This window comes from Triticum urartu, chromosome 3A (genome assembly GCF_056163025.1).
Source record: "Triticum urartu cultivar PI428250 chromosome 3A, HENAU_Tu73, whole genome shotgun sequence".
NCBI classification, from domain to species: domain Eukaryota; kingdom Viridiplantae; phylum Streptophyta; class Magnoliopsida; order Poales; family Poaceae; genus Triticum; species Triticum urartu.
The window spans coordinates 48,963,586-49,035,674 of record NC_141875.1 but is presented as its reverse complement, the minus strand read 5'-3'; the positions used below and the strand labels follow the sequence as shown (position 1 = coordinate 49,035,674).

Below are 72,089 nucleotides of genomic sequence, written 5' to 3'. Positions count from 1 at the left end.
CCATGGTTTTTTCCGTCATGGACGGCCCAAAGAATGTCATTCAGCTGCGTCTCCGGCCCGCCCAGGACGAAAAGACAATTTTTGTCATGTTTTTTATCATAGAATTAGGACCCCACCACATCTATGATGATACCGGGTTTTGTCACAATTATCGTCATAGAAGTGTCATAAGTATGACAGAAAAAAAATTCGTTCGGCCCAAAATGTCACAGATGTGTCTTTTTTTGTAGTGAAAGTACTCATGGACGGAGGGAGCAGCATTAATATCCTTTATTATGAACTTTCCGCCGCATGGGGTTGACAGATAAAAATCTGAAGCCATCGAACACGGTTTTCTAGGGCGTGCTGCCGGGTAAGTCGGCATACCCGGTTGGTAAGATAGCTCTGGAAGTTGCTTTTGGAAACGATCATGACTCTAGGTTGGAGACATTGACCTTTGAAGTGGTGAAAATCAAGAGCCCTTATCTTGCTCTGTTTGGATGGCCAGCTTATGCTAAGTTCATGGCCAGGCCTTGTTATGTTTACCTGCAACTCAAGATGCTGGGTCACAAGGGAACCATCACTGTTCACGGGAGCCAGAAGATCGCTTTAGAGTGCGAGGGGGGTGATGCAGCCTATGCTGAGTCGGTTTGTGCAACAGAGGAGTTGAAATTTTACAAAGATAATGTTGACCCAGCAGACATGACGTCCTTGAAAAATCCAACTACGGAGCATGACCCGGTGTTGAAGTTTAAGTCGGAAGATGACACCAAGCTAGTTGATTTCGTTCCTGGCGATTCATCCAAGCAGTTCAGCGTCAGTGCTAATCTGGATCCAAAATAGGAAAGCGCGCTCATCGAGTTCATCCGTGGGAACCGGGACATCTTTGCATGGAAACCTTCTAACATGCCGGGTGTACCGAGGGAACTCGCTAAGCACACTCTTAATATTGATCCCAAGTTTAAGCCGGTCAAGCAGTTTCTTCGTCGCTTCAATGAAGAGAGGCGTAAGGCCATTGGTGAAGAGGTAGCCCGACTCTTGGCGGCTGGGTTTATTGTTGAAGTTTGTCATCCAGAATGGTTGGCTAACCCGGTGCTGGTACTCAAGAAGAATGGCACCTGGCGTATGTGTGTGGACTACACAGATTTAAACAAAGCTTGTCCGGTTAATCCTTTTGCTCTCCCTCGTATTGATCAGATTATTGATGCTACGGTGGGTTGTGAGCATTTGAGCTTTTTGGATGCTTATTCTGGGTATCCTTAGATCAAGATGGCAGTTAAGGACCAGGAGAATACATCTTTTATAACTCCCTTTGGAGCCTTCTGCTATGTGTCTATGCCTTTTGGGCTCAAGAGTGCCCAGGCGACTTACCAACGCTGTGTGCAGAACTGTCTTCATAATCAGATTGGGCGCAATGTTCATGCTTATGTGGATGATATTGTAGTGAAATCCAGAAAGAAGGAGACCTTGATAGAAGACTTGAAGGAAACCTTCGATAACCTCCGGGTTTATAAGATGATGCTTAACCCGGCCAAGTGCATTTTTCTTGTGCCGGCAGGCAAGCTCTTGGGCTTTCTGGTTTCTAACAGAGGCATTGAAGCTAATCTGGAGAAGATCCAAGCCATCACTTCTTTAGCTAAGTCGGCGTGTATGAATCATGTTCAATGTTTGGCGGGTCGTATTGCGGCCTTAAGCCCGTTCATAAGCCGGTTGGGAGAGAAGGCTATCCCTCTGTATCAGATGATGAAAAAGACGGATAATTTTGTCTGGAGCGATGCTGCTAATGCAGCGTTTGAGGACTTGAAGAAACAGTTGACTAAGCCGCCCATTCTTGCTGCCCCTGTTGATAAGGAGCCGTTGCTGTTATATGTGGCTTCTAATGCCCAGGCTGTGAGCATAGCCATTGTGGTGGAACGGAAGGAGGCAGGCCAGGAATATCCGGTTCAAAGGCCGGTTTACTACATCTGTGAGGTGCTTATCGAGTCCAAGCAGAGGTATCCGCACTGGCAGAAGCTTGTATATGGGGGTGTTCATGGCTAGTCGGAAGCTTAAGCAGTATTTTTTGGGCCATCCTATCACTGTGGTAAGTTCTGCTCCCTTAGGGGATATTATCCAGAATAAAGAAGCTATAGGTCGGATAGCCAAGTGGGCTATTGAGCTTGGACCTCATGGTTTGAAGTATATGCCTCGCACGGCCATCAAATCTCAAGCACTGGTGGATTTCATCAATGACTAGACAGAGCTGCAGATGCCTGAGGAAAAGCCAGCTAACACATACTGGACTATTCACTTTGATGGGTCTAGGCAATTGGAGGGCTCGGGGGCTGGAGTTGTGCTAGCTTCCCCTTGAGGTGATAAATTTTGTTATGTTCTCCGTTTGATGTTCCCTTGAACTAACAATGCAGCTGAATATGAGGCCCTGCTCCATGGTCTTCGAATGGCTAGGGAGATGAACCTAAGCCGGGTGAGGTGCTTTGGTGACTCAGACTTGGTGGCTCAACAAGTTTCTGGTACTTGCGATTCTAAGGATCCGCTCATGGTGGCTTATCGACGAGAGGTTGATGATATTGCGGGTCATTTCAAGGGTTATCAGGTTGAGAATATTGATCGAAGGAAGAACGAGGCGACTGATGCTTTAAGCCGGCTAGGTTCTCAGCGTAAGCCGGTGCCACCCAATACTTTATTGTATACTTTATATAACCCCTCAGTCAAGTTGCCTACAGAAGAGGATCTTGCTATTCCCAACCCAGAAGCACAGTTGGTGGCGGCTATTCATGCTATCCCGGATTGGACAGTCCCTTATTTGGCTTATATACCCGGGGCGAGTTACCTGAGGATGAAACCTTAGCCAGGAAGATAACCCTCGGTCTAAGTCAATGACATTTTTCAATGGAGAGCTCCATCACTACAGTGTTACAGGGGCCTTTCAACATTGTGTGTCTCCAGAAGAGGGCCGTGAGATCCTGCGTGAGATTCATGAAGGAGACTGTGGTCATCATGCTGGTTCGAAGTCTCTCGTGGCTACAGCTTTTCGTCATGGATTTTATTGGCTGACGGCTCATGCTGATGCTGAAGACCTGGTCAGTAGGTGTGATGGATGTCAGAAATTTTCATGACGAGCCCATATGCTGGCTCAAGAATTGAGGATGATTCCAATTACTCGGTCGTTTGCAGTATGGGGGCTAGATATGGTCGGACCCTTCAAAAGGTCCAAGGATAAGAAAAAACACCTCTTGGTGGCGTTTGACAAATTTAGAAAGTGGGTTGAGGCAGAGCCGGTCAGAAAATGTGACGCGACAACGGTGGTTCAGTTCATTAAAAAGGATTTTCCAATTTGGCTTTCCCCATAGTAGCATAACTGATAATGGCACTAATCTGTCCAAGGGTGCTATGAAAGAATTTTGTCGACGTGAGCATATCCGGCTTGACCTGTCGTCAATGGCTCACCCACAATCTAACGGGCAAGCTGAGAGAGCCAATCAAGAGATCCTGAGAGGCATCAAGTCCCGGCTTATGGTTCCCCTACAGAGGACGCCGGGTTGTTGGGTGGAGGAGTTACCTTCCGTATTATGGAGCATTAGTACCACCCCAACAGATCTATGGGTTACACGCCCTTATTCATGGTTTACGGAGCAGAGGCGGTTCTCCCTAGTGAAATTCGTCATGACTCGCCGCGTGTGGTGGCTTATGTTGAAGCTGACAATGAAAAGGCACGTTAGGGAGCACTGGACCTGTTAGATGAGGAGCGTGACATCGCGGCGGCTCGTTCGGTGATCTACAAGCAAGATCTGCACCGTTATCACAGCCGTCGGGTTAAAACCAGAACTTTTCAAGAAGGTGATCTAGTGCTCCGGCTTATCCAGGATCAAACTGATATGCACAAGTTATCCCCACCTTGGGAAGGACCTTTTGTGGTCAGTAAGAATCGCAACAATGGGTCCTACTACCTTATCGATGTTCGAGAGCACAAAGACTCACGTAAGTCGGAGGAGGAGACCCACCGGCCCTAGAATATTGCTCATCTTTGGCCTTACTACAACTGAGCCACAGGCTCTTCTGATGTACATATTTTGACAATATATATATTATGATCAATATAATAAAATCCGCATCCCTGTTAAAGCAGGGCCTCTGTCGTTTTCTCTTTAAATAACGAGTTTTTGGTCACTTGGGGGCTTCTGCTTTATAAAGCAAAGTTACGATTACCCTTTGATCCGGCTTATAGGCCATATATATATAACATGGGGGCTTGCTACCTAGGTTAAAGGGACCAAAGAGAGTCTGTTGCAAAAGCACAACTCAAACATAGGTGCCCATTGAGCACAACTCAAAAATATTGCTTGGGGGCTCTTTGTTCTAAAGGACAAGAGTTTTTATGACCCTTGTAATAGGCTTAAAAGCTAGGCTTGTAAGCTAGGTGTATTCACCTAAAACCCCGGGTTATCCTGCTTTTTTCAGTCTGCCACTCCGCCCAGGTAATCTTGGAATGACCCCTCGTACATTTGACAAGTCAATCTCATGCAGACCCTAAACTTATCAAAGTTAAAACGGCGATTGGTTATGTGAGGTCCGGCTTATAAGGTTTTTATAAAGGTTTAACTTAGTGGATGTGCGGCCCATGAAAGCACTTGAGATTTAGGCTCGGCATCCTATGAAAGCCTTGTTTTTTTCGTTTGGTTTTATTTCAACAGATTTTTTGAGGTTTATGTAATGAGGCTTATAATGTTTTATGATTACAATTCACCGGTGTTTATTAACACGGCCTAGTTTCTGACTATAAGTCGACCAGTATATGATAAGAAAATATCCAGTGTTTATTAACCCGGCCTGGCTTTGGACTATAAGTCGCCAGCACATCATGATGTTAAAATTCCTTAGAAACATTGTGCTCTAAAGTTTGGGATATTACCCCTTCCGGTTTATGATATTATAAGCCAACCATATATAACAATGGAGAAAGAGCATTGCGTGTTCAAATTTTTGGGTTATCACCCTTACTGCATTGGTATGATAAGCCGACAGCATAATCAAATACGAAAGGTATGATATATTTTAAATTATATATGGTTATAATTAAGGCCAGCCCTGGTTATGAACTATGTTAGTATCCAGTGATTATATATTGGGCATTATGACCCGTCCTGCGGTAAGCCGTCAGGACACTTGTGATTTTGTTTGTATACAGGAACATATTCAAATTGCTGAGTGGCAGACCTTCAATTGGCAGATCAACAGTGTCATGCAAAGCAAAATATGCGCGAAGGCATAGCAGGTCAAGAGTTTAAGATACCCTATTACAAGGCATCTGATGGCCCAACCAGATTAAGCGGTCATCAAAGTTATCAATACAGCAAATTCTTTTGATAAGTACACCAGCTTATGGCTGGTGGGTTGAAGGCTCGGGATCTTCTAGCACCTCTTCCTCATCTTCACCTCCTTGCTTATCCATCAGCTGGAAGTTAGGCGTAGCCCAGTTGATACCGGTCAACGCTCTAAACACAACTTTAGTGTCAATAAGATTTGATGGGTCAATGTCAGGGGCAAAGGTGTGCTTACGAATCGAAGGAATAGGATCTGTCGGTTCATGAATCGGCGCACCAATCTTCTTGTTGTCAGCATCATAAGCCGCCTGGTATGTGGATAAACTGTTTTCATCAGCTAGCTTACTTGCTAATGGGTGCATAGCTCTTGCTATTTCGGCAAAGTCATCAGCACTGAAATCAGATCCATCTTCCTTAACACTGGGGCAGCCGTTGGCCAAATCTTCCGGGTCAAGATCGGCCTGCCATGCTTTGGCCCGGCTTACAGCAGTTAAAGCGCCAGCCCTAGCAGCTCCCCGTTTTAAGTCCTCAATCCTTCTAGGCAGCACTGATAGTTGATTCAGAGTGTCTTGGATAAGTGTTGAAGGAGACTTCTTATGCATTGTCACAGCAATGGTTCGTTGGGCACCAGTATATAGCTGCTCTACAAGAGTGTAGACAGCTTTACGTCGGACGCGCATATCTGAGCCCAACTTCGCGCTCCGAGAACCTTGATAAATGACGTTATGAGTAAGCCGACAGCAGCTTTTAATATTATTCTTACAAGTACAAGGGGAGTCTGTTCTTACCAAAGATGGCTAATGACATAAGGTTAATCTACTGCTTTTAATTGGATAACTCCTCAGTTACCGGCTTAAGCGCAGCCTTAGCGTCCTCAACTCTCTTCAACAGGGCTGACCTATCTGTATCCCAACCTGCTTCTTTAGCCTTAAAGATTTCCTTCAATTTTTCCATGGCTGCTAATGCATTGGTCAATTCATCTTTGGCTTTGGAGGTCTCTGCTTGTTGAGATTTGATATTTCCCCGAAGGTCGGCGACTTGGGATTCTTTACTGCTAAGATTAGCCTGCAAGAGGTAAACAATTTGTGAGAAAGCAATTTATACTTGGCACTTGGGGGCTAATGTCTATCGCTTCTTCAAATACTACAGAGTCCCAAGCATAATACAAGTATTATCCTTGGCACTTGGGGGCTAATGCATATTGCTTTGTTCTCAGCCATATTTATGACCCGGATAAGTAGTATCAGCCGGCTTATAAAGCTTGCATATTGGGTTGTTGCTTTTCAACAAGCAATAAGTATCGACTTTAACATAATTGTTAAGCCAACCCTTGGGGGCTACATATGCAGAGTTGAAGTATTATCATCATCAGTTTGGCTATTGAGTTTTATTTATAAAACTATTAAAGTTTACCGCACATTCTGATTTGTCATGTCCAATAAACTTGGCGACTAATGGAAATATACTTATGTGAAAGGGATTGCAATGTTTACCTCATAGCATTCCTTCATCAAGTTTACTAAGCCGGCCTCGAAATCTCGGCTGGTATATAGGCGATTTAAATAGCCTGAATGGAGGTCCTGAGCGCTGAAATGAGTATAGCTCTCCAAGTCTACTTTCCATTTGCCCTTATCTTCAGCGCTAAGTTCTTCCTTGGCATCATGCCTGGATAAGGTGGTAGGACGACCCGGAGTTGTGAAACCATGGCCAGTAATGATGACATCAGCATCTTTTTCTTCTGCCGGTTTAATAGGACTGGATGTTTTAGCAGGACTTGGCGGGTTAGCCTCAGACAGGTTATCATTCATCAGGTTAATATCAGCATTATGATCCTGTGGTGGCAAGTCATCAACAATGTTGTCAGAAATTGGTTGAGAAAGTTCTTGTTGTTGTTTCTCTGGCTCAGGCAGAATGGAGTCATCAACCGACTTATTTAACTTGGCCTTCTTGCTGGGTTTAGCTTGGGCCCTGAAAAGTAAACAATGAATGAAAGTCAAGAGGATGATCAAATATACAAGTTGGAATAGTTGGAAACAAACTTACCCAGGTATAGTTTTGAAAGAAGGAATCTGTGTTCCTGTTGACTGGCCAGAAGAGGAATGGGAAGTCCCCTAATAGTTTGAATCAGACGGGTTAAGAGGTTGTCGAAAATAACCCGCCTTGGGGTAAAGTATGTCAGAAATATATGAGTCCTTTGGACGGTGTTAGCGAGGCAGGACGTTTGGTAAGCCGGAAGAAGTAATCGCATTGCCGCTATGCTGGGTCGTGCGGCGGACTTCATGTTGCTGTTTCTTCAAAAGAAAGTTTGGGTCCAAGTACGCCAGAGGGTGAGAAAATCTTACTTTCCGTCTTGCTTGACGGGTTTTCTGTGTTGGCAGAGATTCTGAGCCAGAGGAAAGAATAGTTACCTCAGCATCACCAGCCCGGATAGCCTCTACGTCATCCTAATAACAGTTACTGTCAATAAGATGTATGAAAAATGAGCCAAGTGAATCAAGTTCTACCTCTGACTCATGATTGTCATCATCATCATCAATGTTTAAATCGGCATACTCGACGGTTTTCTTTTTGGTGGGTTTCTTGTTGACCCTGTGCTTGACACGAGGTGCTTTGGCCGGCTTATCCTGCGGTTTCCTCTTCCAAACTGGGTCGTCAGCCTGTTAAGATTGGAAAGATCATAAGAGAATATTGTGAAGGAGGATTAAGTAGGAGTTGAGCAATTCTTACGGCTGGTGGCTTGTTCATGGTACAGAAAGGACGGAGTCTAGTTTTGATGCACTCTTTTACAGGCTCATTCAATAGTTTTTTAGTCGCTTTAGTAACTTCTGCCTCAGATAGCTGAATGTCACAATGACGCTGAGGATGTTTGACATCACCGGTATATTCGCACATTAAGCCGGAGCGACGGCTTAATGGAAAAATACTCCAAGACAGCCAACACCGGAAAAAATCGACGCATGTTAAACCGTTAGCCATAAAGGCTCTGAGTTTTGAGAAGGCAGGCGCATACTTGGCCCTCTCCTTAGCATCAAGACGTTGGGACAGTGGATGGTTGTTGTTAAGCCGGTGCTCGGGGTAACCCGGCATAGGATTCTCACCTAGGGCTGGACAAAAAGCTCGAAGCTCACGAGCATAATGAGCGCTCGATAGTTCGGCTCGTTCTGGCTCGTGCTCATTAGTTAATGAACCAAGCTGAACAGTGTTTTTTGCTCGTTAAAATTAACGAGCTTAACGAGCGAGCAAATGAGTTTCACGAGCTAACTTGTTTAGCTCGCTAATTTTCAAAAGTTTGACATGAGACCCCTAGTTCAAATCAGCCCACAAACAAAAGAGTTGCTAGTTAGCCTAGCCTAGGGGCCTAGCACACCAAGTCCCCAACCAATTTCGACACTTCTTATAGACCTAGGAGCTAGCCGACAGGACACCCTAGAGTCAACCAAGAGCCAACTGCCAGGAACCAAATGTCCTTGTTTAATTTATGCCATTGTGATTTTTTATGGGATCATGGGGTTCATCTATGTTGTTTATTACCTTAACGTCCTTGTTTAATTTATTCTATAGTGTTTTTATGGGACCATGGGATTCTTTTGTGTTATTTATTACCTTAACGAGCACTCGTGAACACTCGCGAGCATAACGATCCCATAACGAACCGAGCTGAACATAGATTTTAGCTCACTAATATTAACGAGCTTAATGATAACGAGCTTAACGTTAATGAGCTTAATGATAACGAGTCGAACGAGCCAAGCAGCTCGTTAATCTAGCCCTATTCTCACCTACTGGGGAAGTGTCCCTAACATAGAACCATGTCTGGTTCCAGTCTTTGGGATGGCTATGAAGTTCGTCATGAGGAAAACTGACATCATGAGGAAAACTGACTCCACCAAGTTCTTGGCATGGTCTGTCAACAAATTCAGTCTCACGATTTAAATAATAGAGTTCCCTGAATGAGTCGACTGTGGGTTCCTCTTGAAGATAGGCTTCACAGAATACTTGAAAATTGCAAAGGTTAGACACGGAGTTGGGTCCGATTTCTTTAGGGTGCAGTTGGAGGAAATGAAGTGTGTCCCAAAAAAATTGAGCCGGGAGGGCTGAACCCTTGATCCAAGTGATCCGTAAAAACAACTACTTCCCCATTTTTGGGTCGAGGAAGGACTTCATCACCAGGAGCTCTCCGGTGGATATCATCCTTTTTGGCTAAGGCGCCAGTGGCAACATGATTGTCCAGATCTTCTTCAGTAATCCGGGATTTAACCCAATTGCAGGAAGTATATGTCTTAGCCATTTCTGGAAAAAGATTACGCCGGTTTAAGATCACATGGTTAAGCCAGCTTATGATTCAAGGACAAACAATAACGAAGCACAATTAGATATTCAGCCGGAGCATGATATTACAAGATTACTGAAAGATATTGGCAGCTTAAAACGGGACTAATGATACCTGGCGGGTTATTATATTTATATTAAGCCGTCCATACCACTATTGGAGGAACAGATCTACAGATGGAAATTGCTAAGTGATGAAAACAGGTTTCACAGATCGATGTTACAATTTTGGATCTAATGCGCGTCAGGAAATAAAAATATATTCAGACCTAAATATGGGAGCTTGAGCAGTTCACAAGATCCAGATTGAAATTTCTATGCAAAAGGAGATGCTCTGATCGTGAAAAAAGGAACTATGGCTATTGCCGCACAAGAAAGGTATCAAGCTTGAGTTGAATATCCATGCTATAGCGAAGAACAGTGAAGAACGATGATGCGCTTCCATGGACTCGTGTAAACCCTAATGATATCTACGGAGGGGGAGAGGAAGAATTTACCAAGGCTGTTGAGCGACGGAGGCACGCAAGTAGAATCTGGTCTGAACAGGTTGATGCAGCGGCCGTTGACGAAGCAGAGGCGAGGGTCGACAGCGGCGGCGGAGCACAAGTGCTAGGGCTTCACGAGGAAGAAGACAAGACAAAGAGGCCGAGGGGGGAGTGAAAGAGATCCCCGGCCCTATTTATAAGGCGAATGGATAAGTGGCAAGCGCAGGAATCGAGGAGGTCAAAAAATGGATCTGTAACAATGCAGACGCCTTGATTTTTGGAGATTCATTACAAATAAGGAGATATATTAAAAAATTGGCCTTGTGTAAAATTAATGATAGGTGACGTCACGGGGGGTTATCATGATCCCAGGGGATGACGTCATGACGAGTTACAAGTTTCGCGAAGGTAATGAAGGAGGGATTTTTCTAAGTGTTGAAGATTGATGTGAACAGGTTCAAATCAACCTGGGGCCTAATGTTATGGATATAGTTATTGAGTTAACCCGCCCAAGAGGGGTCAGGTTATATTCATGGCGACACATAAAAGACAGCCCAGGAAGGAATTGAAGATGGCGGTTGATGAGGATAATTTATGAAGGGCCCAAGGCCCAAAGGCGGCTTAAGGCCCGTAGGTGTAAACCGCCATATGTGTACAACTTGTATGATAAGGAAATTGTAGTTAAGTCACCAGGCCGGACACGTTTATGAGCCGGCCAAGACTCTGTAAGCCACCGGGAGTCAACTTCAGTATATAAAGGGATGACCCGGCGGCGAGTTAGGCAAGAAAGAAGAGATCGAAAGCTAGGTCAAGCGTATTCGCTCCCTGGTAATCGAGACATAAGTAATACCACCTCAACTGGATTAGGTCTTTACCTTCACCGCAAGGGGCCGAACCAGTATAAACTCTGTGTGTTCTTTGTCCCGTGTTAACCCCTTTAAGCTAATCTCGCTGTGATGGCTCCACGACTAAGTCCTCACACTAGGACATCTGCCGTGACAATCCCATGACACCTACCGTCGCTGTGATGGATCATCCCTTCCACTTTGGGGAAATACCTACGTAGTTCTAGCAGACATCAAAAGGAATTTCTCGCGTCGTTGCCGGGGAGGATCATCTACATCTACCAGGTTCCTAATCACAAATCTCATCTCCTTCCAATTTACATTATTTGCCATTTACCTCTCGTTTTCCTCTCCCCCACTTCACAATATTTTGCCATTTTATTCGCCCTCTTTTTCTTTTGCCGTTTTCTCGTTAGATCTATCCTTTTCTTGCAATCATGAGTGACTTCGGTATGGCAGCAACAGATGATGGCCTAACTCCTAAGATTGGACATACAGGCAATTTGGATGCTAAAACATTTATCTTAGGGCAAGGGAATGTTATGGGAAAAGAACATATCCAAGAATTTTTCAATTGTGTTGGAAACCTAAGTCTTGATAATGCTCCTATACTTAGAACTGCTAGATCTTATGCGGATGCTATTTAAGCACTAGTTCTAAAACTTGAGACTAAATTTATTCGTACGCATCCTACTTTGCAAAGATTGTTTTTTGTGCTTCCCGCTATAAAGAATCCTAAGGCTAAAAAGTTGGCCACTCTTGTTCTTATGAATGAGTTTGACTACATCATACGGGAAGCTAGGGAAATCTTTGATTTTTACGGTATGAATCGTGAAAACCCGTGACAGATGAAATTCTTTACAATAGTGATTATGCGTTAAGAAATTTTCTTGGGGATAATAAAATCTTTGATGAGAATTTTAAAAAGGAAGTCCCTATTCTAGATGTAATCCAAGAAGTTTTCGATAATGTTAATCAACATTACTCTTGGATTGTTGCCGGAAATCAATGGGGTTATGATAATGAGCAACTTAATAGTGGTAAGGTTTCTATGGATAATATGTTTTATGTTGTTTTTACAAAACTCCTTGATGAGAACACCTCTAAGGGAATTAAGAAGAAGGATGACAAAACTTATATCCTTGCTTTATGCCTAGCAAGGGGCATAAAACGATAGCGCTTGTTGGGAGGCAACCCAATGAATAAAATTTATTTTTGATTTTTGCTTTATGTTCTTGAGTGTTAGCACAATTATGCTACTGTTATGATTCTGTTTTTTATGTTTTTATTATATTTGTGCCAAGTAAAGCCTTTAGGATCTTCTTGGGTGATAGTTGTTTGATCTTGCAGAAAAACAGAAACTTTTGCGCTCACGAAAACAATTCTCATTTATAAACAGAGATCGATAAAATGCCAATTATTTTTGCAGAAGATTAATATAAAAATTGCTCCAGTCTTCATAAATTTTCAGGGTTTTTGGAGTTACATAAGTATTTGAAATATCTAGATTGCTACAGACTATTCTGTTTTTTGACAGATTCTGTTTTCTTTGCATTGTGTGCTTGTTTTGATGATTCTATGGTTTTCTTTGATGAATTTTTGCTATAGGAAAGTTGGAATACAATAGATATAATGCAAGAATAAAATATGAATTGGTTTGCAACAGCACTTAAAGTAGTGATTTATTTTCTTATACTAATGTATCTCACGAAGGCTTTGTTGAGTTTTGTGTGATTGAAGTTTTCAAGTTTTGGGTTATCTTACGGTCGATGAAGGAATAAGGAGTAAGAAGAGCCTAAGCTTGGGGATGCCCATGGAACCCCATCTTATTATCCAAAGAGAAGCAAGCAACTAGCTTGGGGATGCCCCGAGTGGCATCCCCTCTTTCTTCTAACGACCATCGGTATTTTACTCGTAGCTCTATTTTTATTCGTCACATACTATGTGTTTTGCTTGGAGCGTCTTGTATGATATGAGTCTTTGCTTGTTTTGCTTTGTCTTTTTAGTCTTGATCCCTTGCTAGACACGCCTATTTGAGAGAGCCAAAATTATGCCATGACTTGTTAGAATTGTTCCCTATGCTTCACTTAAGCTATGGATTTGCTCTAGTGCTTCACTTATATCTTTTTGAGCATGGTGTGCTTTAGTATTTTTGAAGAAATCCTCTCTTGATTCACATAGATTTATTTGAGAGTTAGTAAAATTTTCAATAAATTCTCTCTTGCTTCACTTAAATTAATTTGAGAGAAATAAATACTATGCTCATGATCTTCACTTATATTTGTTTGAGATTTTCAAAAGCAACATATGAAAATTAGTCCCAAAGTGATAGATATTCAAGAAGGATATGATAAAAACTTTAATGAACATCATTGGACAAAATAAACTTGATTCTTAGTAATAGTTTTGAGATATGATGATGTGATATGTGAGTCATGTTGATGAGTAATTATGCTTTAGTAAGAATATTGGTGTTAAGGTTTGTGATTCCCTATGCAAGCACGAAAATCAATAGTCATGCAATGAGATTACATCCTGCTTGTGGTGCATTATTCGGTGTTAATTATGCTTAACGCTCGCTTATGAGATTATTTGTTTCTTGGTTGGTCGCTTCCCAATCTTTTGCTATCCTTCATTTTGCACTAACTATGATCACTACTTGTGCTTCCAAAATCCTTTCAACTAGTTTTGCCATATGAGTGCACTATACCTACCTATTTGCGGTATTCTTTTGCCGTTCTAAGCAAATTTGTATTTGCCATCTCTAATATTCAAAATAAATTTCTCTTTTGTGTGTTCGTACCGCTCGCGGGGCGGTGAGGGGTTCTAATATTTTCCATGCTAGATGTGTTATTCTCACGATGTGTGTTTATTCACTTGTCATTGCACGAGAGTAAGGCAAAGGTATTAGGGATGCCCAGACCAGAAATAAAAAATGAATTTAATTAATGTTGTCAAATAATAAATTCCTTGGAAAGTGTTGGTATGGAAGGCACCTGTGGATACGGTTAGCCATGGAAAGTGAAAGTTTGGTGAAAAAAGGAATAAACTTTACTTCCTGTTTGGGAACAGCCTATGATATATCTAGCTTGAAAAGAATTGGGAAGTCTAAGTCATTTTTGTTGGTGGAAAAAGTATGTCTGTCAAAATGTTTTGATCTCTCAATTTTCGCATTGAGCTCTCGCACCTATACAAATCCATACTTCCCTCTATGAAGGGCCTTACTTTTACTTTATGCAATTTTAATTTATAAATTTGAGTCTCCATCTTCTCTTATAAAGCACCAACTAGGGGGCACTATGATCGTACTTGGGCATTGAGTGTAGTTAATATGCGAGTGTGTTTCATGAACGGATCAATGATTGAGCATGATGGGCTAGGGATACCTTATTTTAGCATTGATATTTTGAAAGACATGGTTGCTTGTTGGTATGCTTGAGTATCTAAATTATCATATCAAAACTAGACTATTGCTTTGAACAATATAAAAGTCCAAATGTCCATGCTATAAAGAAAAGAATGTGAGATGACATGTTAGGCAGCATTCCACATCAAAAATTCTGTTTTTATCATTTACCTACTAGAGGACGAGCAAGAACTAAGTTTGGGGATGCTGATACATCTCGAATGTATCTACAATTTTTGATTGTTCCATGCTATTATATTATCACTCTTGGATGTTTTATAATCACTTTATAGTCATTTTATATCATTTTTGGTACTGACCTATTGACATAGTGGCAAGTGCCAGTTGCTATTTTTGCATGTTTTTTACATCGCAAGTAATCAATACCAAACGGAGTGCAAACGCAGCAAAACTTTTTGTGGATTTTTTTGGACCAGAAGACATCCAATGGGCCGGAGAAGCACCTGGGGGGTGCTCCGAGGGGAGCACAACCCACCATGGCACGCTTGGGGGCCCAAGCACGCCCTGGTGGGTTGTGCCCACCTCTCGGTTGCCCCCCGGACCGCCTCTTTGCTCTATAAATACCGCAATATTCCAGAAACCCTAGGGAAGTCGACGAAAATCAATTCTAGCCAACGCAGAGTCCAGAACCACAAGATCCAATCTAGACACCATCACGGAGGGGTTCACCACTTCCATTGGTGCCTCTTCGATGATGCGTGAGTAGTTCTTTGTAGACCTTCGGGGTCCGTAGTTAGTAGCTAGATGGTTTCCTATCTCTCGTTTGATTCTCAATACAATGGTCTGATGTAATTATTTTGCAGTGTGTTTGTTGGGATCTGATGAACTTTGAGTTTATGATCAGATCTATCTCTTTTTATCCATGAAAGTTATTTGAGTTTCTTTGATATCTTATATGCATGATTGCTTATAGCATCGTATTTCTTCTCCGATATTTGGGTTTTGTTTGGCCAACTTGATCTATTTATCTTGCAATGGGAAGTGGTGCTTTGTAGTGGGTCCGATCTTACGATGCTTGGTCCCAGTGACAGAAGGTGAACCGGCACGTATGTATCATTGCTACTAAGGATAAAACGACATGGTCTATTTCTACATAAATAGATCTTGTCTACATCATGTCATCATTCTTATTGTATTACTCCGTTTCTCCATGAACTTAATACACTAGATGCATGCTGGATAGCGGTTGATGTCTGGAGTAATAGTAGTAGATGCAGGCAGGAAACGGTCTACTAATCTTGGACGTGATGCCTATATAATGATCATTGCCTGAATATCATCATGATTATTTAAAGTTCTATCAATTGCCCAACGGTAATTTGTTTGTTTACGCACCATTTACTATTTTTCTCGAGAGAAGCCACTAGTGAAACATACGGCCCTCGGGTCTCTTTCTCATATTATTTGCCTTTGCGATCTATTTTGTTTGCCTTTTATTTTTAGATCTATTAAACCAAAATACAAAAATACCGTGCTGCAATTTATTTTATTTGGCGTTCGATCTATCAATATTTACAACTCTCTCACGTCCGTTTGCCAATTTATGGCGTCGTTACCCGAAAGGGATTGACAACCCCTTTTACACGTCGGGTTGCGAGTATTTGTTATTTGTATGCAGGTGTTGTTTACGTAGTGTTGCTTGGTTCTGCTATAGGTTCGATAACCTTGATCTCATCACTGAGGGAAATACCTACCGTCGCTGTGCTGCATCATCTCTTCCTTTGTTAAAAAATACCGACGTAGTTCTAGCAAACATCACTCCGTCTTGGAGGCTGTTGGGGAGGGCAAAGAACTCACTGGCGTCAGGGCCGTGAGGCTGAGGAAGAGGGAAGCGCGCGGGGTCACTCATGCGCTGCTGTGTGCCCGCGCGTGAGGGAAGAGACGGGAGCTCGCTCCTATGATGCTCGCATTTTGCAGCGAGTAGCCGCTGGATGCACAAAGATGGAACAATCTGGGCCGGCCCAGCAGTGGGAGCTCACCTGCAAAAACCAGAAATAATGTGCTCTGTAGGGTTCAAAACAACGACTTCACGTACTACTTGCAGGCTAATAACCAGCGCAACAGAAGGAACTTGTTGGTCGATATGTAGCTCGGGACTCAAAATAACGATGTATTGTTAGATCAAACTTTTTTATAGAAAATTCTAACACATTCTTTTAAGGAAGTAAATACTTTTTAAATGCAAAATATTAAGAAAAATCAAATAAAATTTTAGAAATTGAACATTTTTAGTTTGTTTTCTAAAAGATGGGTATTTTTTAAAAATTAGGAATATAAGTGGAAACATGAACATTTTTTCAACTCCGAACGAAAACTAAATACATGATTTTTTGTGAATTGTGACCAAAATTTGAAAATATGAACTTTTTTCCAATCTATGAACATTTTTTAAAACACGTATTAAATTTCAAAAATATTATGAAAAATGTGAACATTTTTTAAAAATAAGAAAAATAAATATATAATTCATGATTGTTTTGATTTTTGAGCAAAAATTGAAAACGGGAACATTATTTTTTACTCTCGATCATTTTTTTGAAGTTCGAACATTTTTTGAATTTGTGAACAATTTTTGAAAAAAGGAGAACAATTTTGGGATGGGAACCGTTTTTTAAAATTCAGAATAATTTTCAAAAAAGAAGATTTTTTTTTTACAAAGAGAGCGTCAAATAGGATTTCCCGGAAGAGACACGAGGGGGGGAGGAAGAGAGTGGGGATCAAGCTAGGTTTTAGAGGGGGCTAGCTTGGAAGGCCTCTAGTGGGCCGGTTCGGAAGCTAGGTAGGGGGAGAGAGAAAAGATTTGGTTTGGTGTGTCGGCCCAATTTCCATTAAAAACAGAAAATGGGAAAAGTCAAAGGAGTTTAGAGATGTAATTTATTCATGAGACTCCAAGATTTATCCCATAAAATTGGTTCCACAATTTAGTTTTTGAATTTAATTCAAAAACATTTGAGATAGGAATATAGAAAATTTGTGAAAATGTTTGGTGGAGCTTGGTTATGTGGCAAAAGGAATTATGAGCGAAGTTATATGATTTTTGGAAAGCAATGCATTGGCTTTGTGAAAGTGGACAAGAATAGAAGTTCATCTGAAACAAATAATTGGCAACATGATAGTAATTCAAAAATGAACTCATACAATCATCCATGACTTTATTAAAAATTACAAATAGTTTTTGGTTGTTAAAATATCAAAGTGGAGGAGGTCAAGGGGCGGCGGCGCCATCTCGTGAAGAATAGAAAAATGAGGTGTTGTGGTTGGCCGGTAATAACTGTGATATGTTTTCTTCTCCCGTAGCAACTCACGGGCATTTTTGCTAGTCAATATAAAAGTGAATTAAACTATTTGAATAAGAGATCATGATGTTTGAAACCCATGCATGCATGAATATGATTGAGATATGTGTGGTCTGGATTTGAATCAAGCATGCTATACTATATACACATCGAATAAGGTCAAATGGATTTTAATTTGAGATGCCGATGACAGGCATCGTTTGGCCACATTGCATCCATGCATGGACACAACAATTCAAATTGGAGATAAAGGGTGGCTTTCATAGCTAATATCTAAATGTTGTGTGCGAGTGTGTGTGGGGGGGTGTATGTGTGTGTGTGTTGTGTGTGTTAAACACATTATACATAGTATTAGACATGATTTAGATTCCAAACATCTAGCTAGAGCATACATGTTATATGATTTGAATTCAACATAAAATTGATACACATATTTGAATTCGAGATCATATGTACATGTAGTTCATATTTCAATGGGAATTTACTACTATATTCATGTCTTGTGTTGTGAAGATAATATTTATATGATGGTATAACTAACCTGAGTACACTCCCATTCAAATACAGAAAACTGGCTCAAATTTAGTCCATATGCTAGACGAAACGAATTGTTTTTTTGTTGTTGTTGAGGGAAGTGCAAATTAGTATTGTACATGTTAAGCTTGTCTCCTGATTTTTTAATTTTCTGTTGTTGTCTTTCAATGTCATTTGTAGTAATATAGTAAAACAGGACATGACTCTCTTTAGTGTGGTGTGAATTGTCTTTTGTTTTGTTTTTGTATACGTTAAGCTTGTTCTCCAGAAATTTCAAGCCGCGCCTTGTTATCTAGAAATTTCAAGCTATCTCTTTGTCTCTTCTGCTGCGAAACTCCCGCCTCTTCAACCCATGTCTTGCTATCCCAAAATTTCAAAATGCACGCGAAAACTCCCTCCTCCTCTAAAATCCTAACACGCAGAATCCCCGTTATACCCCTGAACCGAGAGAACCGCCTAGATCAAATCGGTGGGGGTACTTTTGTAACTTACCCAACATTTCGGACAAGCACGTCCCTAAGCTATACCCCCCTCTCCTATCCCCTCCGTTCCCCCCATTCACACACCGAGGCCGCAAAAACCCGCGAAACCCCACCCTGCTTCGTCCGCCACCCGATCGCCGCCCAGCTAGAGCCTCTTCCCCGACGATGTCGTCCACCTCAATAGCTTGATGAGGATCCATCGTCAATCACGTTGTCCCGCCGGTTCAGCCACCCCGCCCTCCATCTCCAAGGAGCTACCCGACGTTCGCCTCGTCTATTGCGCCACCTCCATTCCCACAGCGCCGCCTTCACCTGCACCACCGGAACCACAACACCATCACCGATTCCTTGGATGAAGTTGAGCCCTAGTCAGCGCCACCAAAGAGGTTCTACACTAGTCACTGTATTTTCTCCTTGATTCGATCTCACAGTGCTGGTGCTTGATCCCGAGCCACCATGGCGCGGCTCCATCGACGGCGGCGTTGCTGGCCACTTCCTCCATGGCTTCTCTCCGCCATGGCGTTGCTCCCTCAGCGGCAACGTCCACATTAGTAGGAGCTACAGCCGCTCCAGCTCTCACTGGTCTACTACTGCTCCTGTTCTTGCTCAAGTTGCTGCTTTGCTCTTGCTCTCGGTCGCAGGGCTGCTCTGCTCTTGCTCGCACTGCTGCTCTACTCTTGCTTGCACTACTGCTGCACGAGCAGTAGCTCCAACTCTCGCTCGTGCTCCTGCTGCTGCTACCCGAGATGCTGCTCCGGGTCTCGCACGCACTACTGCTTTGGGCGTTGCTGCTGCTGCACGCCCAACTGCCCAGGCTACTCTCTAGTAATATGTTCCCTACAGGAGTGGCTATCGATTTAGATCACTACTTCTCTGCCACTAGTGCTCAAGCGGCCAAAACTACTAGTGCACTCCTTCTCTGCTACTAGTACATTCAGTTTCGACAGTAAAATTCAGCTTTGACAACAATATTCAGTTTCAACTGTATATTTCAGTTCCGAAAGTAAAATTTAGTTTCGACAGTTAAGTTCAGAGATGAGCGGCTGATGTATTTTACATCTAGCACTTTTTGGTGTTGTATTTTACATCATCTATTGGAGATGCTATTAGAATCCAACTTTAGGTTAACATTGTCTCTTCTGTCCTTCTTCATCCTCGCCGTCGTACACCTCACTGGAGCTGCTCCAATGAAGAAATTGTCCATCACAGCGGAGCAGTACCTTCGTCTCCATCACCAGACGCCTAAGATCTTCTTCCCCGCCTCCGACAACCACATCATCCGCAGCATCCTCAGTGACCAACCCAATGATGATGTGATCGACATGGCTTCACCAAAGAGGTTGTACACTTGTCGCATCGCTTTTATATTCTACATGTAATATATATTGTCCACTGAGCACACATAGTAATGAGAATACGAATAGTTTCTCCTATATGACAAGTAGTGAGGTACTAGGTAAGTTTGCTACCTGTCTTGGTTTTGTCACGGCAGATGCCCTTGTCAAAGGACTTAGGTGTGAGGCCATGGCTACGGTGATTAGCTTAAAGGGGTTGAGCGGGACGAGAGACATAGGTTTACCCAGGTTCGGCCCCTCACCAACGAGGTAAAGCCTACATCCTGCTTTTATGTTGTATTGATTGAGTATCGATTACAAGGGAGGGGAATCGCTTAACCTAGCTATCGATTGATTGTAACTTAACTTTACCCACTGTAGGGTCTCGCCTTTATATACACAGGTCGAGGCCTTGGGGTTACAAGAGTCCAGGTCGGGTTGGACAACGTAGCCGACTCTGGTTCTAAGTAGCCTTGCCTTGCTAGGCAAGTCGCCATTGGGTGGCTTACACCTCCGGGTCATGATCCATTTCCGGGTCTTGGGCCTTTAGTTGGCCCGCTTCGTAAGCCGCCTCCAGGCTCTTAGGTGTTGGCTTCTTCGACCTGCTCAAGCTTCCTTATTAAGTCGCCAACAGTGTAACCCGGCTCCTCCTGGGAGGGTCACACGGTGGGGTTATATCCCCAACATTAGGCCCCATATTGATTTGAACCTGTTCATGTCAATCTTCATCCTATAGTTAGCGAGTCTTCTTTGGTTCTTCTAACACTTCAACCTTGAATAGATCTTCATGACCCGCCATATAGAAAAGATGATGTCATGTTATTAAATAAATTCAGAAAAAACCTCATGACATCACAACGGATCTTTGCATGAACCATTCCTTCCAAAAATCGATTGGCCCCTCATGCTATAGTAATTATTATGCCTCCTCGATCCTCGCGCATGTCGTTTCACTGTTTTGTCTTTTCCCTTATAAATAGGGACGGGGGCCTGCCTTTTCACTTTTTACCCCCATCGTCTTCTCTTCTTCTTCTTCCTCACGTCGTCCTTGACAACCGGAGCTCCGCCACCCCAGCCAAGCTTCGCTAGCAACTCCGTCAAGGCCGCTGCATCGACATGTTGTGACCAGAGATCTGCAGAGGTCGTCCGCTCTTGACCAACACCGTCAAGTATCGTTCCACCCTCTGCTCAGATCCACACACTGGTATAGCGAGGTGCTATACAAACGGGTTTTAACCCCTTTCCATGACAGAGTTCTGAACGTCGCCAAGTGAGTGAGACTGCGATAGGGGGGTCCTTCCCACACGACCCAGAAACCGTCGGGGATGGGCCCTCCTGGCACACATGCTTGGCAAAATGAGCTCATGTGCGATGAGCGAGCGATCAAATACGGTTATACGTACAGTTGTGCTAAAAAAAATACAATTATACTGGCCGAATCGTTTCCGGTCCTATGTACATCCCACACAGTCAGTCCTGGCTAAACCTTTCCCTTCGTATGTACATTCCACGCGGTCAATCCAAGGAATACGTTTCTGTTAGTATCTACATCCCACACAGTTAATCAAAGAAGTATGTTTTCGTTCGTATATACATCCCACACAGTCACTCCAAGGAAAACGTTTCCGTTCGCAGGTACATCGCACACAATTTTCCCAATTAAATATTTTGTGATAGCGTTGTCATTGCACATGATATTAACAATTTTATTGTTTGCGTTATTGAATGCATCACACACGATGCGTAGAAGAAACTGTGTGGCAAAGGCTGTCCATCACAAATGTATTAAATTTATAGAAAAAATCACATGACCTTTGATAGAAAATGGACATATTGAGTGCCAGATATTAAGCAAAATGGAACATAATCCACGTTTCGCGAAAACATTGGCACTCATTAGGAATACCTGCATCATGAAAAAAAATTGTACTATGTGTTGATCCATATGTAGTACATAGTCCTCCAGGACACGCGTTCAAATTTAAGAAGTCTACTTACCAAGATTCAATGGTACATCATATAAAAAATTTTAACTACACTAACAAAATGTTGTAGATGTACAAGACTACTTATAGAAAAAATCACATGACCTTTGATAGAAAATGGACATATTGAGTGCCAGATATTAAGCAAAATGGAACATAATCCACGTTTCGCGAAAACATTGGCACTCATTAGGAATACCTGCATCATGAAAAAAATTGTACTATGTGTTGATCCATATGTAGTACATATTCCTCCAGGACACGCGTTCAAATTTAAGAAGTCTACTTACCAAGATTCAATGGTACATCATATAAAAAAATTTAACTACGCTAACAAAATGTTGTAGATGTACAAGACTACAAGTACAATAGTGAGAACAACTAAAATATGCATTAACAGAGAGAAGGGAGGTGTGCTTACCGGGCCAAAGCCAGATGGCGGGTAGGACGAGGCCGAGGACGATGGCGGAGGCGTCGGCGGTCGGCGAGTTTGACGGAGACGTGGACGACATTGGATGCGGAGGAAGGTGTAGGCGACGGTCACATGGAAGTAGTGGGAGGTAGCATTGCACGGCTAGGCCGACGAACTTCGAGGCGGCGATGAATGGCGCGGGCGATAGGGAAGATTGGGTCCGCAACGCCTTTTGACGTGGCGAACCGCGACCTCCCGGTGGCGATGGATGACGCCATAAAGCTGGTGAGGCAGCAAAGCGACAGAGACAGAGGTGAGAAAGAGATGTGTGTGGATGAAATAAGATCTGACTGGCTGTGGGTGGGGGCACGGTAGATAAGGTCATGTATAGCGGTGACGGGCGCCGTATAGAGCCTGCGACTATATATGTGTGCTAGGCAGCAACATGACCAAATATAGCTGTGGCGGGTGCCTAATAGTACCCGCCACTGTGCACTCTGATGAAATTTGAAACCGGTTGGCGCGTGGGTACAGAAATATAGCTATGGCGGTCGCTCGGAAACGCCCGCCACTACTCTACAATGAACCAGTGGCAGGCACAACTTCGTGCCCGCCACTGCTGCTTTTCACTCATGAAGAAACTAGAAATCGTATAGCTGTGGCAGGTCCTAAAACATGCCCGCCACTGTTACATGTATAGAAGTGGCGAGCAGTTTCTAGCACCCGCCATTACATGTTTTTCAAAATAGTTGTGGTGGGTGCCTGGCAAAACCCGCCACTCATTTGAGTTCATTTATTAGGCTTTTTCCAGTAGTGCAGGTCTAATCGTGGACATGCAATTGGCCAAAAAAATTCAAAAATGGATGGTCTTAGTATGTTGTTCTCATGCTATGAGACAACAAAAAGAAAAAAATGAAACAAAGTCCAACATCGCCACCACAAGCACACCCCTAGCACCAAACACATGCACCACACATCTCACCCCTAGTTGTTGTGGTCGCATTGTACCCCTTGAAGTTGCGTGGTATGTGTGTTGTTTGTAGTTCCAGGCGGATTACCATGCGGGCAGTTGCATGCCTAGTGATGGAGATGAAACTAACCGAGATCTCCTACCAACTACAATGACAGTGTACCCCTTGCAATTGTGTGGCATGTATATTCTGTGCAGTTGCAGGCATATTACAATACACGCAATTGCATGTCTAAATATGAATATGCAATTGACCATGGGGTCTTCTATCAACTAACACACGATGAGCACCAATTTGATAGGAGGTAGTAAAAATAGTTTTCTATACATCTTATTATTCAAACTTGATAAAAGAAAGGTCCCAGGGCTTGATGGCTAGATAAACTTAATATGATAATGGAACAGTAATTTTGACATGAACACTCATGGGAAATATATATGTAAACAGTTTTTCACACACAAAAAGAGAAGGCAATAACACCAGCAATGAAAAGCACTGGGACTACACAGTTCGAGAATGTAATGAAATATGGACAAAATGCCACTTTTAGGAAGAAAAAAAGAAAGTGAAATGAATACCATAGTCCAACACAAATAACGGACCCCTTGAAAGAAAAAAAAACACATATAAAGGCCCAAGCCATAAGTCAAAACCGCACGGCTCCGCTGAAGACAATTGCAATAGGAAATAAAAAATAAAAATAACTACTAAACCTGTCCCGTGCATGCATACGCGAACTCATATTGTTGAGCATGAATCTTGGAGCGCTCAAATCATGTCATAGGGAGGTTAAATGTGAGTTAGCTATTTCTCATTTAGATGTGTTTTAGCAATCGGATTCTTTTTTTTCTTGAATAATAAACATATAGTTTTTCTGTGACACAGTAATATGGATAGGGAGTAGGGACCGACCTTAAATTTTATTTGTGTGTGTGTGTGTGGGGGGGGGGGGGGGGGGGTTGGAAACATCAATATTGTCTGATCAGAGGCTTCTGCCCCTGCAATATGGCGAGATCTTTTCATTCCACTTAAATTCGATAGTTACATTTTATTTACTCTGTTTGTTTTGACATCAACTATTGATCGACGTAGTACATTCAGTATTTTGGCTTCCATGGTTTTTCTTCTTTACTTAACCTTCGTACTAAACTGAGAGGGCACCAGCTTAGCCCTGATAGGGATGAGGTTGTATGGCGTTTGGAGCCGTCAGGCTAATTTTCAACAGGCTCACTGTATAAGGAGATCTTTAACTCCACGACTCCATGCGACTTATCTGGGCTGTGGGGAGCACGACTTCCGTCCAAAATCAAGATCTTCTTATGGCAAGCCGCCCGTAATAGAATCACGAGTGGGGTCAGGTGCAAAAAGACATGGCCCGGGCAACGGCAAATGCATCTGGTGCGGGGAGTGCAAAGATCGGGATCATATTTTATTTCGATGCATCATGGCTCAATATGTGTGGAGTGGCGTACGTTCGGTGGTGGGCTCCTCTTGGAACCCCAGCGAGTTCTCAGATTTTTACCGGCTTGCATCAGCCACTACCGGGAGGGATAGGAGGATTACATGGCTAGGGTTTGGGGCGCTTGCTTGGTCTCTTTGGACCATGAAAAACAAAGCATTGTTAGAAGGAGTATTTATTAGGCATCCCGCTGATATACTATACAAAATGGTACATAAAACCCATGTTCACAAATAGGTAAAAACCATTTGTTGCCTTTTAAATCTCTCATTCTGCTTCGTATAACACACTACCAGAATCGCCCCCTATGCCGACGGCCAGGGCCGTCGGCATAGCCCTGAGTCCCGTCGGGACAGACCTATGCCGACGGCCCCCGTCGGCATAGGGCCGTCGGCAACATATACGTCGGCATAGCCAGGGAGGCCGTCGGCATAGAAAAGCCGTCGGCATAGATGCTTTCCCGACGGGGGCCATGCCGATGGCCCTTGCCGTCGGCAACAATCATGCCTAACGGCGGCCGCCGTCAAGTCTGCCCAACGGCTGGTCGCCACGTGGCATCCCTATGCCGACGGCCTAGCCGTCGGCTTAGTCAAAAACTATGCCGATGGCTAGACCGTCGGCATAGGTGTGCCACATGGCGACCAGTCGCTGCTCGTGGACCAGGGATATGCCGACGGCCAACTTAGTTTCAAACTAAGCCGACGGCCGAGCCGTCGGCATATTCCTTCATACAGAGCTCCCAGTAGCTGACATGTGGGCGCCTATGCCGACGGCCTAGCCGTTGGCACAGTTTTTAAACTAAGCTGACGGCTACGCCGTCGGCATAGGTGCCACGTGTCAGCTATTGGGAGCTCACGCCAGCCCTATGCCGACGGCCTAGCCGTCGGCATAGTTTGCTTTTGCTTTTTTTCTGTTTGTTTTCAATTCAATTCAATTCAAATAACAGCACATATCAGCAGATATATATGATGGAATAGACATATAAAACACAACGGGATATCATCCGGCACCATCACAACAATATATGCATAAGCATCATCACACACAAGTCTCTAAATGATCATCATCACAACCAACATAAGCATAAGCATATAGAGAAGCACACAAGTCATCTAAATGATCATCACCACACACAAGTCATCTCAAGCATCATCACCACACACAAGGATCATCGAGCACCGCGGAGGTCGTCACCGCCAAGACCGCCGAAGCCCAGGTCGTCACTGCTAGCGGCAGCGCCTCCGCTAAGACCACCTCCGCCTCCGCCTCCGTGGATTGGAGTGGTCGGGCTCCGTGTCTCCGGAGTGCTGCGAAGACCACCGCCAACGGTAGATCCACCTGTTCCCTGGATGTTGAAAAGACATATGCACGGGATATATGACTGTGTTGAAAGGCATGACATGCTTTGGGTGAATAGATTGGGGATGAACTAACCGGCGAGGGGCCAGTGTTCTGTGCCACAAACTCCTCAAAGCTCAGCAGCACTGGTTGTGCTGGAGGGCATTGTGCTGGAGGGAACTGAGGACACCTGCCGGCCGCCATTTCCTAAAAAGCCTGCTGCATCTGGCTATCCCTCTGCACTTGGTGTTCATAAAGCCTTTGATGCCACGCCATGGTCTCCTGGCGTGTGTACTCCAGGTAGGCCTACGGTATGACATGATGGAACTCATAAAACTACTAAATGCGGAAAATAAAGTGAGCAATGAAGATAAGAGGGAAAATACTTACAGATTGTTGCTCCTGAAAGAGGGACTGTGCACTGGTCACTGGCTGGCTCGTGCGCTGGCTCAGGCTCGGGTCGATCCGACGAAGCTGTGTGTAGGAGATACTAGGAGTGATCATAGTATCGAGAACCGCCTCCCGACCGTGCTCCTTGGGCCCCATCCTCACCACCGCCATGTCGTCTAGAGGCGCCGCAATGGGGTCAGGTGTGTCAGGATGTAACTTCAGATACGCTTCGGAGTAGGCCTTCTTCCTCCCCGCGGTCTTCTTGCCGTAGTACTTGGGCTCGCCAGGCTTGGGGTCCTTCCGCGTATGGGCGATCTCCCACGCCTGCATGTGTGAGAGCGGCCGCTTCAGTTTCTCCTCCTGCACCACCAAACAGAGGTTAGTCATACATAAGAAAGTGATGGTAAATAGAAGAAGAAGAATGTTTAATGGGGTTAGTCATACATTAACTGCCTTGTGGAGATAGTGGTTTCGGTTTCCCTGAGCATGTACTCCCTCCGTCCCTCTGTTAGCCTTATTTTTGGTTCTCATAGCCGCCCAGGCTCCATCCTCATCACACCAAAGATCCACCAATGCCGCCCAGGACTCGTCTTTTCCATAACACCAATTTGGACACACCTACATAATAAAAGCATAATGGCATGTAGGTGTGTCCAAATTGGTGTTATGGAAGCATAAAGCATAAAGCATAATGTACCACAAGGTAATGAAAGCATAATGAAAAATCTTTTATACTTACCGCCAAGAACTCGGGCCTCTCCAAGGTAATGCCCATCCTCCGCGCTTCTTCCTTGGTCATCTTCACATCAAGAACGTCGTGGTAGTATGTGGAGATGGCCACATAGCGCACCTCTACTGCATCTAGGGGGCCTTCTTCTTGCATTGGCGCAGCACGATCTGGTCCGCTCTAGCCCTGTGCTCCAGAAGAACTCGATAGAATTTCTACAATCATGCATGAAACAAGAATGGAAGAAGCCATGAGTTAAATCATTCATGAAACTAGAATGGACTTGTGCTTCTGAAGAGAACTCACCCAGAAAGTAGTGATCATGGCCTTGGCATGGGTCTCATGGTCCGCGTGGCGGGCCGCTTCCCAGTGGTCCCAGCTCGTGGCCAAAACCCGACGGTCCGGCTGCCTGACTGGATCCGGACAGTACAACCCCGACCAATATAACTTCAGCAAGACGGTGATGAGGCCGTTGGGAATACGGACCCCTTTAGAATATATCCAGTTGCTGCAAAAGAATGAACTATTAGCATGTGACAAGCAAAATAAATAACAACCGGAATAAGCATGTGACAAGCAAAATAATGAACCACTTACTCTTTTCCCGTGGGCTCAATGAGCCACTTCTGCTCCTCAGTAGCAGGAACCTGCTTTGGTAGCTTTGCGTTGCCACGCAGCCACCCCTTGTTGTCAACCCCCTTCCCGTCACCACCATCATCCTCGCCACCACCCTCCTCCTCGCCTGCCTCCCCCTCCCCAACCTCCTCCTCCTCCTCCCTAGAGTGTACCTCACTAGAGGAGGGTACCTCACTAGAGGAGGGCCTCGAAGACAACACCCCTAAGTCGGTGAGGGTGCGCTCTTTCTGGCCGCGACCCCCTGTAGTGGCTCTCCCCCCAGCACCTCATCCTCTAGAGGCTCTCCCCCCGCCCCCTCCTCCTCTAGGGGCACCTCTCCCTCGACCTCCCTGTGAGGAGTCATCGTCAAGTAGCCGAGGGGGAGGATTACGTGCTCGACCACTCCGACTAGGCAGGCCGACGACCTTGCGTAGGAAACCCATGCCGTCGGCCTTCCCCTTGCCCATGTTCCACGAACCTGCATTGAAAAGAGAAAAAGAAATTAGTAAATTAATGAAATGAAGGAAAAGGCATGATAATAAACACATTAATAAAAATGCATAACGTACATCTGCTAGAACCCATATGAATCATCACTGTTGTAACCTCTTTCTCGGTCCGTCTCATCATCACTATCAATCATATCATCTTCGTTGTCTGACGGAGGTGGAGGCTCTTCCTCGTCGTCAGCGTCTTCGTTTAACTTTTCTAGCATAAGTATGTCATTTTCATTGACAATGGTCTCACCATCATTCCGTGCATCGTCGATGTTTGGGTCCACATCATCATCACCCAATGGTCTAGCGTCATCGTTTCTAACCACATCATCATCATCATCATCAGGTTGCTCTTGATAGAACACTCCCTCGTATGTCATGGGGTTAATGTTGTAGTAATCGTCTTCATTCGGGTCTGGTAACTTACCATGTGGCGACACCTTGAACACAACTTCCCAACCTTTTAGATACACTTTCTGGCATGGGTAAGGCACATAATATACTTGTGTAGCTTGGGTAGCCGCAATGAAGAGATCGGCTCCGACATAGACGGTTGATGGTTTAACTTCGACCAAACCAATGGAAGGCGTATGTTTTACCCCCTCCCGCGGATCGAACCATCGGCATTTGAACACAGGCATACTTAGGGTCTCACGCCCCTGGCGGAATTTAACCTCCTATATATTTTGTACCCTTCCATAGTAGTCTACTGAATTTTGACCGGGGGTGTACACTCCAGTATTTATAGTTTTGGGATCGGGGCGGCCGTTTTGGTGCTCCTCTTTATGGAAGCGATACCCATCCACATCATACTTTTTACATGTCACAACACTTCCAGACTTGTGAGAGGCCGCCTACGCAAGATTTGGCGGCATGCTAGCCCCCGGAGGCCGCCGGCCACAGCCGTAGACGCGCGAAGGGCAATCCGCGTAGAGGGAATTTTTCGGATACTTCTCCATCACCAAAAATTATGAATAAATACCATCGTTCCTATAGCACATGTGCCCACTTCGTGCAAAAAAACTCATGATTTTATCGCGCTCCAAGTATTTAGTAATATTGACGCCGCATCGTTACCGCAGAACGTCTACTACCGTGTCATCGCCGTCCGTGAGGGGGGGCCACGCCCCGGAGACGCGTCCCGCCTCTTCGGACATGCCACCACACCACCCCGCATGTATGAGGGCCCGGTGCGACGCTCCGGTGGCATTGCTACCCCCCCCCCAGTGCCCCCGTCCCGCCTAACCCTGTAGCGTTTGACCACGGGATCTAGCCCTTTGACTTTGCATGGACGGGCTTTGACCAGTGGACCTCCCCACCCGGTTGTGTTAAGTCAGCCCATAGGAACACTTTGGAGCAACATCCGTACTAGACCCACAGCAAGATCCCCTCCGTGTAGACCCGACGCGTCCGTTTCCCCCCTCCAGGTGCCGGCGGCGGCGCCGTCCGTGAGGGGGGCACACCCCGGACACGCGTGCCGGGCGTTTGCAACCGCCACAACACTTCCAGACTTGTGAGAGGCCGCCTACGCAAGATTTGGCGGCATGCTAGCCCCCGGAGGCCGCCGGCCACAGCCGTAGACGCGCGAAGGGCTATCTGCGTAGAGGGAATTTTTCGGATACTTCTCCATCACCAAAAATTATGAAAAAATACCATCGCTCCTATAGCACATGTGCCCACATCGTGCAAAAAAACTCATGATTTTATCGCGCTCCGAGTATTTAGTAATATTGACGCCGCATCGTTACCGCAGAACGTCTACTACCGTGTCATCGCCGTCCGTGAGGGGGGGCCATGCCCCGGAGACGCGTCCCGCCTCTTCGGACATGCCACCACACCACCCCGCATGTATGAGGGCCCGGTGCAACGCTCCGGTGGCGTTGCTACCCCCAGTGCCCCCGTCCCGCCTAACCCTGTAGCGTTTGACCACGGGATCTAGCCCTTTGACTTTGCACGGACGGGCTTTGACCAGTGGACCTCCCCACCCGGTTGTGTTAGGTCAGCCCATAGGAACACTTTGGAGCAACATCCGGGCCAGACCCACAGCAAGATCCCCTCCGTGTAGACCCGACGCGTCCGTTTCCCCCTCCAGGTGCCGGCGGCAGCGCCGTCCGTGAGGGGGGGGGCACACCCCGGAGCCCCAAGACGGGCGTCTACGCTGCATGAACACTTTCACATATGCATCGGGACCCGTGCGATGTTTCGGTGACATAGCTACACCCCGAATCCCCCCACCAACCAGAATTCCTTTTGTGTCGACCGTTTCCCTCCTCCGTGACACGGCGATAGCGACGTTCGTAACGGGGGGCAATCGACATACCATCGGGTATGTTTTTTTAGATAAGGCATAATTATCTTATGCAAAAACAAAAACTAAAATAAAGTAAAAATAACAAAACAAAGTAAAAATTAAAAAAATAAGTAAAATACACGTATGCCGACGGCAAGGCCGTCGGCATATCTGTGCACACACGGAGGTTGTCCCACGGATCGATGACGTGGCGCGGCACACGAATCGATGACGTGGCAGATGGGCCTATGCCGACGGCCATGCCGTAGGCATACCTCTGCCACATATATGCCGACGGCCGCCGTTACCGCCCGTCGGCGTAGGGTCAACGCCGTCAAATGGTCAGCGCTGACCGGGCAGGGGGGGCCCGGGCTATGCCGACGGCCTGTCCTATGCCGACGGGCCCCGTAGGTGTATCTCGGGCGGTCCCGACGGCCTCGTCTATGCCGACGACCCCGTCGGCATAGATGGATGTATGTCGACGGCTATTCTACGCCTACGGCCTATCCTTGGCCGTCGGCATAAGTCCATAGATGCCGACGGGGGCCGTCGGCATAGATTTGGCCATCGGCAACCCCAGTTTTTCTGGTAGTGACATGACTGGCATTATTGAAGAAAATAGAGAAGTGCGGGGGTGCCCTGCGGATTTTTAATTAAAGAATAAGAAAAGCATGAGACACACATGTCAGATCCTGTGAAATGAGCCAATATGGTTAAATGTCACCCGGCCCATAAGAATGAAATATGCGCCGACCCGAACATGCCACTGCGCTCCACAAGAGCCCGTCCACGACTAACATTCTATGCCAATAAGAAATATTTACCAGCAATTTTCTCTTACTAAATGTGCACTTTACGCCAATTTCGGCCTCATGCGCCATTTGACGCAATAGGCCAGCAGTTTGTAGAAACGGGAGGAGATGCATGGAAAGCTGGGATATGCCCAGAGCATTGGGTTGATAAATACATAGATCCATACATCTCGTGCAAGGTTTTCTATGAAAAGTGAACAGGCTGGTGATGTGTGTGGCACGCATACGAACGTACGCCGGTAGACAAGGTGTTTTTTGTTTTTGCGGGAACCGGTAGACAAGATGACCTGGAAAGCAAATAAAAGTGAGCAACAGAAGGTTTATCTCCAAAAAGATGTTAGTGGCGTGCGTTGGTACACATATAATGCATTTATATGGGATATGAAGAACGTGATGCTTACCAGTCGCGTGCATGCATTCGGGGATTAGCAGCGGCTGGACACGTGTCCCCTCTCCCGCTGGTAACCGTTCCAATGGCGCCATCGTTTTTTTTTTTGAACATCAGTACAGACACAAGCGCTCATATACACGCGCATACACTCATCTCTATGAACGCACATATACACACCCCCCCTGAATGCGCATCACCGGAAATCCTGAAATAAATCCAGGAATAAATGCGAGCACCAGGATTTAAACCCTGGTGGGCTGGGGATACCACAGCCCCTCTAACCATCCAACAACAGGTTGGTTCACGGCGCCATCGTTTTTTGGGAGATAGAGATTAATCATCTTGTTGCATGGCCGCGCTTGTGGTGCATGTGTGCATAATGCAGGAGTAACGTGCCCCTGGATGTAGCTGACACCCACATTCACCACCTCACGCCCGACATGGTGAATTATCTTCCCATGTATTGTTAGATTAGGCTAACTATGGAAAATTGTACCATCCATTGGGACTATGAAAACATACGTCGTTTTGCGTAAACATGCAGGAGCTTCAGTATGTGGTAATTTTTTTCTTCTCAAAAATATAGTATGTGGTAAATACATAACGGTGAAATGTATAGTACATATAGTTGACACATGATACATCCCGATTAAACGCCATATAAATTAGAACAATAGCAGGGCTACATATGCACACGCAGCTAATAGATACATACAAATGTGGGTGTCTATTTGCTTTACCTAACAAAGCTAGGCGGCAACAGCAACAGAACATGTAGATCGGACGAGCAGGTGGGTAGAGGACCGCATATTCATACGCTAACAAGAATGAAAACAAAACCAATTGTGCAATCTGGCATGACCATGGCCTAGAAAGGCTCGAGAGACCCGTCACCTGTCACTACCAGGGTGTAGCCCTGAAAATAGGACAAGTGAAGCACAGTTGTAAAGACAAGGAAGCTATCTCTATCCATCCATTGCCAGTAGGAACACAATTAAACAAAGGCATAAAAATGTCGATGCTTCTTTGGCAAGCGCCTTGCCAGTACACGCATTCACTCCTATTTAAGGACCTCCCCTCATATATCTAGCTCATTAAATTCGTTCCATAGTTCATACAGTGATCCTATAGAGCCTCTGCCATGGCAGACCACCTTCAAGTTCAGCAGCAACAACAACAGTTGGAGCTTCCAATGGGGTTCAGGTTCCACCCTACTGATGAGGAGATCATCACCTCCTACCTTGCCCCTAAGATTCTCAACCCAGCATTCGACGCCACAGCGATCGGTGAGGTGGACCTGAACAAGAACGAGCCATGGGAACTTCCCAAGAAGGCCAAGATGGGGGAGAACGAGTGGTACTTTTACTGCCAGAAGGACCGCAAGTACCCCACCGGAATACGAACCAACCGAGCCACAAAGGCTGGCTACTGGAAGGCCACGGGTAAGGACAAGGAGATCGTCAATCCACATTGCACGTCCATGCTCATCGGCATGAAGAAGACATTGGTGTTCTACAAGGGCAGAGCTCCCAGCGGGGAGAAGACCAACTGGGTCATGCACGAGTACAGGCTCGAGATCAACAAGCAGTCAACAACCGGCCTGCCCACTGCCATAGGAAATGCTGCTTCTATTAACATGTCTTCCAAGGTATTTAAACCTAGAGTATGGTAGTACGTAGTCAAACCATGAACATGGTCGTCCGTCCATACACAAGTACATACCTAGCTATTGACCATAATTTATTTGCACTGATTCAGTTTATGTATGTTGGCAGGAGTATGTGGTTTGCAGGATCTTCCATAAGAACGCTGGAAGTAGGCTTTCATCCATGGTGTCACATGAGGGCAACGGTGGTGCAACACCCACCGACAAGATCTGGTCGATGAGCATGGGTACAGATGGGGCATGTTGAAGTATTGATAATCAGATGATCCAAGACAACATATATATGTGTGTGGGCATTAATTAGTCATCCATCAGAAGATCCGTCGATATATACCAACATCTATATTGGTTTGCAGCCAATTTTATTTTTAGAGAGTTTGCATGCACCACATCAGAAGATCGGTCGATATATACCAACATCTATATTGGTTGGCTCGTTTGGCTTGCCTCTCTTGTGCTAGTGTTGTGTGTATGTGTATCGGCTTGTACATGCACCACATATCGGTGTATACCTAGCTACATTTGCATTGTAAACTTCCTAGGAGTGTACACCATGCATGTTTTAATCCTATATTGAATATACTAATTTGTTAAATTATAAATGTTTGACACTTTGACTAAATGTATTATCGTGAATTTGATTACATGTGTTTATTTATTTGGAAACAAATACTGGGCATGCACCATTAGTGGAAAACGGGACTTTAGTCCCGGTTGGCAACGACCTTTAGTCCCGGGTCACTAACCGAGACAACAAAATTGGGACTAAAAACCCCCACCCTTTAGTCCCGGTTGGCCATAACCCGGGACTAAAGTCCCTCCAAGTTGACGTGAGCGCGCGCCGGGGGCTGGAGGACCTTTAGTCCCGATTGGCAATACCAACCAGGAAGGTCCCTCGACGTGGCTGCGAGCTAGCGCTGGGGGTTGGAAGACCTTTAGTTCCGGTTGTGACATCAACCGGGACTAAGGATTTTGTGTTGGGTTTAGGGTTTTAAGTTTTATGGTTTATTTTTTCTTTCCATTTTGTGTTTTCCATTCAATTCTTTTTCATTTCAAACATATTTTACGCTACTATATACTGTACATGTTATGCATATAATATTATTTCTCATACGATCATGCATATATAATATAATTTCTCGTACGACCATATATTGGTATTCTCCCCTTTCAGATATGACTTCGTAAGCAAAAATCCAGTAATTTCCTCTTGAATTATAACTATGTGGTTCTCTGGTCAGAGCTTCTCCCGCATCTCTTCCATCTTTAAAGAAGGAGATCAATATGAATATATTAGTATATATATATATATATAAACACTATTCTAATCACGGGATCAGAATAATATTCTGATCACAACCTGACCTGCCCCGCTAGTAGTACGTTAAAGTTCCCTGTGAACTCGGTTGAACTTCCGCCAACATTGCCCAAACGGGGCTTGCGATATACCGTTGGAAAGCTATGGACACCAATATCATGACCCAACTTAAATATTTGGCAAAATATAAGCGGTTTAAGAGCAGTTTTGAAAACTGTTTTTTCTTCGCATAAAAAACGTGAATCGTATTTTCGATCGCATTTCTAAACCATTTATCGAAATGAGGCATATAATATGGCGTTGGAAAGCTGCTGCAAAACCGCTCCTTCCATATGCTGAAAGTTTTTTCTAATTCCCTATGGTTAAAGAGTAATTTGAAAAAACGTAAAATTTCATAAACCAAACAACTGAGTTCGTTTTTTCGATGTCATTTCTGAACGGCTAATCCAATGGAGGCATACGATATGGTGTTGGAAAGCTTATGAAAATGCGCTACTTTTTCATCTTGAAAGTTTTTTCTAATTTTGAATGGTTTAAGAGTAATTTAGAAAATGGTCCAAGTCCTACCGAGTTCGTATTTTCGAGCTAATTTTTAACCGTGCGTCCGAATGCAGCAAATGATATGGCGTTGGAAAGCTTGAACAAATGCGAAACTTTTTGGTATGTATTGTTTCTCCCAATTCTTTACGGTTTTAAGTCAGTTTCGAATATGGCGAAAAACGTACTTTCGCCATAATTTCTACAAACTTTGTCGGAATTGGGCAAATAATATACCGTTGAAAAGCTACGGAAAATGCGAAACTTTTTCATGTTGATGGTTTTCTCTGATTCCTAGCCGTTTTCAAGTAATTCCGACAACGGCGGGATCACTCGTTCTGCCTTATCGCTAAACAGATTCTTTGAAAATGCACCGCGTGAAGAACCTGAACTTCTCGGTGCGTGTACCTGAACTCCACTCTGTTTTTCACGTGATTTTTTTGCTCGTAGATCTTCATCCATTGCTCGTAGCTCTCCATCTCACTCACGGGAATTGAGCGGGTGATATACCGATGGAAAGCTGCTGTAAACACGCAACTTTCCCGTGTTGATCATTTTTTCATACTCGCGACGATTTTGAAAGTTTTTCATCTGAAATTCATTCAATGTAGTAGGTGAACTTCCTGCTGTTTTCACGTTGAACTTCTGCGACGTATTTTCGTTTGCAGTAGTTGAACTTTTGTGTTGTTTTCACCTCTATCACAAGAATTTTTGAACTTTCTCCGGCCGAGCACTTGAACTTCTAGCAAGAAAACTTTAGGCTTTGCATTTTCATTATTTTTTAAATACAAAATGCACACCTTGTACTACGTGAACTTCTGGCAGTTATCGATCTGAACTTCTGAGATCACGCATTCTGCCTTCATCGAAATAACAGAGTCTCCGAAAAAGCACTTCGTGAAGAGATTGAACTTCTGGATCAATTCTTTTTGAACTTCACTCTATTTTTCACGTGTTATTTTTTACCCGTAACTCCCCAACCACTTACCAGAATTGAGCAAATGATATATCAATGAAAAGCTGTTGAAAACACGCAACTTTCCCGCATTTATCATTTTTTCATACTTGTGACGGTTCAAAATAATTTTTTCATTACACAAAAATGTGTTTTAATTGGTATACATGAAACTTTTAAATTGTACATCGGAATGTAACATATAATATACCGTTGGAAAGCTTATGAATAGGAGCATCTTTTTCATATAGACAAACGTTACAATTTTTTGTCGTTTGAGAGTAGTTTTAAAAATGGAAAAAACAACGTCGTTTTTTGCCTGTTTTTTACATGTAATTGAAGGTTGGACGTCTCGCACTAGAGATCTTGAACTTCACTAGGAGGAGCACGTGAACTTCTTGCAATAAACTTTCTAAGCTTTTTATTTTCTATTCTTATATTCCTATCTAAAACACATTTCCTATACTAGTTGAACTTCCCGCTGTTTTCACCTTGAACTTCTGTCACATTTTTGTGTATACGTCGAATTACACACAATTGAAGGTTGAACGTCATTTTTTTGCCATTTTAAAACATGTAATTGGAGGTCGAACGGCTTGCAACAAATCCGATTTTTTTATATACTTCGAACTTCTCTGTTATTTCAGATTGAACTTCTTAGTCTTATTCTTAGAAAAAATATGTTTTCAAATAAGCATCAAACATTTTTTTAAATTGAACCTCATACTTTTATTTTTCCTAGAAATGGAAAGAATTTGAGTTTTCCATAAACATCAAACTACTCTTATTTTAATTTGAACTTCTTTAATTTTATTCTTTACTAACGAAGAAAACCTTTGTTTTTTATAAATATTGAACTTCTCTTTTTTTATATAATTTGGACTTCTTGGTTTATTTATTTTAGCATCAAAATATCCTAGTTTTCTCATAAATATTGGACCCTCTCCACATTCTTTTTCTAATTAATTTTTCTAAATTATTTTTTATTATTTTAATTTGAGCTTCCGTTGTGGAAACTTGTTGAACAAGAGGAACCTTTTGAATTTCTCGGTCTGTGCACTTGAACTTCTAGCAAGAAGAATTTTGGACTTCGCCTTTTTACTCTTTTTTCTCATACAAAAGGCACACCATGGAGTACATGAACTTCCATCTGTTGTCAATTTAAACTTCTCCATATTTCACTTTAGTAATGAAAAAATCTGAGTTTTTTATAGACATCGAACCGCTCTAACTTTTTTTGACTTCTTTGTGTGCTTTTTAGGATTGTGAAAATTGGAGTTTTGTTAGAAGCATTAAATTTCTTCATTATTTTGAATCGATCTTATTCTTTAGTAACCGAAGAAACCGAGTTTTCAAATAAATATCAAACGGCTCTGCTTTTTAAATTGAACTTCTTGGTTTTAATCTTTAGTATCTGGGAAAATCTGATATTTTTATAAATATTATACACCTTCATTTTTTTAATTAGGATGGTGTTATTCATTAGTAATGGGAAAAGTACTAGTTATGTAATAAACTTGTTTTGAACGGTATATACAAAACTTCCAAACGATTTATTTCGATATAGTAGGTGGACATTTTTATTAAACCAAATATATTCCAATTGAAAGAAGTTCTAATGTTCTTATAAACTTTTTTTGAAGTGCTCCGTTATTTTAATTTGACCTTCTTGGGGTTTTTTTAAACATGGATAATATTTTTTTTGTTACATAGTTTGAGCTTCTTTCCTGTTTTTTATTTGAATATTTTTGTTATCCTATTTCAATAATACAAAAATCCTTGGGAGATTTTTTACATCCATAACATTTTATTTGAATCTTTCAATTTATTAAATTTGAACTTCAAGAGTTAACATTTTTCTAGGTGACGCTTCATTTTCTTCTTTGTTATATAAACATGGAAACACTCTATTTTGTTAATTTGAACTTCTTGGTTTTACTTCTTTTTAGTAATGGGAAAACCCTACTTTAGTAATAGACATTGGACCTCTTCGTTATTTATATTTGAACTTCTTCGTTTGATTTGTTTTAGGAATGAAGAAATCCTAATTTTCTAAAAAATATCTAACCACTTCATTATTGAAAATTGAACTTCTAGTGGTTTTAGAACCGGGAAACATCATTTTTTAATAAACATAGGACCGCTCTGTTATTTTTAATTTGAAGTTTTTTTGTTTTTGTAATAAACATCGAACCGCTCCGTTAGTTTTAATTAAACTTCTATTTTTTTAGAAACAGGGAAAGTACGTTTTTATAGTCATCAAACTGAATATTTTATTTGTAAACATTAAAATATTAAAATTTAAAGTTAATCTTCTTGGTTTCTTTTTTAAAAATTGGGGAAAATGCATTTTAATAAACTTTGAACTACTCTATTTTTTAATTTGTACTTCTTGCTTTGTTTATAAATGTAAGATACACACGTTGTTGTTTCATTTTAATTTGATATTTTTTTAAACCAAAATAAGATGATACTCAGTAAACCACATAGGCCGGTACACACACAATTAAGTTATCTATTTTGTTCTTTTTTCAAACTAAAAAATGCGCTTCTCGGCCGACTTCACTGAATAATTTTTTACTTAATTCATTTTTTGTGTGCAGTGTTCTGATTTTTTGCAAACTTCCCCATTTCATGTCTCCAAACTATCTTTTTTAAATGTCCTTTGAACTATGTTTTTCCTAAATGCATGAACTGCTCAACAACACTCTTTGATATTGGGATTGTTGTATTTTTGAAACGTCTCTTTTGTATAACTAGATGGGTTTGGTAGTAACTCCCGTGAAATCAACACTCGTCAGTCAAAAAACCTTTAATTAAAATGTTTAAAAGAAAACTTTAACTAGTACGCTGTTTGCAGAATGCAAGTAGCATTAGCAGTACCCACGCATGTTCTTCTCCAAACAAATAGTATATTTTTTACACAAGGCTGTGCTTGTTTTCACGCCACACCTTTTCGTCCTTATCTGTACATCTTCTCTCCTAGAACTAACCACCACCACATGTTTATTCTTTGTTCTCCTTCCTCCTTTTAACTTTGTCTCTGCTCATGCTTAGCAACTGAACCCGCAAGCTAGAGATGATCATTTCCACTTCGGTTCAGGCGCCCGCATGACCGTGGTCAGAGCAACTCGGGAGGATCTTGGTGACGCTAGACACAAGCAGCGTCATCCTCGGCCTTGTACACCCCGCACTCAATCCCTGCCGAAGAAGGCCGTATCTCTTGACCTGCTACTTCTTCAGAGTCATGCACTAGTAGAAAACAGGGCTTTGGTCCAGGCCAGGTCAGCCCATTAGTCCCGGTTCAGTCCAGAACCGGGATCAATGGGGGCATTGGTCCCGGTTCGTGAGCCCAGGGGGCCGGCCGGGCTACGTGGGCTATTGGTCCCGGTTCATCTGGACCTTTTGGTCCCGGTTGGTGGGATGAACCGGGACCAATGGGCCTCGCTCCTGGCCCACAACCATTGGTCCTGGTTCGTGTCTCAAACCGGAACTAAATATTAGACCTTTAGTCCCGGTTTGAGGCACGAACCGGGACTAATGGGGTTGAGACCTTTAGTCCCGGTTCGTGCCACGAACCGGTACTAAAGGTCCCATTTTCAAACTCTACCCCCTCACCCCCGGTGGATCGCCTTTTCAGTTTAAAAAAAATAAAAGAAAATGATGGAAATGTCAAAAAATAAAAGAAAATAAGTTTTCCATGTGATATGTGGTCTAGTTGTTGGGAAAATTTGCAAATGTGAATTTTGACTTTATTTGCAAAATCTCTCTGAAATTTGTAAAAATGGGCATAACTTTTGCATACTAACTCGGATGAAAAAGTTTTTTATATGAAAAATCATCTACTCGAAAAGTTACATCCGAATTTAACCGGGGAACCTCGTTAAACATTTTCAAAATCCTCAAAAACCTAATAGAAAACAAGTTACGGGGCTTTTAAGATCTAGAGTGAAAAAAATCGAAAAAATTCAAACAGTGGGCAAACTATGGTCAAACTAATTATTCTAGAATATTAGTGTTACTAAATAATTATTTCAGTTATTTCAATTTTGGTCAAATCTGGTCAAACTGTGGTCAAACAATGGTTAAACTAATTATTCAAGAAATATTAGTGTTACTAAATAATTGTTGTTTTTTAAAACAATAGTTTCAAAATAAAACTATGAAACTGGGGGAGTGGGAGGATGGGTGACCGTTCGGGAAGTTAGATGATTTGGAATGATGAGGGGTGATTAGAGGATAAATTGAGAAGTGATGAGGGGTGATGATTACAGACTAGAGGTTAAAAAAATTCAGAAATTTGAAAATAAAAAAAATATTTTTTTTTCAAAAAAATCATAAAATTTCCTTTAGTCCCGGTTGGTGTTACCAACCGGGACTAAATGTGGAGCTCCACGTGGCCGCGCCCTTTAGTTCCGGTTCTGGATTGAACCGGGACTAAAGGTAGAGGCATTAGTACCGACCCTTTAGTCCCGGTTCCAGAACCGGGACTAAAGGCCCTTATGAACCGGGACTAAAGACCCTTTTTCTACTAGTGATGCAAGATGGAGCACGACATACTTGGCTTGGTGGGAAACATCACTACCGGCGGCCATGGCAACAACAACTTGGAGAAGATACAGGCATGAAGGTCACAACTTAGCCTAGGTAAGGTATACAGGCAAGCACTTGGATGGCCCCGATCCAGATCCTTGTTGGGGAAGCTCCAGGGGAGGAGCGGTGCGGCCTGGGGATGGTGGAGCAGCGCCCGCCAGCGGTGGTCGGGAGGCCTCGCGGAGCTGCGGGGCGCCATGGGGAAGGGCGGCAGCGCGCTGGGAGGTACGGAGGCGGTGCATCGGGGGGCGGGGCGGCAGCTCGCTGGGTGGCCAGGAGCTGCGCGCCGTGGGGCTGGGCGGCGGTGGTGGCGCGCTTCGGGAGGGCGGCGACGGTGGTGGCCTGATTCTGGGCGGGTAGCCGCCGATCGGATCGAGGGGATGGGGGATTAGGGACGGGATCGAGGGGGTGGGGGGTTAGGAACAGGATCGAGGGGATGCGGGTCTGGGAACGGATCGTGGGCGCACGGGTTCGGCTAGTTCGGGAACATCTCATCGGGCCCTTATAAGGCGCGCCGTGATCCAAATAGTTATCCTGGAATTAGAATAGTGCTACTCTATCTTCAATATACCTCATATACCTCAATATGGGACTCCTCTTCTGTACTCTTGAGAGTATGTATTTTCATCCTCAATATACCTCATATACGCATTAATTATACCTCTTTATTATTCTCAATATACTTCATTAAATATTTTAAGATATCCCAATACGAGTTTTGTTGTAAAAATATCATCTGCGACGTATTTTTTGTAATATACCTTTTTCACGTACAAATACATCAGTATATACGTAAACATTTAAAAATATGTAGACTCACATGAATTTTTTCATGAAACTCATTTTAGGGTATCTAATAATTACTAATGAAATATATTAAAAATAATAAAGAGGTATAAAAGATTCATCTATGTGGTATATGAGGAGCGGGAGTACACAACCATTTTCCTATATATACCTTACCGGACTTTGTTAATTGTCTAACATTTTCTTCGCCGTCATTGTTTGTTTGCCCTTCGTCTCTTGGTTCTTACTCAAGTCCCTCACCGGAGTCGTTCAGAAATTGTAAGCCGCCATCTGGTTCATTCTTTTGGTTTTGGGAGGAGCGTATCATGTCGAAGATATCCTCTTGATGGTCTCTGCCGCTATTGTCCATAGCTTAACTAATCTAGAAGAAAGATAAAAAAAAATTAGTATTTAAATTAGAATGCATTCAATAAGCAAAAAATGAATCATAGTATGAGAAGAACAATACCGGAGATGCAATCAATACACAACAATGCAACAATATGATGCATGAGTATGACATGGAGATATGATGGGTTTGATCTTATGCAACTAACACCAATTACCAAGGTGTGGGACAAGGTGACGGGTCACTGGTGGATCACTACCAACCTATACTAAGTATATAGGATAAGCAAGTAGGTAATAGTAAATAACACGCATACAAATGCAACAGAAAGCATGACATGACAGTAGGATATGTAGGGGTGGCCTAACACAGTGCTAAGTGTTATAGGTGGAGCGGGAAAATATCCCGGAATATTTTCCCGGCTCTAGGAATTTATCGGACAAACGATTCGAAGGGGAAGGTTCCATGTTTGCAGTGTTAGAGGCATGTGACGGGTACGTGGATAGGATATTCGGATTCGTCTTATTTTTCTGATCATTTTTCATATATCTAAATTATTTTTATCTGACTTATAGATTATTTGATATTAATTTTCCAAGTTTAAAATATTTTATGAATTTATTATTAAATCAAAAAATGAAAATATTGCATCAGCATGATGTCATCATGACATCAGCGGTCAACACAGTCAGTTGACTGGTCAAACTGATGTCGAGGACCCACCTGTCATACATATTGGGCTAAACAGGTTTTAAATCTGTACCTACTAATAAAAGAAATAGGTATTCTTAGTCCATTTTGCTATTTTATAGAAAACCCTTTATTGTTTCTGGCATTAAACCCGCGGTACATATTAAATGCTTTTTAAAATACTCATATCTTTTAAACCATAATTCTAAATTTAACATGTTATATATGAAATTTGATTAGAATAATATGTAGAATCTGAATATGATGTTATTTTACCTGTTAACAATTTTAAAAAATACTATCTAAGCTGCAATGTTAATCAACAATACATTATCCGTCTTTTTTTCATACCGGTACTGATTCAGATTAGGGATGAACACCCCAACAAAATCAGGATTGGACATGAAATTTAAAATAAATTTGCTAGAGGCACCCAATAAATAAGGATATGCATGAAAAGAAATAAAAGAACGAGCCAATAAATATGGGATGTCTGCTATAAAAGAAATAAAAGAAAAAATGCAGTGGAGATCCGATAAAGATGAGACGTGCATGAAAAAAGTTAAAAAAAGGAGGCATGCATGCAAAAATAAAAATAAAAGACAAGTTTGATAAGATATAAATAGTGAAGAAACACGGACCAATACATATTACATATATGGCAAGAAATAGTGATGAAATAGGGGCGCAAGTATCTGCGTCAGTAGGAGACCATACAAAAATGTTCTTTTCCAGACAAAATAATCTCTTTTATGATTAAAGAATCATGTATCTTTTTAAGAACATTTTTAACAACTCTTCGTGTATTTAAGAAATATGCATGTGCAAAAAAATGTTCAAGAGTTACCATAAGTTGGTGATTCTTAAACTTAAAACTGTCATTGATGCACACATGTCTCCGTAGTGTGCTAATGTGTCATCGTTTATTTTTGTCGTTTTTCTTTACTCTCCCGTAACAACACTCCGTTCCGAGCATGACATGAATAAATGCATGATCACTTACTCGTTTCTTTGTACGGATTAAATCTACACGCAAGCCATATTGAAATAGAACACATGTAGAATCTTAAACTGCGCTTTTATAGATTAAGACCATCTTTGTTTGTGCCGTAGCTACAAATTCTCAGATTATATACCATTTTTTGTAAATTAAGAGCGTGTGGTATTTTTTCCCCATTGCAACGCACGAGCCTTTTTGCTAGTGTAAACTCAATTAGCTAACTAACCTCCTAGGCCCAAATGTTAGTGTCTAAGTAATTTAATTAATTAATTTAATTAAGTTCTAATTAGTTTAGGGGTGGCCCCACTGGCAGTGAATGAGCGTTGCCTAGTCAGCCAGTTGACTGGGGGTCAATGGTCAGCTTGGCCGCGGGCCCTAGCTGCCAGCATCACTAGAGGTGGGATCGGGCGGTGCCATGTAGGCGGCGGCGCTGGAGATGCTCCGGTGAGCCGTTTTTGCGGCGGAGGGGCTCGGCTATTGCTAGAGTTGGCTGGAAACGCGGCTCCGAGGCCCATTTGGGATGTGGCCGGTCGTTTTAGAATGAGCGTTGTGTCGCGCGTCGCCCTATGGTGTTGGTTTGGGCGGGGAGTGGCGTCGAGCGCGGGCGGCTGTCGTAGGCGGGGCTCATCGGGAACGGTGCTAGGGGAGCAGGGGAGTGAGCTGGAGGGAACTACAGGGCCGCAGTGGTGCTCTGAGCATAATGGTGCGGTTAGACACAACCCACAAGGGCTCCAACTATGGCGGTGACGGAGCAGGGCAACGAAGAGCTCGGTCGTGTCGGCTACGGCGGCTAGAGGACGAGCGCGAGCTAGAGGAGGAAGAGGGAGGAGCATGGGCTCACCGGGGGCGCAAGAAGGCCCAACGAGGTTCGGGAGCAGCAGAGGACGACAAATTCGAGGGAGCTCGCCGGTGGTGGCCAAGGACGAAGATGATGCGGCAAGGGGGTGGATCTATTCCTTCGATCTCCGGGGCGGTGGCTGGCACCGGGACACCAAATCCTGAAAGTTATATACCCGCAACCTTTAGTCCCAGCTCCAGCCATGAACGGGGACTAAAGATCCTTTAGTCCCGGCTCCAGCCACGAACCGAGACTAACGGCCAACCTTTTCGGCGGCCAAAATTCCGCGCGGGAGCTGAAATATTTAGTCCCAGTTGATGGTTGCAACCTGGACTAAAGGTGTCTTTCAATTAATTTTCATTTTAAAGAAGCTATTCGACAGATTCAAGTTTACAGATTGAAATTAATTCTTGTAAAATGCATAACAATTTGAAAACTAAACCAAATGAGTTGATTCAAATTTTTTGGATTCATCTTGAAGATTTCTATCAACTAGTATCATTTTGACATGAAGTTGCATAATTAATTTTGCACTTATTAATTAAATACATAATTGAAGACATTATTTTAAACTTTAAAAATTCATATGTTCAGTTATGTTATGCCAAATGGATAAAATAAGATGTCAAATTGTTTATCTTAACATAATCTACACATTCATATTTTGTTTCGAAATAATTGCATTGATTAACTCCTCTGTATAATTAAATACTAAAATTACAAAACAATTGAAAATTTATGACTTAATAAATAATTATTCAAAAATCATGTTTCAAATGCCAAAATGCCCTAGCTTTTTGGTTGGATTCCGATGCTCTAGAGTCCACCTAGGAACAACTAAGACACATATATACCCTAACTCTTACAAAGATTTCATCCGGTTTGTCCGAAGTGGGACTTTGTAGCTACAAGTCTGAAAACTCACTAAAGAGAAAGTGATGACGGTGAAACCAGTCACATCCCAGAGTGGGATCTTGGGGTATAAAACTTTTTCTTCGTGTATGTTCCTTTCTTATGATTGCACCATAATCATGGAGAATTTTCATCATTTAACAGGATGCTTGGGTCAGTCTTCACTATGAAGGGAGGAATTTCATCAAACTTATTATAATCTTCTGACATGTTTGTCTTGTCCTTCACTCCCACGATGTTTCTTTTCCCTGAAAGAACTATGTGGAGCTTTGGCTCATCGTATGATGTATTCGCTTCCTTATCTTTTCTTTTTCTCGGTTTGATAGACATGTCCTTCACATAGAAAACCTGAGCCACATCATTGGCTATGACGAACGGTTCGTCTGTGTACCCAAGATTGTTGAGATCCACTGTTGTCATTCCTTATTGCATGTCTACCTTTACCCCGCCTCCTGTCAGATTCACTCAGTTGCACCGAAACAAAGGGACTTTAAAAGAAGGTCCATAGTCAAGTTCTCATATCTCCTCTATGTAACCATAATATGTGTCCTTTTTCCTATTGTTGTTTGTTGCATCAAAGCGGACACCATTGTTTTGTTTGGTGCTCTTTTTATCTACATCGAGATCTTTAGATGTCTTCTAACTCTAGGGCTAGGAGAATGAGATTGTCTTGATGTCCTCTCTATAGGCTAAACCCCTCGGCTTATATATACGCCGAGTAGGCTATCTAGGGTTACATGGTTGGCATCTTGTCATGGAGGCGGCGGAAGAGGTCTTGGAGTGTACGACAAGTCTTCGGTAGATGCAATCCTAATCTTCTCCCCAGTGTGTGGCCCTCAGAGTCCATCTTGCTAAGAATGAGGGCCCTTCGGCCCAGCCCGAAGTACATGGACGGGCTAGGTTAGTACCCCCATGCCCAGGACACCGTCAGCGAGTACAAGGGGATTGAAAACCCTCTTGCCTTAATTAGGTGCAACTATTTGCTTTGTGTGTGTGTGTGTGCAGGTACCGCTTATCTCATTCATGTTACATCTCCTATTTGGTTCGATAAACCCTGGTTCTTAACTGAGGGAATTACTTTTCGCTTCTACACTACATAAATGTCAACATTATCATAAATAGCACCCCCACAGTTCAGACTTTTCGATGAACTGGATGGGGTATGAACTCGATATAAACCACATGGATTGACACTCGGTGTATTTTATTGAAATCGTGACATTAATTTTTTGAAAAGCTACGTCAATGACTCTTGTCTTCAATAAATGTTGTGTGAATGTGTATAGGGGATGGTATATCCGCATATAAATTATGCTCGATACTTTTAAAATCGAAGTATAGGGTAATTGTAATGCTCCTTTTATCACCTTAGGTCATCGCCCTGTAAGTTTCGTCCGTGGAAATAAATCTTGTAAATGTAGTATTGCTAGGATTAGTTGCATTGGAACACACATGCTATTCTTCACATTAAATATTCGGATCTAGTCATTGTTGTCATGGTATGTGATTATAGATGAATTAACAAGGTGCTTGGCTTGTTAAGCTCATGCTCGTTAAGGCTCAACTCGTTAAGCTTAACGAGAAAAAAAAATCATGTTCAACTCTGTTCGGTTAAAGCTCGTTAAACTCATGAGTGCTCATGAGCACTTGTTAACAGACTACGATGTGCCACAGTCTACAAAATGAGTGTATGGGTGTAATATTTATGAAGGACCGTGGTGACTATAGAAGGATGCGAATTAGCTTACCGCCTACTATTGGTTGGAATGGGTCGATTACATTGACTAGATGTGTCAAGGTACCATAAAAATATGTCGTGTAAGATAAAAATATGTGACGTGGTGTACTAACGAGCTTAACGAGTTGCTCATGAAACTCGTTCGTTATGCCCGTTAAGTTTAACAAGATGAAATTAGTGATTGACTCTGTTTATTAAAAATTGAGCTACGGGCTTAGCAGTCCGAGATATCGAGAGCTTGTTATGCTCGTCAGCTATGAGCTTTCAGTCCAGCCCTATATGGGACCAAGCAAAAAGAAAAGACCCCGAAATGAATGAGAGATACACTCAAAAGGATAATCAAAGTAAGCGTATTCCCCAAATATACGCGTGTACTAACACATGTAGACAAGGAAGAAATTAAAGACGCCCTAAATTACTGCCACATATAGAGAAAATGATACGGAATTAATTTACTAACCAATCAATAAAAAAAAAAATGCATCGGCATAATATCTTCCATGGTATATAAGCCGAGCAGAGCAGAGGCCCGTGGCCAAAGCCCAAAAAGACCAGCAAGAGAGACAGACATGGACACGGGGCTGGAGGTCTCCGGCGAGGTGCAGTACCGTGGCGACCCGGTCTTGGTGCCGCCCCGCCGCCCCACGCCGCGCCACGAGCTCTACCTCTCCAACCTCGACGACCAGCGCTTCCTCCGCTTCTCCATCAAGTACCTCTACGTCTTCTCCGCCGGCGCCGCCGTCCCCGCCGACGCGCTCCGGTCCGCGCTGGCCGAGGCCCTCGTGGACTACTACCCGCTGGCGGGGAGGCTCCGTCCCGGCGACGGCGAGGAGGAGGGGAAGCTCGCCGTGGACTGCAATGCCGAGGGGGCGCTGTTCGCCGAGGGCTCCCTGCCCGGGCTCGCCGCAGCCGACTTCCTCCGCGGTGGCGGGGCCACGCCGCACAAGTCGTGGCGGAAGCTGCTGTACAGGGTTGACGCGCACGGCTTCGTCGGCGTGCCACCGCTCGTCGTCCAGGTCAGTCACCAGTTGCCACTCTGCTCTACTCTGCCCTCGATCAATTAGTTAATTAACCAACAATACGCTTTTTATTCTTTACAAATAAATTTCCCTTGCAGCAAAAAATGATTCTCCCCTACACTAATTATTCTTCACAAATTTCCTTTGCATGCATCTATAGATCTATCCATTTATCACTGCTTGGTTTCTGTAGATGGTCAGGAATAAGCTTGATTTTATGCTGTAGCTGCTGCTCCTGCATGACTTGAAAAAGAACAGCCTAGTGCTCGAGTACAGTAATCATATCATATAGAATTAGTTTGTTAATCAGTGCAGTACGTCCAAGAAAAAACTGCTTGAGTAGATCTAACTGAGTGGGAGTAATTAAGATTGTTGCTAAACTATGTTATCGTCCCAGTAGTAGTGTGATTGATGTATGATCTCTGACCTGCAGAGCTTAGGAGACAGCAAAGTTGGCCAAAAGCAAATGATAGATAGGGTTAGGAGAGTCCAGCCAACCTTTCTCAAAAGCTCTCATCTTTGCCTCGCCACCTTTATTTTCTCAGGCACACTTTGTCCTTCCAAACAACCCAATCCACTTGCATGTTGTCAAGTTTATCATGATTAGTGGCAGATACATGCACGATCTGATTTTCTCAAAATATGCTTTGTTCCTCAAAGACTTGGGTGTGTATATCTTAGCTAGATCAGAATGAGATCTTCAGGGGCAATCTTTCTCACTTTCAAATTTCAATCCTTATCATATGATATCTACTACGCTACGAGTAGTATATATGTAGGCCTGCAGGGAGCATCAGCATCCTTGATCCTCTTTGTGTTGTTCTAGGATTGTTGAAATTGAAACTAGAATCTAGTTTAACTGTTTATTCAACTGGAAAATAATCTACTAAACAGTAGTACTACACTCCACTGAGGTGCTGCCTTTAACTGTGGCTTTATGAGTTCAGTGGGGGTGGCCTGTCCTAGCTCAAACTGAATTCTCAGCTGCTGCATCTCGCCGATCCTCTGCAGATTTTGTACTGGCAACACAGTAATTAGCACTTTCTAGTACTAGATCATGTGTATGTTGCAGTGCCATCACTGTCAAGCTTCCGGCCTGACTAATCATGATCATCACCATCGTGATCTTGGTCATTGATGTTGCGAGATAGATCTTTGATTTAGACCTGCAATCTAGTGCGCCACTGACTGACAAGCACATGAATGGCCGGCATGGCATCGCAGGTGACCCACCTCGGCTGCGGCGGCATGGTGCTGTGCACGGCCATCAACCACTGCCTCTGCGACGGCATCGGCACGGCGCAGTTCCTGCATGCATGGGCGCGTGCCGCCAGGTCCGACATCGCCGGTGCCGGTGAGCACCCCGTGGTCCACGACCGCCGCGCCCTGCGCCCGCGCTGCCCGCCGCGCGTCGAGTTCGCACACCCGGAGTATTGCCAAGACGCCGTCGCCCACGACAAGCCCACGCTCCTGGACCACCTGCTAGGCCAGCCGCTCTCGCCGATGTCTCTCACCTTCACGGGGGCGCACCTGGGGCACCTCAAGAAGCAGTTGCTGCTGTCGGCGCAGGCGCTCAAGCGCTGCACCTCCTTCGAGGCGCTGGCGGCCACGGTGTGGCGCGCGTGGGTGCGCGCGCTGGACCCGCCGGCGGCACTCCGCGTGAAGCTCCTCTTCTCGGTGAATGCCCGGCGGCACCTAAAGCCGGAGCTCCCCAAGGGATACTACGGCAACGGTTTCGTGCTTGGGTGCGCGGAGTCTACGGCGGGGCAGGTGGCGGCGGTGGCTGCGCCGGCGACAGTGATCCGGCTCGTGCAGGAGGCCAAGGAGCGCGTGGACGACGACTACGTGCGGTCCATGGTGGACCTCCTGGAGGAGCGTCGCGTCGGCACGGGCGGTGGAGCCAAGCCGGATCTGTCGGCGAGCCTGGTGATCTCGGCATGGACGCGGTTGGGGCTGGAGGACCTCGACTTCGGCGCTGGCACGCCGGCGCACATGGGCCCGCTCACCAGCGAGATATACTGCGTGTTCGTCCCGGTGGCAGGCGACCCTGGAGGCGTCACCGTGCTCGTCTCCGTCCCGCAGGCGGCTGCTGACAAGTTCGAGCACTACTGCTGCAACCCTGTTGAACCCAGTGGAGTGGAAGACACGGACGACGGTGCCATCGCCGCCGGTATGCTGGAGCGCGACGAGCAGCACCAACCCTGTCATGGACATGAGATCAAGATCGATTACTAATCCTAGCATGCATAATGCCCAATCTCAACTTGTCATGGAACACAGGGATGAACTTATACATGCATGCATGCATGCATGCTTATGTAAATTTTGTGTTTGTAAATCAAGACATATTCAATCTTGTTCGTCTGATCCATCGAAAATTTGAACATGATCATAAGCATGCTGATCGTCATCAATCAACAACTTAAAAACACAGTCTGCTCGATCCATAATCATATCTAGAGCATCTTCCTGTAATTTGTAAATTATATCTAGTCTTTTGAACCTAACTATAAATTTCCTCACCCGCAAAAAAAAAAAAAACTATAATTTTCCAGGTGAGAATTTCTGTAACGAATTAGGAAGGCGAGGGAATGGAACTTTTACTGGTGATTGGATTTGATAAAACACAGCCTGCTCGATCCATCATCTTTGCATCAAATCAAATCGTTTAAGCTTTATTAGCTTTTGCATTATTCCACCGACCACATGGATCGGTCGACCGAGGCAAGTCAAAGCAATCCGTTCTTTATGCCGCGTACTACTGGCTCCAACGATGCATCCATCTCTCTTTTCATCACTACTAGTACAAGGTCAAAGCTGGAAGCTTTTGCAGATACTTCAATCAAATCTGCTGCACGTAGCTTTTTCGTACCACTTAGCTATCGCGCTTGTCTGCCAACGAGTGATCCACGTCCATACACATTATCTAATTTAATGTAACAATCGGTAATCTCTAAACTTTTTTTTAATTCCCGGCTGCCTAAAGTTTTATTCATAAATCATGGCCAATTATATTTGCACATATTTATAACCTAAATTGTTGTATTAAAAGATGTTACGAAATTTTGGTCAGGAAAAGAGTAACAATCATTTGTATAGTCATCGTATTATATGCAGGACTGCATTGTATTTTCCATTTTAGGAGGTTTTTTTAATAATGTTGGTGTTCGATCAATACTCATTTTGGTCTCCTCTGTAGATACAGGAAGATTATATATGAAGTGAGACTCTGAGAATGGTTCCATATTGATTCCAAAGTCTTGAAAGGTTACTCTCGTTAAGATGGGAGCACATAGTGCGACATTTTGGCTCATCGGCTCTAGGCAGCCTGGATTTTTTTATAAACGAGAAACTTTTTTTACAAGTTTCATAAACATTAAATGGTTCTTCTGGAATAAATATAGATATCTATACATTTTTTAAATAATATGTTTGATTTGTAGGCTACGCAGAAGACACTAATTTGTGGCTCCAAAAAGGGAAAGAAAAAAAACTATATTTTGCCCATGTATTTATCTTTTTTCTGTGTAAAGCAAAGATCTGTTGATTATTTTTTTCTATACATGCATTTATATGTTTAATAAAATGAGATTTCTAATTGTTTTCAAAATAAATAAATAAATACTAGCTCATTGAAGCTCGGGAGATATCATGACTCTTCATCGGTGTATTACACTGCATGGTAAGGGTTCCATAGATTTCTTTCCTTGGTTGCGGGGTATCTTGGGGTAAACCCGTTGCATTATCTGGCAGGCTTGGCTAAACGCTCTGGAACATGCACAACTAATTAATAATTTTGTTCAATGACATTGAAACTTGTGATATTTGTATGCCTGTATTGCAATCTTGTGTCACTGTATTCACAAAGAAAATAAATCTCGTGTCATCACCATTTGCCTACCTTGGTCAGCGAGCTTTATCTATAAAGCCGGGCGTAATGCCCCCTATGCAAAAAATGTAGCTATTTGTGGAAAGTGTGCACTAATGAGTTTAACTTTATGACCAACTTCTTACTTCTCGCAAAAAAACAATTTCTTACAATTTAGAGGACTCGGCGAGTATAATGAGGAGTTATAAAAAGACAATAGAGATAAGTAACACAAAGTTAAACTAATATGAAGGAATCAACCGCCTCTAATTTCCCTTCCCTTCAAGGAAAAGTGCTGCTAACTAAGACATACTCTTGTATATCATGCACGTTTTTGGTTGGACATGGGATCAAGCATAACTAGTTAGCATTGCCATTTCCATGTATCTGAGGCATCTTCTTTCGTTGATATTTGCAGGATGCTATTCCATCAGTTAGTATGTAAATCCATCCAATGGAATCAAATTCCTTTCCTCAACTACAGAACTCGACACATGGGGGAAGATGCCGTCTAGTATCATAGAAGTTGAGAGGCTCGCCCAACGCCCAACGCGCGGCGCGTGGCCGCTCAACCTCACATGGGGAGCAAGTGCTGCCCATGCCAGCAAGGTTTGGAGACACTGAAAATGTTTCAGAGAGAAAAAGCGAAAGTGTTTCGGAGAAACCGGAAGTGTTTGGGAGTAAATTATCAAGCCGGAAAAGTTCTGCAGTAGGTTGGAAATTTTTGAGTAAAAATCGGTTAATTGGCAGATATCTGATTAATCTCTAATGAGAGAAGTGCATATTTTAACCCTGAACTTTTGCCCTAGTCTAATTTACAACCCTAAATTCTAATACCGTCTAAATTACAACCCCCAACTCTAAAAACCGGTCAGGATTCGACCCTTCCCTCCCTGTTGACCGGTTTTGACCTGTCAACATGCCACATCAGCAAAACAATCAAAATTACCAGAAAAAATAAATAAAAATCTGTAAAATCAGGAAAAAATCCAGGGAAAATATATTTAAAATTTGAAATTTCCAAAAAAAGAAATGAAAATTTAGGAAAGTTTTTTTTCGGAAATTTCGCGGGGAAAATCGGAAAATTTAACTTTTTGTATTTTTTTTGTTTTACATGATTTTTTGGTTTTTTCTGGAAATTTTGATTTTTTTACAACTTTGTTTTCCGTACTTTTCCCTGAATTTTCCAGAAATTTGATATTCTATATTTTTTCGACCTTTTCTTTATTTCTTGATTTTACAGTTTTTTCTGGAAATTTGAATTATTTGCTGATGTGGCATGCTGACTGGACCCATTGACTGGTCAAAACCGGTCAACAGGGAGGGGAGGGTTGAATCCTGGCCAGTTTTGAGAGTTGGGGGTTGTAGTTTAGACGGTATCGGAGTTCGGGGTTGTAAATTAGACTATGGCAAGAGTTCGGGGTTGAAATGCACTTCTCTCGTCTCTAATCCCTAGCCGACTAAAATACTAACGATAAGTGATATTCCAAACATTGGAGGTATGTAACTCAAAATTAAATTAATGGACGATTCAGTCGCTCTAACTTCCCTTCCGATATTGGAAAAGTGATGCTAACTAAGACATACTCCACTTTGTATATCATGCGTGTTTTCGGTTGGACATGGGATCTGGCAGAACTAATTTGCATTGCCATTTCCATGCATGTGAGGCATCTTTCTTTCGTCGATCAAGGCAACTGAAATTCGATAGATTTTGTAGGATGCTATTCTATTAGTTACTTCCATCACATACATGGAGTTAGTATGTAACATTGTAAATATATCTCATGGAATCATATTCCTTTCCTCAACTAAGAAACTCGGCTAGAAAAAACTCTCCCGTCTAGGTTGCACTGGCAAGCGCATGGATTCACCTCCCCTCTACCTACCACTCCATTGGATGGTGGCAAGGAGGGGAATCCCAGTGCCTTCGCCCAGGCTATTAGTTTAGGTTAGGGTTTTTAGGGGTTGTTTGGTTGGATGCCTGACCGAACTTGCCTGGCCTGACCACCTGCCTCGAATGTGACAGTGTATTGTTTGGTTGCTATCATGAGTGACCCTCTTACTTGTCTGGCCCGAGTTACCACTAGCCATAATTAGCCAGACCGGCCTCCGGTAGTGTGGTTAGCCTGAGTCAGGCCTCCTATTTCTTACGCCTGGTTGTGCCTGTTGCATCGCTTGGAATTAAAATAGCCATTCTTTTGCATAGATAGGATAGGTGTGGAGTTCTTTACATAATAATTGTATTGTATCATGTCAGTCGGGCTCAGACACAAACCAAACAACACTGCACTCAGGCTGCCAGGTCAGGCTAAAATCTTTTGTTTTCCAGGCTACCGGCTGATAACCCACAAGTATAGGGGATCAATTGTAGCCTCTTTTGATAAGTAAGAGTGTCAAACCTAACGATGAGCTAAAGGTAGAACAAATATTCCATCAAGTTCTATCGACCACCGATACAACTCTACACACGCTTAACGTTCGCCTTACCTAGAACAAGTATGAAACTAGAAGTACTTTGTAGGTGTTGTAGGCTAGGTTTGGAAAATAATAAAGAGCATGTAAATAAAATCTAGGGACTGTTTAGATAAAGACGCAACTAAATTAGTTTCAGTAGAGAGCTTTTTGTCACGAGAAAGTTATTTGTCCCTAGACAATCAATAACTAGACCGGTAATCATTATTGCAATTTTATTTGAGGGAGAGGCATAAGCTAACATACTTTCTCTTCTTGGATCATATGCACTTATGATTGGAACTCTAGCAAGCATCCGCAACTACTAAAGCTCATTAAGGTAAAACCAAACCATAGCATTATAAGGCATCAAGTCCTCTTTACTCCCATACGCAAACAACCTACTTACTCGGGTCTGTGCTTCTGTCACTCACGCCACCCACCATAAGCAAATCATGAGCATATTGCAAACCCTACAGCGGGGATCCCTCACGCTTGCGCGACATGGAGAGCACCATAGGACAAAACCAATAATAAAACATGCAACTCAAACCAATCACGATCATCAATTAACCCATAGAACAAAACGGATCTACTCAAACATCATAGGATAGCCATACATCATTGGGAAATAATATATAGCATCGAGCACCATTTTTAAGTAGTGATTACAGCGGGTAAAAGAGGTGTTACACCGCTGCATAGAGGGGGGGGGGAGTTGGTGATGACGGTGGCGAAGTTGTTGGTGTAGATCGTTGTCGCAATGATGGCCCCAGCGGTGTTCTGGCGCCACCGGGGGAGAGGGGGAGAGAGCCCCCTTCTTCTTCTTCCTTGACCTTCCCCCTAGATGGGAGAAGGGTTTCCCCTCCGGCCCATGGCCTCCATGGTGGAAGAGGGGCGAGAGCCCCTCCGAGATTGGATCTCTCTCTCTCTCTCTCTCTCTCTCTCTCTCTCTCTCTCTGTTTCCTTCTTGTTTCTGCGCTCCCTGATTCTTCCCTTTCACCGTTTCTTAAATTCCCGGAGACCCGTAACTCCGATTGGGCTGAAATTTTGATACGATTTTTATTCGGATATTGGCTTTCTTGCGGCAAAATAAGGGCACCAACCGCCTTACAGAGTGGCCACGAGGGCCCAGGGCGCGCCCTACCCCCTAGGGTGCGCCCCTCACCCTCGTGGGCCCCTTGGGCATCGTCTCGCGTTGATTCCACTTCCCCAAATTCACATATATTCCAAAAAATCTCCGTAAGTTTTTATCCCGTTTGGACTCCATTTGATATGGATTTTCTGTGAAACAAAAAACATGCAACAAAAAGGAACTGGCACTAGGCACTGGGTCAGTATGTTAGTCCCAAAAATGTATAAAAATTTGCCAAAAGTATGTAAAAGTTGTAGAATATTAGTATGGAACAATAAAAAATTATAGATACGACGGAGACGTATCAGCATCCCCAAGCTTAATTCCTACTCGTCCTCGAATAGGCAAATGATAAAAAAGATAATTTTTTATGTGGAATGCTACCTAGCATAATCTTGATCATGTACTCTAATCACGGCATGAATGTTAAGACACGAGTGATTCAAAGCAATAGTCTATCATTTGACATTAAGACAATAATACTTCAAGCATACTAATAAAGTAATCATGTCTTCTCAAAATAACATGGCCAAAGAAAGTTCGTCCCTACAAAATCATATAGTTTGGCTATGCTCCATCTTCGTCACACAAAATTTTCAAATCATGCACAACCCCGATGACAAGCCAAGAAATTGTTTCATACTTTAGTATTCTCAAACTTAACCTTCACGCGATACATGAGCGTGAGCCATGGACATAGCACTATAGGTGGAATAGAATATGATGGCGGAGGTTGTGTGGAGAAGACAAAAAGGAAGAAAGTCACACATCGACGCGGCTAATCAATGGGCTATGGAGATGCCCATCAATTGATGTCAATGCGAGGGGTAGGGATTACCATGCAACAGATGCAAAAATCTACAAGTCATCAAAACCAAGAACTACGCACATGCTTTTTTTTGACCCATGTGACTGTAGAACAATTGTTCTACGGCATAATATATTAAATAATGGATATTTACAAATACATGTGTGGGAGGTGAGGTGAGCTGTATATAACCTAGCCAATACCAACTCTGTTTGCCATTTTACTCTCAAGCTAGAAAGACGAGTCTAAGCGATACTCTCTAAGAAACTAAAGATGAAAGGTTGTTTTGACTCTTTGACCCTATATTGGAGCAAAGAAAAGTCCTCCTTGAATCTGCTTAGCCAAGACCGAAGAGTTGGCACGACACTTTTGAAGTGTTTATTGTTTCTTTCCTTCCAAATGCTCCATGCGGCAAGCAAGAAAATTTCCGTGAACATTGGCCTCCCCCAGTTAGTTTTTGCTTCCGTGATCATTGAGAGTCTGGAGACAGTACTTGCCCATGCAAGGTTGATCTTGACCCAACAGGTTTTGCTGAATTGGCATCGAAAGATCATGTGGTCGATGGTTTCCTCAATTGTTTGTCCACAGAGGATGCAATTATAGTTGTTCCCGATGTTGTAATGTCTCCATTTGAGCATGTTTCTAGTGTTTAGTCTGTCGGAGAGAAGTAGCCAACCAAAAACCTTGATTTTTGACGTGACTTTAGATTTCCATAGCCATCGGTAGGTCCCATGCGCCCTCACGTTGCGAAAGTAGAACCTGTAGTATCTTCTTGCCGTGAAATCCTTCGCCCCCAAGTACACATCCAGGTATCATGCATTGTGTCGTTGAGATCAATGTTGGCCGCAATAACTTGAAGATCGCGTACCTCTTCCCTCGCTTGCATAGATAGGGGTAGGTGAAACGCTTCATGCAGAGACGTAATACCTAAGAAAGCTCTGAGAGATATGTCTTCATCTTTAGTAAAAGAGAAAGCTCTAGGGTGTGAATCAGCTAGGATCGAATCGGTCCACTGGTCCTTCCACATTAGGACATTTGAGCCCTCATAAACTGAAATTTTTGTGATGCCACGATATATTGGTGTTAGCTTGAGTACATCACGCCACCAGAAGGAGCCACAAGGGTCAGAGGCATGAGGGATTTTGTTGGTATAGTATGAGGTCCAGATCAAGTCCACCCACGGCAAATCAAACTTGTTGTAGAACTTGTGGAGGTATTTCAAGAGTAGTGCCTCACTCTGGACTTTTAGATTGATGATTCCAAGGCCTCCACTCTCTTTGGGTTGGCAGATCATGTCCCAAGAGGCCAGGGAATTACAGGTTTCACCTTGGTCGGTTTTCTTTGTCCATAGACATCTTCTTCGAAGCTTATCAAGAAGTTCTAGGGTTTTTGGTGGGAATTTCATGGTGCAGAGTGCAAAGATCATCAGGGATGTGATCACCGAGTTTAGCAGGTTGAGTTTTGCTCCATATGACATCAAGTTAAGGGTAGAGGATAATCTTCTTTCCACTGAGCAAACCAGGGGCATAAGATCTTGCACCGAGGGCCTTGTTGTGCCAAGCGGTAATCCCAAGTAAGTGAATAGCATTTTGCCAACGTTACATCCAAATATTTGTGCTAGGGAGTTGGAGAGTGAGGTATCGCAGTTGATTGGGATTAGGGTAGATTTGTGAAAATTTATTTTGAGGCCAATAGAGGTAGCGTAATCTGTGAGTATACCTTTGATTGTATTGACTTGAATGGGGCATGCTGGCATGACGAGGATAGTATCGTCCACGTATTGAATCACTGGGTAATCTGTTTGGCCAGTGCGGGGGAAAGGTAATTGAATGTGCCCTTGTTTGTAAGCCTCATTGATTGCTGCCTGAAGTAAATCCGCCGCAACAACAAAGATTAGGGGCGACAGTGGGTCACCCTGACGTACCCCGCATTTGCAAAAAAATTGTCGGCCCGGGACACCATTAAGTAGAACCGAAGATTTTCCCGATGAAAAGATGCTTTGAATCCATCCTATCCACATCTCATTGAATCCCATGCTTCTCATAATTGCAATCATTGCTTCATGCTCAATCGTGTCAAAGGCTTTGGCAAAGTCTAGTTTTAAGAGAATTATTCCTTTTTTTGATGCTTGGCATTGAAAAATGTATTCAAATGCCCACGCTAGGCAGTCCTGAATGGATCTCCCCCGAATGAAGCCATATTGATTACGATGGATAATTTTAAGAATGATTTTATGGAGTCTGTTTGCAAGCAATTTGGTGATCACTTTTAGGCAACAATTCAACAATGTGATGGGTCTATAATCACTTACTTCAGCCGGTGAGTTGATCTTGGGTATCAGGGTAATGATACCATCATTTATGCTCTCGAGGTTGAGGCCACCATCAAAGAATTCTGAACAAAACTTGTAGAAGTCTTCCTTAATGATATGCCAACAAGTTTTTAGCAACAAACCGTTGAAGCCGTCTAGTCCTGGAGCTCTATTAGCAGGCATTTCTTTGATGACTTGGTCAATCTCCTCATGAGTGAATGGCACAGTAAGTTGATCAAGATCTGCAATTCTTTTAATGATACTAGGTAAGTCGAATTTCATTTGGAACGGTTTTGAGGTACCCAGTCTTGTTTTAAATGTTTGAAAAGTGATGGCCTCTTTGCTAGCATGATCTTCTACTGTAGAACCGTCAAGCAGTTGAAGTGTGGCAATGTTATTTTTTCTATATCTCTCTGAGGCTAGAGCTTGAAAGAATTTCGGTTGTTCGTCACCAAATTTAATCCACCGAATAGTGCATCGCTTCTTCCAGTATTGCCTCTGATATGAAAGTAGCCTGAGTATATGCTTTTTAAGAATTTTTCGGAAGTTGAACTCCGGATCAATGAGGTCTCTTTTGTTCTCAAGAGCGTCTAGTTCTGTTAGTGCCTTATTGGAGGTTCTGAATGGCAATGGACAACTTTGAAATGTTCTTGCTCCATTTTTTAAGGCCCCTCTTAGAAGTTTAAATTTTCTGCATAGCACAGTTGGCAGGGTTTGTGGATCGGACCGGTTTGGACCATGCAGTGGAGATAGTCTCATAGAAACCCGGGTGATGAACCCAATATGATTCAAATCTGAAGATTTTGGAGCGTGGTATAGATGTTTGAATCATGACACAACAAGGAATGTGATCAGAGACTGGTTTGCCCATTGGTTTGACCATAGTGTTTGGATAGTTATGGGTCTAGTTAGTGGATGTAAAGAACCAATCCAATTGTTTGAGCAGTGGTCGCGTTTGCATATTATTCCAGGTGTACTTACGGCCTTTAATGGGAAGTTCAATCAAAGATTATGTTCTGATGAACTCGTTAAACGTATTCATATCAGTGAAGTTGCCACCTGGTTTGTTTCTGTTTTCAGGGCTTCTAATGTAGTTAAAATCTCCTAAAAGAAGCCAGTCTTCATCATTTGGGATGTTCAGATCAAGAAGCCAATCAGTGTATGTGATCCTGTTGTCCCCCTGGCATGGACCATAAATATTTACCAGCGTCCAAGTTTGAGAAGATTGCATGGATGTAAATTTAATCCTAGGGAAAAATCTTGCGTGAAAGCAACCGACCCGTCAAAAATAGCACTATTCCAAATCGTGGCAATGCCTCTAAAGGCACCGCGGGAGGGGGTGTACGCAAACTTATCAAAACGACGAGGGCAACAAGATTTAATAAAAGCCAAATCAATCACCTGCTTTTTAGTCTCCTGCAAACAGATTATAGAGCAACCACTTGACGAGATAGCATTAGATAAGACTAATAGTTTATCATCGGAGTTTAGACCACAAACATTCCAACATAAAACATTCCAGTTTTGTAAAAGAGCCATAAAATGAGGTAAAAGCACTGTAATTAGGCCGAAGAGGAGGAGCCCGCTCCCTTTGGCGCCATGAGAGCGTCATTAGAGAGCTCCTCAGGAGGAATAGCACACTTCTGGATGCCCACCTGCTGAATGATAGCGATTGGAGTAGGTGGAGGAATTGAGGCATCCACATCGTCAGGTTCAAAGATCACCACTCGAGTTTTAGCAGTCGAGGTTACACGGGGTTTGACCTTGGAGAGTGAGGGAGTCCTGGATTAGGGGGTGTCCGGATAGCCGGACTATACCTTCGGCCGGACTCCTGGACTATGAAGATACAAGATTGAAGACTTCGTCTCGTGTCCGGAAGGGACTTTCCTTGGCGTGGAAGGCAAGCTTGGCGATACGGATATGTAGATCTCCTACCATTGTAACCGACTCTATGTAACCCTAGCCCTCTCCGGTGTCTATATAAACCGGAGGGTTTTAGTCCGTAGGACGAACAGACAATCATACCATAGGCTAGCTTCTAGGGTTTAGCCTCTCTGATCTCGTGGTAGATCTACTCTTGTACTACCCATATCATCAATATTAATCAAGCAGGACGTAGGGTTTTACCTCCATCGAGAGGGCCCGAACCTGGGTAAAAACATCGTGTCCCCGGTCTCCTGTTACCATCCGCCTAGACGCACAGTTCGGGACCCCCTACCCAAGATCCACCGGTTTTGACACCGACATTGGTGATTTCATTGAGAGTTCCTCTGTGTCGTCACTTTTAGGCCCGATGGCTCCTCCGATCATCAACGACGATGCGATCCAGGGTGAGACTTTTCTCCCCGGACAGATCTTCATATTTGGCGGCTTTGCACTGCGAGCCAATTCACTTGGCCATCTGGAGCAGATCGAAATCTACGCCCCTGGCCGTCAAGTCAGATTTGGAAGTTTAAACTACACAGCGGACGACCGCGGAGACTTGATCTTCGACAGATCTGAGCCGCAGCCGAGCGCGCCGCACTGTCCCGGTGGGCATGATCTAGCTCTGCCGCCGAACAGTGCCCTGGAGGCCGCACTTGTGTCCGCTCCGACCCTTGGCTCGGAACCAACCACACCAATCGAGGATAGGTGGTTAGACACTGCCTCGGGGGCTGCAATCTCTACGGCGATCAAGCCGAACACCAGCCTTGTCCTCCGCGAAGCCCGTGACTCCAAGATGCCGGACTCCTCTCCGGACTCCAAGCCCTCCGCGCCCCTACCGATCGAATCCGATTGGGCGCCGATCATGGAGTTCACCGCCGCAGACATCTTTTAGCACTCGCCCTTCGGCGACATTCTGAATTCACTCAGGTCTCTCTCTTTGTCAGGAGAGTCCTGGCCGGACTATGACCGGCAGGATTGGGATGTGGACGACGAAGAAATTCGATGCCCACCCACCGCCCACTTCGTAGCCACTGTCGATAATTTAAACGACGTGCTCGACTTCGACTCCGAAGACATCGATGGTATGGACGATGATGTAGGAGATGAACATGAACCAACGCCTATAAGGCACTAGACAACCACCTCATCTCATGATGTATACATGGTGGACACACCCAAATGAAGTGATGACGAGGAACACAGGGATGCAACGAGGGATCGTTCACTCGAAAAGCAATCAAAGCGGCGACGTAAGTGCCGCTCCAAGCCCTGCCTCGACAGAGACAGCAGCCATACAGACCTAGCCATAGAGCAGGACGAGCCAGCGGATGACGAACATGCCTTCGAGCAACCGTCCGAACAGAGCAACTTGGATAAACAAACCGAACACCCCGTCCCTGGCGAAAACAACAGTCCGGACGACCTTACGCCGGATAGGCTCATGGAGCAGAAGAACCTCCACAAAAGTCTCGTCGCCACTGCGCGTAGCCTGAAAAAGCAGAAGCGGAAGCTCAAAAATGCGGAAGATGCACTCAGAATCAGATGGAGCAAAGTACGCAACACCGCAGACAAATATGGCGGCAGTCACCGCACAAAAAGCTATCCAAAGTGAAAGCTACTGCCTGAATTTGACGAGGAGGCCTTAGAGCCCCCGCAGTCAAAAAATAGGAAAGCCACCCGGTCGGATAGACGACCGCATGGCCAGCATGGAGCGGCAAGCGGCGCCGCACACAAGCCGGCATGCGATCCACCAAAGGATCCGCATCAAAAAGATGGCCCAGCCAGATCTATCTACGGGCCAAGAAAGCAAGCTCTAGTAAGCAATTCAACAAAACAAATATCCGAACATCACGGCACACCCAAATACAGGGGTGCCGCACACCCCCTATGTTTCACCAATGAGGTGCTGGACCATGAATTTCTAGAGGGATTCAAGCCCGTAAACATAGAGGCGTACGACGGAACAACTGACCCTGGGGTCTGGATCGAGGATTATATCCTCCACATACACATGGCCAGAGGAGATGACCTCCACGCCATAAAATACTTACCCCTCAAGCTTAAAGGGCCAGCCCGGCATTGGCTCAAAAGCCTTCCCGAAAACACCATGGGAAGTTGGGAAGAGCTTGAGGATGCTTTCCGGGCAAATTTTCAAGGGACCTATGTCCGCCCTCCGGATGCAGACGATCTCAGTCACATAACTCAACAGCCCGGAGAGTCAGCCCGGAAATTCTGGAACAGATTTCTTACTAAAAAGAATCAGATAGCTGACTGTCCGAATGCCGAAGCCCTAGCAGCTTTTAAGCATAACGTTCGAGACGAATGGCTCGCCAGACACCTCGGCCAAGCAAAGCCAAGAACAATGGCCGAATTAACAAGCCTCATGACCCGCTTTTGCAGGAGAGGACAGCTGGTTAGCAAGATGTAGCACCAGCGACCCAAGTACATCCGAAGTTACGGACGGAAACGGAAAACCCCGACGCAGCAAAGACCAGCGCCAGAATAAGGGAAACAACCCAAAGAGCACGGCGGTCAACACCGGATTCAAAAGCTCGCGGCAGAATCAGAAAAAGCCGCCCCTCAAGGATAATAGGGACGAGCTATCCAACTTAAACAAAATCTTGGACAAGATATGTCAAATACACAGTACTCCCGGGAAGCCTCCGAACCATACCCATAGAGATTGTTGGGTTTTCAAGCAATCCGGCAAACTCAACGCCGAACACAAGGGGCTCGACACACCATGTGAGGACGACGACGAACCCCACAAGCAGAGCACTAGGAAACAAAAGGATTTCCCACAAGAAGTCAAAACAGTAAACTTACTTCACGTGACGAACAGAATGGCGCCAACAGAGATACGCGCCATACGGCCTATCCCAAAGGAGTCTCGCCAATGGTTGTTAAAACCGATCACCTTCGACCATCAGGATTACTCTAGAAGTATCCGGAACGCAGGCTGGACTGCCTTGGTATATTAGATCCAATAATCGGCGGACTCCACTTTACAAATGTCCTGATGGACGGCGGCAGTGGTCTAAACCTGTTGTACCAGGACACAATCCGCAACATGGGGATAGACCCAACAAAAATTTGCCATAGCAAAACCTCCTTTCAAGGGGTAACGCCAGGCCCGGATGCCCGTTGCATGGGTTCTCTCCGGCTAGAAGTTATGTTCGGCTCCCCCGATAACTTCCATCGCGAACAGCTAACTTTCCACATCGCCCCATTCTCAAGTAGCTATCAAGCACTGCTGGGACATGAAGCTTTCGCCCGCTTTAACGCAATACCGCATTATGCATCTCTTACGCTTAAGATGCCCGGTCCACGAGGCATCATCTCATTAAAGGGAAAACATTGAGTGTTCCTCCCGCGCGGAAGACAGTGCGGCTGCCTTGACAGCCCCACAATAAAGCGGCTTCACCAGCCAAAGCACCTTAACAGGTCATCAAGACCACGGACACGGCTAGACGAGTCCGGCATAAACATACAATTGATAAAGGCTTGATAGCCGTATACCCCTGTACTAGGGGCTCCGCGCATATAAAACAAGAGACAATAAAGCTCAATTTTACCCATTTCGATTTATACTTTGTTTATTTAGTATAACTCATGTTCGACACGAACTTTCTTCAACTAAGTTCCTCTCTTTTACAGATGAACACCGTGCTACGCCCGTCCAGGATACAGCACAACAGAGACACAGGCGCAGACGTGCAGCAGGGACCCGTTCCAAGGATTCTTTTCAGATTAAGACCCTGCGTAAACCTTTTTTACTGTCTCTTGTTGATACACATCCCCTGGTTTCTTGGTATAACCAAGGAGGAGGCTGGCATTTTGGCATGTGGCCACGTCAGAGTTTTGCGCGTACCTGGACACTAGGGGCTTATTACTAAGGGCGTTATCCCTCCCGCCCTCATAAAGACCGAATACCTTAGGGAGTGTTCGGCGTCGCGAGTTTGGCCTTATATGCATCAGCTCTGAATCATGTCTTTGGTCAAATGTTGGGTTTTCCCAGCTCCTGTGTTTTGCTACCTTACGTTCCACTCTATCGGCTAAGGTGGCACCAGGAGAACTACTGCGATTGTGCCCCAGTTCGGCCAGGCGAGCACCTCAGTAGAGAAAGCCGAAAACTGACTGTCATGATATAGCGTGAGACTGGTCAACCACTCGATGACTTACCGGAATCTTTAGGATTCCTCCGCATTAACGAAGGGCCGCTTCCCGGCCAGGCACATACGCGCCCCGAGTTCCGGCGAGCGCAGGCGCCACCAGGGGCTATATAAGTAGCCTCACTGTCAAACTCCTATGGCTAAGTGAAAGTGATAAAGCATCACAGTCCGATTGCCTAGTTCACTGCGCTATCACCTCCTTTGTAGGACCAAGACATTGGATCAAGTGTGAAAATGCGCCTTCTGCGAACACCGCCGCATTATGTGCGTGGGGGCTGAAGCCGACGACTGCCATCTTTCAGATTATATATACATATATGTTAAACGGCCGCACAGGAGGTATTATAATACTTGTAGGCACAAGTATAAAAAGCTTCTACAATTTATCAAAATATTGTTTTACAATAACATATGCTATTCGAATATGGTATCCTTCGAGCACTGTGTCTCTATTAAACGAGCGCCTTGCGGAACTTCCTGAAAATAGTGCTCGGCAGGTACTCGGCTTCCATCCGAGTTTGGGGATGCAACAGCGGTGGCCTCCATTTCCGCCCAGTATGTCTTGACACGGGCAAGAGCCATCCGCGCACCCTCTATGCACGCTGACCTCTTCATCGCATTGATATGCGGCGCCGCACCAAGGAACTGCTGCACCAAGTTGAAATAACTTTTTGGCTCTAGCCTCTCTGGCCACAGATGACTCATGACATACTTCATGGCGAGTCCGGACAACCTATTTAGCTCGGCCCATTCGGCCAAATGATCGGCTAATGACAGTGGACGCTCCGGATTGTGGAACTGCGACCAAAAGAGCTTTTCCAGTTCGCGATCTTCTTGATCTCGGAAGTGTTCGGCCGCATCTGCGGCACTCGCTGCCCAATCTAGATAGGTGTCCGCCGTACTCCACATCCAGTCTAACGGAGCATGTTTAGGATCACAGAACTTCCTCCGCAGCATAAAGGGCTTTCCAGCCGTGATCTCTCCGGCCTGACGCAGCTCCTCCTTCATAGCTCTCATCGCAGAGCGAGCATCCTTGGCATCGGCAACGGCCTTCTCTAGGTCTGTCTGTTCCGCCTGATCTTCTTTTTCAAGAAGCTTGCAACGGTCAGCAGCGCTCTTCAGCTTCACAACCATCTCGGCCATTTCCTTCTTGCTTCGGCAGTGAGCAGCCTGTTCGGCTTTCAGCTCTTCAATTGCCTTTCCGGCAGCCGCATCACTTTTCCTGGCTTGCTCCTTGGCTCGGGCAAGTTCCGCCCAAAGATTCTCCATGGCAGCAGCACCATCTGCATCAAGCACACACATTGTAAGATACTGGCATAAAGCTCCTCTTACCAGGTGCCGCTGGAGTAATTACATACCTTGTGCCTTGTCAAGCCGCTTGTTGACAAGCGCGATGTCAGCATCTGCCACGTCAAGTTGCCGCTTTAGCTCGGCAAATTCATCAGTCTGGCTGGCCACCCGACACTTCGCCACCTACGTATGAAGGCAGCATATTAGACCTGGGATTATGATCCTCTGCGCGCCGTCACTTTTGACAACACACAGAGTCTCAGGGGCTACTATCTACACAGGGCGCATCTTATTTATGCGCAACGGTCCAAAAAGGGTACATTATTTCATGTACCTCAAAACCTGTCAGTCAACTCCTAACGGCCTCGTGCAATCCGCTCTCCGCGGATGAAATCCTCTCAATCACCGTACCCATCAATGCACGGTGCTCCTCTGAGATAGATGCTCGCCCTAGCAGATCTTTTAGCTCCTCCGACCGCGCACCAGACGATGCCGGACTCGTCCAATGGCCCTTTTCGAAGGCCGGACGTGGAGGGCTTTGGGGGGCCATATGACTACCTTCCGGCCCTGCCGGATTCGGAGAAACCCTCCGCGACGATACCTTAGGGTCGCCCGCCTCGCAAGGCGGTACGGTAGGGGGAGGCATTCCGCTCTCCATCATCTCCGGAAGAAGATCCCTCGAAGACGAGCTCTGCTGAGAAGGGCTAAGGTTCGAGCTACAAGGTAAATTTTCGATTACTCTTCTCAGATATAACGCAAGGATCTCTCTCATTTCTTAAAAAGAAAAACTACTCTCTACTTATGGCTCGGTGGAGGGCTGATCCCCTTGAGGGCATAATTCGGCCGAAGTATCCCCCGGCGCAGGATCCTCTGACGAAGATTTCTTCCCCCGCTTTGAGGCCATGGTCTCCGGGTCGTCAGAGGAGGTCCTCTTCTTCCCTTGAGGAGAGGAATTTTCGTTTCCTCCCTTCCGTACAACCTTCTTCGAGGAGGCTGTAGCTTCCTTGTCCCCTCCCTCGCTTTCCTCCGAAGGCACAACCTCCAACATCCTGACTAGCACGGGATCTGGCGTGGTCTCGGGGAGGGGGGCCGGACACCTGATTAGCTTTGCTTTCGCTATCCCTCCTATTTAAAGGACAACTCTTTTAGGGGCAATTTTATGATAAATATACGGATAGCGAGTCCGGGCACAAGGCTACTTACTTGAGTATCCGGGCGATTGCAGCTCAGGCCTGCGTCCTCGGTCAAGTCCGGACACATTGCTTGTGATCCGAAGAACAATTTGTACATCTCCACGGGCGTTGCGCCCATGAAATGCTAGAGAGCTCGTGGTCTCTCCGGATTGAACTCCCACAGGCGAAGGGGGCGACGTTTGCCGGGCAAGGCTCGGCGGGTCAACATGACCTGCGTCACCACGACCAGGCTAATGTCTCTTTCTAAGAGATCTCGAATGCGGCCCTGCAACACGGGCACGTCCTTGGATGGCCCCCAGTCCAGTCCTTTGTTGACCCATGACACTAGCTGTGGTGGGGGACCCGAGCGAAAGGCAGGTGGCGCCACCCACTTGGTGCCCCTGGGAACGGTGATGTAAAACCACTCTCGTTGCCATAAGCTGGACTCCTCTTGAAAAGAGCCCTCAGGCCATGGTGCACCAGCATTCTTGCTTATAAAAGCACCTCCGCACTCCGCGTGCCATCCCTCGATCATCTTCGTCTCTACTTTGAAGGTCTTGAGCCATAGTCCGAAGTGAGGAGTAATACGGAGGAAGGCTTCACACACGACGATGAATGAGGAAATATGGAGGATGGACTCCGGAGCTAAGTCATGAAATTCCAGCCCATAATAAAACATGAGCCCCCTCACGAAGGGATCCGTCGGGAAGCCTAGCCCCCGAAGGAAGTGAGACATGAACACCACACTCTCACTAGGCTTGGGAGTGGGAATGACCTGCCCTTGAGCAGGCAGCCTATGCCAGATTTCGCCGGTCAAGAACCTGGCCTCTCTCAACTTCAGCATGTCCTCCTCCGTGACGGAGGAGGGCATCCATCGGCCTCGAAGGTCGGAACCAGACATTGTCGAAGGTCCAAAGCGCCTGAAATCTGGAGCCTTGGGTGTTGGAACTCGAGGCGAAGGGCGAACTCGTTTGAGATTGAAAGAAAGGAGTAAGGCCTTGGTCTCTTTATAATAGGTTGAATACCAAGGGCCCTCCCCGTGACCGTTTAGGACTCGCCTTTGATCGAGAAAACATACCAATGGGTACGGTTGGGTTACCCACGCCCGTATTGATGAGAATCCTGGAATAAGGGGACACAATCTCTGCTTTGACAAGACGTGCCAAGGAAACCGCCTCGCTAAACGCGCTGAGGTGGGACAGTAAAACGATTCGAATAAAGACTTGGCCGTGGTGTGATGTCATGCTACGGAATACGTCAGCAGATTAGATTTGTGTAAATATTATTCTCTCGATGGCAATATGTGGAAACTTATTTTGCAGAGCCGGACACTACCTTTGTGTTCAAATTCTTCTATGAAGTACTTGGAGGAGGAACCCGCCTTGCAATGCCGAAGACAATCTGCGCGCCGGACTCGTCGTCATTGAAGCCTGGTTCAGGGGCTACTGAGGGAGTCCTAGATTAGGGGATGTCCGGATCGCCGGACTATACCTTCGGCCGGACTCCTGGACTATGAAGATACAAGATTGAAGACTTCGTCCCGTGTCCGGAAGGGACTTTCCTTGGCGTGGAAGACAAGCTTGGCGATACGGATATGTAGATCTCCTACCATTGTAACCGACTCTGTGTAACCCTAGCCCTCTCCGGTGTCTATATAAACCGGAGGGTTTTAGTCCGTAGGACGAACAAACAATCATACCATAGGCTAGCTTCTAGGGTTTAGCCTCTCTGATCTCGTGGTAGATCTACTCTTGTACTACCCATATCATCAATATTAATCAAGCAGGACATAGGGTTTTACCTCCATCGAGAGGGCCCGAACCTGGGTAAAAACACCGTGTCCCCGGTCTCCTGTTACCATCCGCCTAGACGCACAGTTCGGGACCCCCTACCCGAGATCCGCCGGTTTTGACACCGACAGAGAGCTTTAGTTTACCATCCGTCAGGTTTTGAGTCTTAAAACCATCATATTTGTTTGACCTCAAACTTCTACGCACAGTGACCATGCAGTCGGGCACATTTTTTTTACCCTTACGACCCTTAGTAGTGACAGAAGAAGATCCTGACTCCTCCACTAAAGCAGCAGCAAGTCCCACCGACTCAGATAGCACGTGAGCCGATACATCCATTTTGCGTCATGCTTTTATATCGATATTTATTGCATTATGGGCTGTTATTTCACATTATGTCACAATACTTATGGCTATTCTCTCTTATTTTACAAGGTTTGCATAAGGAGGGAGAATGCTGGCAGCTGGAATTCTGGGCTGGAAAAGGAGCAAATATTAGAGACCTATTCTGCACAACTCCAAAAGTCCTGAAACTCCACGAAACACCTTATAATAAATAATGAAAAATCCCCGCCAAAGATGAAGACCAGGGGGACCACACCCTTCTCACGAGGGTGGGGGGTGCCCCCCTAGGGCACGCCCCCCTGCCTCGTGGGCCCCTTCGTGGCTCTCCGATGACCATCTTCTCCTATATGAAGTATTTCATCGAGAAAAAAATAAGAAGCAACCTTTCGGGACGAAACTCCGCCGCCACGAGGCGGAACCTTGGCGGATCCAATCTAGAGCTCCGGCAGAGCTGTTCTGCCGGGGAAACTTCCCTCCCGGAGGGGGAAATCATCACCATCGTCATCACCAACGCTCCTATCATCGGGAGAGGGCAATCTCCATCAACATCTTCATCAGCACCATCTCATCTTAAAACCCTAGTTCATCTCTTATATCCGATTCTTGTCTTCAAGTCCGGATTGGTGCTAGTAGGTTGCTAATAGTGTTAATTACTCCTTGTAGTTGATGCTAGTTGGTTTAATTAGTGGAAGATCATATGTTCAGATCCTTTATGCATATTAATACCCCTCTGATTATGAACATGTTTATGCTTTGTGAGTAGTTACGTTTGTACCTGAGGACAAGGGAGAAGTCTTGCTATTAGTAGTCATGTGAATTTGGTATTCGTTCGATATTTTGATGAGATGTATGTTGTCTCGCCTCTAGTGGTGTTATGTGAACGTCGAGTACATAACACCTCACCATTATTTGGGCCTAGAGGAAGGCATTGGGAAGTAATAAGTAGATGATGGGTTGCTAGAGTGACACAAGCTTAAACCCTAGTTTATGCATTGCTTCGTAAGGGGCTGATTTGGATCCATATGTTTCATGCTATGGTTATGTTTACTTTAATACTTTTGTTGTAGTTGCGGATGCTTGCAATAGAGGTTAATCATAAGTGGGATGCTTGTTCAAGTAAGAAAAACACCCAAGCACCAGTCCACCCACATATCAAATTATCAAAGTACCAAACGCGAATCATATGAACGTGATGAAAACTAGCTTGACGATATTCCCATGTGTCCTCGGGAGCGCTTTTCCTTATATAAGAGTTTGTCCAGGCTTGTCCTTTGCTACAAAAAGGATTGGGCCACCTTGCTGCACTTTATTTACTTTTGTTACTTGTTGCTCGTTACAAATTATCTCATCACAAAACTATCTGTTACCACTTATTTCAGTACTTGCAGAGAATACCTTGCTGAAAACTGTTTATCATTTCCTTCTGCTCCTCGTTGGGTTCGACACCCTTACTTATCGAAAGGACTACGATAGATCCCCTATACTTGTGGGTCATCAAGACTCTTTTCTGGCGCCGTTGCCGGGGAGTGAAGCGCCTTTGGTAGGTGGAATTTGGTAAGGAAAAATTTATATACTGTGCTGAAATTTACTGTCACTTGTTACTATGGAAAGTAATCCTCTGAGTGGCTTGTTCGGGGTATCTTCACCCCGACCAGTAGAGCAAAGAGTTGCTCCTCAACCTACTGAACCATTTGAAAATGAAATTCCTTATGAGTATCCTTTGAGTATAATAGAAAAACTGCTAGCTAATCCTTTTACAGGAGATGGAACAAAGCATCCTGATGAACACCTAATATATGTGGATGAAGTTTGTGGATTATTTAAGCTTGCAGGTATTTCCGATGATGTTGCTAAGAATAAGGTCTTCCCTTTATCTTTGAAGGGAGACACATTGACATGGTATAGGCTATGTGATGATATGGGATCATGGAACTATAGAAGATTGAAATTGGAATTTTATCAAAAGTATTACCCTATGCATCTTGTTCATTGTGATCGCAATTATATATATATATATATATATATATATATATTTTGGCCTTGCGAAGGAGAAAGCATCTCTCAAGCTTGGGGGAGGCTTAAATCAATGTTATATTCATGCCCCAAGTATGAGCTTCCAAGAGAAACAATTCTTCAAAAAATTTATGCTTGGCTTTCTGATAACAATCGCACCATGCTTCATACTTCTTGTGCTGGCTCTTTTATGATGAAGACTATTGAATTCAAATGGGATTTATTGGATAGAATTAAACGCAACTCTGAAGATTGGGACCTCGACAATGGTAAGGAGTCAGGTATGACACGTAAGTTTGATTGTGTTAAATCTTTTATGGATACCGATATTTTCCGTAAGTTTAGCACTAAATATGGACTTGATTCTGAGATAGTAGCTTCTTTCTGTGAATCTTTTGCTACTTATGTTGGTCTCCCTAAGGAGAAGTGGTTTAAATATCATCCTCTGTAGCGACCAGACCTTAAACGGTCTGATCTCTATGCTC

The 72,089-nt window shown here is 44.3% G+C and overlaps 2 protein-coding genes across 2 annotated transcripts; both read left to right on the top strand.

Annotated features, from left to right (window-relative positions):
• Positions 1-33,005: 33,005 nt before the first annotated feature.
• On the top strand, positions 33,006-34,082 carry LOC125547897 (NAC domain-containing protein 100-like). Its single transcript, XM_048711637.2, has 2 exons — positions 33,006-33,567; positions 33,695-34,082. Exons 1-2 carry the CDS (start codon positions 33,061-33,063, stop codon positions 33,830-33,832), a joined length of 645 nt encoding a protein of 214 aa, XP_048567594.1. The 5' UTR covers positions 33,006-33,060; the 3' UTR covers positions 33,833-34,082.
• Positions 34,083-47,820: 13,738 nt separating this feature from the next.
• Positions 47,821-50,715, top strand: LOC147978410 (alcohol acyltransferase 9-like). The gene is made up of 2 exons (XM_087546260.1): positions 47,821-48,317; positions 49,545-50,715. Exons 1-2 carry the CDS (start codon positions 47,871-47,873, stop codon positions 50,553-50,555), a joined length of 1,458 nt encoding a protein of 485 aa, XP_087402386.1. The 5' UTR covers positions 47,821-47,870; the 3' UTR covers positions 50,556-50,715.
• Positions 50,716-72,089: the final 21,374 nt, after the last annotated feature.

Excerpts from the sequence above, each read along its gene's own strand:
- LOC147978410 (XM_087546260.1), top strand. The coding sequence starts at position 47,871 with ATGGACACGGGGCTGGAGGTCTCCGGCGAGGTGCAGTACCGTGGCGAC. Across the intron at positions 48,318-49,544 it reads TGCCACCGCTCGTCGTCCAG|GTGACCCACCTCGGCTGCGG; the intron begins GTCAGTCACCAG and ends ATGGCATCGCAG.
- LOC125547897 (XM_048711637.2), top strand. The coding sequence starts at position 33,061 with ATGGCAGACCACCTTCAAGTTCAGCAGCAACAACAACAGTTGGAGCTT. Across the intron at positions 33,568-33,694 it reads CTATTAACATGTCTTCCAAG|GAGTATGTGGTTTGCAGGAT; the intron begins GTATTTAAACCT and ends GTATGTTGGCAG.